The sequence below is a fragment of the Nelumbo lutea genome, chromosome 1, assembly GCF_056320005.1.
Source record: "Nelumbo lutea isolate HS-2025 chromosome 1, American lotus-T2T, whole genome shotgun sequence".
Taxonomy (NCBI): Eukaryota; Viridiplantae; Streptophyta; class Magnoliopsida; order Proteales; family Nelumbonaceae; genus Nelumbo; species Nelumbo lutea.
Window position 1 is genome coordinate 122,292,391 of NC_142684.1, and position 60,948 is coordinate 122,353,338.

The 60,948-nt window shown below is 38.9% G+C and overlaps 2 long non-coding RNA genes and 2 pseudogenes across 3 annotated transcripts; 1 reads left to right on the forward strand and 3 right to left on the reverse strand.

The window, feature by feature from the left end:
• Positions 1 to 16,847: 16,847 nt before the first annotated feature.
• On the reverse strand, positions 16,848 to 19,029 carry LOC148877229 (uncharacterized protein At4g06744 pseudogene; annotated as a pseudogene). Its single transcript, XR_016112799.1, has one exon. The product of XR_016112799.1 is annotated as an uncharacterized protein At4g06744 pseudogene (transcript).
• An 18,391-nt stretch (positions 19,030 to 37,420) lies between these two features.
• On the forward strand, positions 37,421 to 39,476 carry LOC148877230 (uncharacterized). The gene is made up of 3 exons (XR_016107467.1): positions 37,421 to 37,957; positions 38,043 to 38,100; positions 39,354 to 39,476. It is a non-coding gene; the product is annotated as an uncharacterized LOC148877230 (long non-coding RNA).
• A 4,520-nt stretch (positions 39,477 to 43,996) lies between these two features.
• On the reverse strand, positions 43,997 to 49,981 carry LOC148877231 (uncharacterized). The gene is made up of 4 exons (XR_016105117.1): positions 49,767 to 49,981; positions 49,584 to 49,638; positions 49,419 to 49,491; positions 43,997 to 44,497 (listed from the first exon to the last, which is right to left on the reverse strand). It is a non-coding gene; the product is annotated as an uncharacterized LOC148877231 (long non-coding RNA).
• Positions 49,982 to 55,523: 5,542 nt separating this feature from the next.
• Positions 55,524 to 57,117, reverse strand: LOC148877232 (uncharacterized protein At4g06744 pseudogene; annotated as a pseudogene).
• Between the last annotated feature and the right edge of the window lie 3,831 nt (positions 57,118 to 60,948).

Genomic DNA, 60,948 nt, shown 5'->3' on the forward strand with positions numbered 1-60,948 from the left:
TTGGAAGATTTTTTTCTTTTAATGGGAAGATGACTAGTTGTGATAGTGGAGTTAATTGCTTTGTGTAATGAATCCAAACCGCAATTTTATTAAAAAGGCATAAGAGGACATTGAGGGAAGTTAAGAAAACTAAGAAAATAAGAAATGAGAGAGATTCCCTAAATAATAAACTGAGCCTTAGCATGGTTTCAACTCAAGCTTAGATTGAACCTGCCAAGGTCATACTTTCTATCAACTTGAATCTAAGTAACCTTGCCTTCTGCCACCCCTATGCTTATTACTTGTAGAAATGGAAACGAGAATTAGACATGAATTATGTTTATGGAAGTACTTTTTATAAGCAAAGACCTTGAATATTTTTCTTTAGCTTTTGTGTTTTATATCATTGTCATCATCGTCGTCATCACTACCATCATCATCATCATCATCATCATCATCATCATTGTTATTTCTGACTTCCATTTGGTTACAGTGCTATATACCTGGGATGCATGAATCTCGTGGCAAACCTTTAGAAGGAGCTAATTTATTGCAGAGGAATATTTATATTTATAGGATTAATTTTGTCATGTTGCTGGTTAGTAGATTTTCACCTATATGTTGAGGTAAATAGAAAATTAATGTTCTATTATTCTGTTTTAAAGACTTTGATGAAGTTTAATAAGCTATTAAGCTGGTCTTTCTTTGTATAAATTTTGACCATAAATACTGAAAATATTGATGCTGTTTTGTGTCTTAACTTTAGCTTGACTAGTTTTGTAGAAGTTAGATATGGTTTTAGTATATGTCTACAGTTTTTTCCAATTGCAAGTGGTCTGGAAGGCTAGACCTTTTTCTAACATGATAACTAAATCGTTGTTTTCTTTATCTTCAGGCCAGATAGTCCTTCAAACTTCAGTTCTCTGGTGGAGGAGTATGTCAATCTTCTTACAGGCATGAAATCCAGATTAAGTCTATTTACTTATTTTTTATGCATTCACCTTTTTTTTTTTTGACATCTAGTTTTAAACATTATGTGTCTGATTGCTTATCCTGGTGCTTGGTACATCTAATGCAGAAGGACCACAAATGCCAGAAAATGACACAGGGTGGTAACAAAACACCGATTGTGTCAAAAATGTTGTTCAACTTTGTTTCTTTGAGTTTTGCATTGTCTTACCGACTGTTGGTTTCCTTTTCTCATACCTTCTGCAAAAATAATTCCAGTGGAGCTCACACTTACTGTGGTAAAGTTTTTGGCTCTTGGATGATGAAATTTGTAAATGTTCACATTCATTTATGACTTATTTCACTTATATTTTACCCACCATCCTTCATCTAATGTTATATGCATGTCATAATAAGTAGAGGTAACTTAAAAGCTTTTGGGATACATCTTCCCATGTGATCATCAATTATAGTTGATGTTTCATGCATGTCTCCTAACCTTGATGAATCAGGATTATAATGTTCCTCAAATTCAGGTATATTTGGCTACATTCCTCATTGAATTCCAATGGAATAAAATTCATTAAAATCCCAATAGAAATCATTTAGAAAACCCCTTCTGCAAGGTCTTCGATGTTAATTTGTTTGCCTGGAATATGTTAGATAGAATTCCAGCTACCAAGTTTTATTCCATCTCCAGGCTGACTTCATTGCAACTTTAGAACCATCTTACTTTAAGAATTAGTCATTTCCCCATCACTCTTTCAATTTATATATTCTCCCTTGTTTTCTGCAAAGTAATGAGCCTTTCTTGTGTCAACTAGTATCCTAGGCCGTGGTTTTGTGCTCTTAAAGTAAATGTGTATACTCAATACTCCTTGCAAGAATTTTACTAACTTAAGAACTCTGTCCCATTTTATTGTAGTCTCCCAACTGATTTGTGATCAGGCTGTAACAACAGGTAAGATATGAAACAGGGTCTTAACTTTGCTATTTCTTTATGAAGTCCTTTGTTTTCTTGCAGTTGATGCTACACATATGAGATTATGACTTTAATGCAAGGCTTAGACTACTTGCTTAAAACTCTGCTTATCCTTTCTTATTTTGTTTCACTGAAGACTTCTGATTAGTAACAACAAGAAGATCATTTTATTCATTGAAGAAAATCAGAAATTCATGCATATATCCTTCCTTTTAAACAAAAATAAATACAGAATAACTCATACAGGCTGATCCGAAAGCCTTGGTGATAAACAATGACAACCCTAGAAACTTCTCCCCTATCTAGGCCTTCTATCAATGAGTTGGCTGAACTCAGAATCCAGTTGAACACGATTTTTGTCCAAACAGCCAATGATATTGATATCATCTCTCTTATGGGGGTTTCAGAGTGTCTGACAACTATCAGTTAAAGACTTTAAATTAAGTTCTCATCCATTCCACTACCATTAATGAGTTCCTTCAAGGCCTAGGGAGCAACCAATTGTCAATCCTTTTCCTTGAAGGCTGTAAATTGTCAAACCTTGCAACAAGAATGGTATTTCCACCTTTACAGTTGCTTTCTCTAGTAGGGTCTCAATATGCCACAATCACCTCACTTACGTGAACCCTGAAATTACTCCTTATTCTGATTGCCCCAGGTTTCCCATGGAGAAGCCATCAAAGTTGAGATTAACTCAACTTGAGAAAGGAGACTCCATTCCCTAATGTCATCCTATAAGAATGGAGTCAATGGAACCTCTTTAAACTCTTTGCTTGTGGAAATTCAGTAGGCCACCTTAACTCTGGCCAAGTAATTGTGAAACTATGGCCCTTTTTCTCTTGGTAAATTCTTGCATTCTTCTCTTTCTATAGGCTACTAAAGATTACTGCCCTTTAAATTTTCACATAATCTTACCCCTCTTTGTGGTTAAACAGAGGCATAATTATTCGTAAAAAAAAGTTTGTTTGGGAGATCCAACAAGTCCCAAAGGCATAAAATACTCTAAAATTTAGTAGCAAAAGAACAAGAGAAAAAAAAAGTGGTTTACTGATTTGATTATCCTGTCAAGCAGCATTGCTCTGCTATTTTTATGCTAATGGTGTTCCTCTCCCACCTAAACCAATTTCTGGAAAGCACTTTATTTATTTAATTTGCCTTGCCTTGGAGATTTAAACATCCTTGTGAAATATCACATTTCAAGGGTCTAATGAATCCTAGATGTTCACCCTTTCTACATTCTCAAATATGGAAACTGAGACCGGTAGATTAAGAGCAACTCTGTTTAATTTTTATCCTTGGAACTAACTGTTACACTATTGAATGTCAACATAACATCCAGCTCTGCTAGCCATTTAAGATGATACTTTCTCTGGTCCAGGGTTGCTTCTGATTATCATCATCGATTTCCTTCTCATGTATAGTTTGTGTAAATACTTGCTCATTGTTATGCTGATGACTCTAAATTTTTGATTGATTAGCTTCTACTTTTTGTACGTTTTTCTTCTCTGCAGATGAGAACTTATCTGGTAAGTGGACATGGCATGCTTATATGCCCAAACTTCTTTCAGTCCGGATCTGCGACCTCACAGCATGTTCCAGCCGCACATCAGGAACATCTCCCATACTTGACTGTGAGGTCGGTGTGAGAATCGTACTGTGAGGAGCATACCCCATCACAACTTCTTTTTCACATAATTTTGTAAAGATAATTAACTCGCAACTTGAGAGGATTGCAAATTTTGTCCAATGGTCTGTATGAACAAATTTTGGGTTGAGTTAATAAAAACTCCCCAGAGAATTTTGATGAGCAGATCCCATCAGTAACATCTCTCATACCGTCTGTTTCTCTTCTCCCTTCACGCATGCATGTGTTTCATGAATAGCAGAATTTTGATACTGTTATAGGACCCTTGCGATTTTGAAATTTGGATGAGCTGTTTATGGCATGGTTTTCAAACCCGGATTCGACCGGAAAAACTAGGAACCAAAAAATCATTGATTTGTTTAACAAACCACTGATCCGGGCATTCAAACGGTTTAACGGTTTTGAACGTTTTTTATTATTTATTTTTATTTTTTTTGTTAGAACGGGCCATCCATTTGACTCACGGTCAAATCATTTGACTCAGAAACCAAACTCCTAACTGATTGGTATTAAAAACCTTGATTTATGGAGAGCATTTTGGCAAAATGGGGAAAAAGGATTCATGTACCGGACGTCGGACAAGGCTGAATTGAATTGAATTATTTACGAAGAGCATTTAATGTGGGAAGACACTGCCAATTTTATGATGTAAAAGTATAGAGTTTTTACATTGTATGAACTTGTGTCCAAAAGATGAGATTTATTGATGTATCAGTTATGTTTACTTCTCAAACTACAGTAGCTTTGCTGTACATTCTCCTTGGGATGGAGGAAGGACCCGCCCATTATTTGATTTTGGGTTTCACTTAAACATCCTGGGCTGTTTTGCAGTACACAATATTGACCATAAACATATTGTGGCTGTGGGATGAGTCCGGATCTGATCCCAACAGCCATTGCAACTGTACAGTACACAGTAAAGGGAACATCTGGGCCTCTTGCTATTGAGATCAGTTCTTGGGACCCTTTGTTAGGACTTAGGACTAGATCTGAATTCAGCTGGGATAATAGATTTTCCCATTTTGATTGATCAAAACTTTTTCTATACCATATATCTTTTCTGTATCATAGATTTTCTCATTTTTAACTGCAAAGAGGCAAGTCCTTAAAATAAGGCCTTAAGCTACCCAAGGCCTCAACTTAAGTCCCATCCAAATTTGTGAGGCCCTAATTTTCTCACCTACCCATGCAAAAACTCAGCTTGGACTCAGGTTAGGCTCACCCAAATTGCACTCCTACCCAAGATCCAAAATAACTGAGAATACATTGTATAATGGCCCTTTTGTTTTTATTGCCATGCAGTGTTGTGTGTAATGGATTCTTAAATTGCGATGACACATCAGTTTTTCCTGCACATGACCCATATCATTGTGTATGAAACACTGACGTGTTCATTCAAGTTTGATTACATAACCCATTACAGACGTGGACAGATTTCCTATTTACATTCAGCCACACTTTATAATACGGCCGCTGTGTTTGGTTTGAAGAAAAAAATAGGAAAATGAAAGAAAATATAAAGAAATCTTTACAAATTTTGTAAAGATTTTCTTACCTTTTCCTTCAAACCAAACATAGCATACAAGAAGACAATGTGTAACTGCAATTCAAGGGCATACAAATAGAGAATAGTGTGCAGAAAATTCAGATACTGTTGATAGTCTATCTGGTGACTCTGGTAGAGAATAGGTTTCCTTGCCTTTCCTTCTAAAAAACAGTGTGGTAGTCTGGTGACTCTGCTCACCTCTTTTATGATACTGTTGTTTGGCTGTATGCTCCGGTATTATATACTTTCGGTATCATAGTTAAACCCTCTTTTTATTTTCATATGTTTTTGCATTCCCCAGAAATTCAGATAAAGGTGTAACCAAAAAGAAAATCAGATAAAAGTGGGGAGAGGAGACGATAAATCAAGTCGGGAAAATTTCAATAATATCATCTTATAATCGTTTTTCTTTTCTTTTTAATTTTTTAAATTATTACTCGTCTTTTGACCACGCAAAGAAAAGAGATGTTAATTATGGCGTGATGGCATACCTTTTCAAATAAGACCATCACATTCCCCAAGGAGGTTGTTCCCTCGACACATTATGATTTTGTTTCCCTCCGGACACCATTTTTCCGGTGGTCTTAAAAACTGAAAGTGTGTCGAGGAAACAACCTCACAAATAAAAAGCAAAAGATCTTGCTCAGACAATTGGGCTTTATGGGCTTGGCTTGGTGGGCAAACCAATTAGCAGCTTGATTGGCCTTGCCGTAGATGTATCATATATCTAAGTCTATAAATGATTCCATTCTTGCATTTCTCTGTAGTTATTAACGATTTTCCTAAGGTTTCATGGTGGAAGAGTCATTTGATTAAGGCAGGATATCATGATCTTAGAGTTGCCTTCTAGAATGATACGGTAGTTTTTAAAATTTATGGTCAGTGGGATTAAGGCGGGAAATAAGAACATGAGTAATTTCGTCAATGGGATTATGGTTGTTATTGATCAAATTATCCATGTTCTTATTATTTCAGAATCATATGGGACCCATGGCAAAATATACTTGGGTAAATTGAGTTTCAAGTGGAGGGTAAATGAAAAAAAATTGAAATAGTCAAAAATGCCCCCACAAAATACATTTAGGGAATGGACTGACTCTATCCCTATTATCTACGAAATTGCTTGGAGTACCCCTAAATTTTATGATAATTGACTAAATCCTCCCCTACCATTAGTCTTCCATCACAATTAGACTTGTTCGTGGGCTGGGTCGGGCCAGGCTTTCACTCTTAACTAACAGATTTTTAAGGTCCAAACCCGAGCCCGAGCCCGACCCTCATAAAAAGCCCAATGCTCGGGTCTGGGCCTGAGCCTGAAGTCTAAAGTTCATATCGCTACTATCGCTGAAGCGGCTGAACAGAGAGAGAGAGAGAGAGAGAGAGAGAGAGAGAGAGAGAGAGAGAATTTATAAAGAAAAAAATAAAATTATATATATTAAATTATTAATATATATGTATATTATAATAAATATTCTATATTCTATATTATATAAATTAGTCAGAGCCGGGTTTTTTTGACAAATCCCGAGCTTGGCCTAAAACACAGTCGGGCTTGGTGTTTTGGGCCCAAGGACAAGCCCGCGGGCCTAACTACATGCCCAAGCCTGACTAGGGTGCGAGCCAGGCTGGGTCGGGTTGTTGGGCTACCTGGCCCATGAACTGGTCTAGTCACAATTTGTTCACATGTGACACCCCTACCCTTTTGTGGTAAAAAAAAAGCCCCTTGGCTCTTTAAAACCTTGGGCCTTCAAAGACCAAAGCCTTTTTTAAACCCCAATTTTGAATCCCAGTTAATGGTAGATAGAGAACCTCTATATGACAAACTAGTGATTCAGACACATTTGACTAGAAAAAAGGGAGATAGAACCCAGACAGACACATTAGTCTCCATTCGCTTTTTGGTAAGTTACTTACCTAGGAAACACTTACCTAGATAAGTGCATTTTCCCATATTCTTTTATTTCCTTGTAAATAAGGCAATGACCATTTTAGCCATAAAAATCTAAATATTAAAAGGGGCATTGTTGTCCCATTCAAGTGTTGGCAACTTTCCCTACAAGTGGGAAAGTTGTTTAACCACCTAGGAGATGGGTATCACTTACTTGCATAAGTGATACCTAGGAAAATAAGTTTTCCCTGGTCCCCCCATATATTTGAAAAAAGAACATGGGTTTCTTGGTCAATGGGAATCAAAATCCCATTGACCAACTTTCCTCCCTCTCAAAATCCAGAAAAAGAACATACTCCTTAAGCTAATTGACCCAACCTACAAACACAATTGCTGCCTTGGGCACCACAAATGAATACGAGATTGTCCCCTTCAATCCCTCACCACTCACCAACAGCAACCATGGGTTACTGGACGCTTTGTTATGTTACAAAAAAAGTCCAAGAGACTAAAACTACATTTTGCACTATTGAATGTAGTTCATCCTCCATTGCCCATAAACCTTCCTTGTACCTTAGTCGTGCTTTGCCATTTTGGTGTCAACCAAAGGCCGGTAAGTTGTATGCTCAGTATCAGGGCAAACAAACAATCCAATACAAGCCAACTCCCATGTCTTGTTCTTCTCTATCATTTCAATTTCTTCATCCATATCTTTCATCCAAACTTCTTCTTTTGAAGCTTCTTCAAAGTTTTATGGTTCTAATGCAAGAAATGCAACATCACAATAATCAAATATTTCTTGAAGTGAACATACCTTTCTTGGTAGAGTATCCAAATCTATATCACTTGGGCTTACTTGCCATGGATCTTGGTTTCTTGAACTTGAGGGATCCATTCTTGGACTAAAACTTGTTGAGCTTGATCTTATTAAGTTTGTTGGCCTTGCAGTTGATGTAGTTGTATCATGTTCATGGTCATTGGGCATCACTTCTTCTACATCTTCTATAACATATTTCTCTATTTGTGAGGAATTTTTTTTCAAAGTTCTATGCCCCCTTTCATCAAATATTACATCTCTTGAAATTACCAACTCATTTATAGTTGGATTTAACAATTTTTAACCTTTGGACTCATCATTATAATTAAGGAAGATACATTTCTCACCTTTGCCATCAAACTTTTCTCTCTTCTTCGAGGAAATGTGAGCATAAGCAATGCTGCCAAACACTTTAAATGAGCTAACAACAGGCTTCTTTTTGTGCCATACTTCAAAAGGTGTTTTATTTTGCATGACTTTAGTGGGAGAGCAATTTAATATGTGAATAGTAGTATGAACTACTTCAGCCCATAAATTTTTGGAAAGATTTTTTTACCTTGCATCATGTTTCGTGCCATTTATACAATGATTCTATTTCTTCTTCTAGCTACCCCATTTTGTTGTGGGGTATATCTTACTATCAACTCTCTTCTTATGCCTTGTTCTTCACAAAACTTCCCAAATTCTCTCCATGTAAACTCTTTTCCTCTATTAGTCCTCAAAACTTTTAATTTGTGATTACTTTGCTTCTCAACTAAAGCTTCGAATTGAATAAAAGTAGACAATGCTTGTGATTTTGCATCTAAGAAATATACCCACATCATTCTAGTAAAATCATCAATAAAGAGAAGAAAGTACCTCTTGTTGTTAAAGGAATGTGTCCTCATGGGACCACAAATGCTAGCATGAACTAGCTCCAATGGTGCCTTTGAATGCCATGATCTCTATGAAAATGGTAGACTATGATACTTCCCATAGACGTAACCTTCACATACTTTATTTTCTTTATCAATTTGAGGAAGTCCTATCACCACTATAATTTAACAAAGAGAGACTTATGAAATTCAAGTGTCCATATCTCAAGTGCCATAACATGGACTCATCCCACTTCTCACTCTTCAGTCCATAGTTCACACCATATGACATGGTTAATTAAAACACTTTGTTTGCAACCATTTTTACTCTAACAATGACCTAAAATTTATTCTTATTAGTTATTACACATTCATCATTGTCAAAATGCACCTTATAACCTTTTTGTATAAGTTGTCCAACACTAAGAAAATTTTGAGTCGAACATAAAAAACATCTAAGATGAGTTTATAATTACCTTAGTTTGGACTGCAATGAGTTTAAAATTAACATGTTCATTCAGCTCAAGAAAACATTCTTTGTTTCCCGTCATGTGATTACTACAACCACTATCCAAATACCAAACTTCTTTTGGCTCTTATTGGACTTGTTCTTTTTCTTTAAATCTGCAATCTTTTGGGGCATGAATTTGATTTTTGCATTTTTCACATCTGAAAAAAATAGTATTGGGGCAAATGGTTGTCTTTTTGCAAATAAAACAACCATTTTTTTGCTTTTCACCTCTTCCTCTTCCATACAATTTGCCTCTTCTTTGTCCTCTTCCATTATATCAGTATCCTCTTCCTTTGCCTTGATATGACCATTCTCTTGGAGTTTCTTTTTCACCATTATTCTTTTTCTTTTTTTGCAATGGTGAGTTTGGACTAAAAAGCTTTTGCTTCTTCAATGGTGAAAAACATGAAATTTTTTTTCATTCTATCCTCATGAGTTTCAAGTGAGCTCATTAACTCATGCATGGATAGTTTAGTCAAATCTTTTGCTTCTTCAATGGTAGCCACCACATGATCAAATTTAACTGGTAAATTCCACAAAACATTTTTTTACAATTTTTTCATCTAAGATAAAATCTCCATATGTCTTGATTTGGTTTACAATACCAGCAATTCTAGAAAAGAACTCATGAACAAATTCGCTTTCTTTCATTATAAGATTATCAAAATCTCTCCAAAGAGTTTAAAGTTTTATGGATATTACCTTTTCTATGCTTTGAAACTCTATCTTGAGAATATCCCATGCTTCTTTTGAGCTTTTGGCAGCCATGATTCTTGGAAAGATTGTTTTACTTACTGCTTGTTAAATATGGTACAGGGCTCTAGCATCATCTTTCCTATTTTCTTTGTACTCTTTCTTCTTATCTTCAGTTCATGTTGCAAGTTGTTCACGATTTTCTGGTTCTTCTTATCCTTCTTCTACCAGCTCCCAAATCTCATTGGCGATGAAAAATATCTTCATTTGTATGCTCTAATAATTATAGTTTTCTCCATAAAAAATATGAAGTGGAAAGTTTTGAAAAGGATCTAAAACAGAGCTATTGGAACTTGATGCCATGAAAGGTTTTAGTTTTAGATTTGAATGGTTGAATGGATCTTTGCTTTGATACCTAAAGTTTGTTGAAGCAATGGAAGTGTGGTGGTAAAAATCAAAGGAAGAACCAAAAAATCTGTAGAAGAGAAGATGAATGTATAACAAAGAGAAGAAGAGAAGAAGATGAAAAGCCCATGTAGAGTTCTGGGTTTACTATGTCTTTAGCTTCTTGAGCTCTGTTACAAAATATTTCAGATTACAAGAAATATAAAAGAATTTTACTTTTACACTCTAGACCTTTCAGCTTCCAACTCCTAAGGCAACCCACTTAATACAAAAGATAAAATATAAAAGAAAGTTACAAAAGTACCATTCTAACTTTTCAACAAGAAGAAATAAGTGAGTTTGTGCACTTCAAATTTCAACACTGAAGACTAGTTAGCAGAAACCCAAATTCAAATTTGGAACCATACGAGTAGGTGATACAATCATAGCATTTCACAGTGATCAAAGAAGAAGGAAGAAAAAGGAGAAGTCTTACAATCATAGCTTCCAGGAAGGTTGGACAGAAGGGCACCTCCGGTTGTTAGCCTTATAGACAACATAGCCTCTTGCTTTTGGCTTCAACTTCCTTATTTCTAAGAGAAATGTTTTTATTGTTGCTGGCTACATGGACTAATGAATTAGATGGTGCACCTCATGTATGTTGTCTCTTGAATAATCTTAAACCTCTCACCTTCACTGGGGCTCCCCTTGTTGAGATGTAAAATTGGCATCTAATGAAGCCTTTGATCTTTGTAGCTAATGAGTGATGACAGTGGAGCTGATCTTATCCAAGAGCTCACCTTTGTTCTAGTATTCATAAGGTATACTTCCTTTTTGAGTGATAACTTACCATTAGTTAACCTTATGAAGCTGCTTCAAGTGCATTGATTAGTCTAGATGACAAATTAGCCATGAAATTCGTCCTTCAGTAGTGGTGCAGAGTCAAACTCCACCCAATATGAGTGAGAAAGCCACCAATGGCCAAGTGAGCCAACACCTCCTCCTTGGGTATCCCACTATGTACCCCCTCTCCTTCGTCCCCTTCCACCAATTCTATCAGGATCTGACCCTCCCCTTCTTTTCCAATAATCAAGTCCGATTCCAAAACCAACCTGATCGAAAATATGCTAAAGAGATTAGGAAGATGCATCTTTCTAGCATTTGCTAGTTTCGAAACCGTTGTTGGTGAACAGTGGAATAGGGGAGAGTGGAGGCAAGAAAAAGAGAGAGGTGGAAATCTCAAATCTCTTCGGTGTTGGCCATGGAAGAAAGAGAAAAGAAGCTCATTTTTATTTCATTCTTCTTCTTTTTCTTTCTTCTTTGTGACTTCATCAGCTTTGTCCCTCTTTCTATAGAAAAAATTTATCCTTCAATCTGATCTCATCTTTCTATAGAAAATTTTATCCTTCAATCTGATCTCATCTGGTCATTGACATGGGTATGTTTCGATCCACTCGATCTCATTCTTGAATTAGCCAATTTGAGTTCGTCTGATGCTTTGGCAGGGTTTATTTTGAAAATCCCTATGGCTGCTTTTGGAATTGGTGTAAATCAAGAACTGATGTAAAAGTTTACACCGGTTCAATTTTGTCAGCGTTTGGAAGGAGTGTGTAATTATGGTCAATGTAAAACTCCACTCCGGTTTAGTTTTGCATGTGTTTAAATAGAGTAGAGTTTTGCGTCGTTAATCGATGTAAAACATCATCAAACATAAAGTTTTACATCGACTATTGATGTAAATACTACATCGATAAAATTGATGTAAAACTATATACCAATCACATCACGCTTTTCAAAAGTGCAATAGTCACTGAATCACGATTCAATGTAAAACATCATTGGTATACTTTTACACCGATTCCAAACACAACCTATATTTTTTATTAGATTGGGAAGATATAAAAAATAAAATAATCTTTTATTCAATGTTTCATTTTAAAAATTTAAAGAAGAATGATGGGTAAAATAGTCTTTTCCATCTTTTTGTTAACAAATATTAGCGGTAAGAAGGTTTATTGAATTGTCAAAAAACTAAGGGGTACTTTAAGTCAATTTCCAAATAATAGGGGTGAGTAAGTCAATTTCTTAAACTTTCGGGTAGTTTAAGAAATTTGCCCTTTATTTTTTCACATTTTTTTATTCCATATTCATGGTTAATAATAAAAATAATTATGTTTTTGAAATGCATAAAAATGATATTATTAATAGAGATGTGTTCACAAATTTTTACAAAAGATTTGTATTTTTAAACTTTTATATTTAATTATGACATCATGGGTTAACTACTTGATTTGGATGGTTGAATTACTTATTGACTAATTAACAAAAATTTTGTTTTCACCCCAATGTTAAAATTATTAGATCTAGATTTAATTAGTAAAATTTATTTGTGAGAAACAAAAATACTTTAAATGTAGGGTTTATTGAAATGGAATGGAAATTAACACCTTAGATGCAGGATTTAATGAGTCTATGAGAGGGAAATGAATGAAGTGAAAAAGTAGTAATTTAAATTACCTTTTCTACCTGAGTTAGAGAGGGATCAAATTCAAAAGTAGGGATAGAATCAACTTAAAATTAAAGCTGTGGTTCAAATTACATAGGGCTACAAACGGATTTGAATAATTACATGAGATATAGGTAGATCTAAATTAAATTTGATTTGTAGATAATGGAATATTGATTGTAATCAGCTATTGAATAGTATACCTAAATTAAACTAAAAATGATAAAAATATCACATATTATTTATAAAATAAAATAAAAATGGTTTTGATATTATATTTCATGAACAAAATAAATTGAAAATTAGTTGTATGAAACTTGGACCTGTACAATTTAGTAAAAACACAATATTTAAACCAATATTACTAAATAGGCACAATGTACATATTCTTAGAAAGGAATTTGCTGCCATAGGATTCATTTTTTTCTAGAAAGGATGAAAATAAAATGGAATCATTTAGGGAAAATTCCTAATAGGTACCCTGTACTTAGTTGAGTGCCAATTTAGTACCCGAACTTTAAAACGTGACAATCTAGTACTCGAACTATCGAAATGCGACAATATAGTACCTACTATTAGTGGACCATCAGTTATGTATATCACGTGACCTACTGTGTGATTTTAGACTTTTGAAAATGTCAAAATTACCCTTGAAAATAAAACACATTGTTCATCATGTTGTTTCTCAAGAAAATGAAAACACGGTTCATCATCTTCAACCTTCATCTTCCTACTCTGCTTATTCCATAGGTGAACAATAAAACTTTCCCTGTGAATGTGCTTGAGCTTTGAAGACAACCATTTCAAATGGTCAGCATCCCGAGGTCCATGAAATAGGCTTTGAACCCTATTCCAATCAACTGGATAAAATGTTGGCATGGCAACACAGAAAAATTAAAACTAGGTCTTCCGCTCACTATTGAAACAACCCTTGAAACCAAGTAAGGTCCATTGTGACCCCATTGGTTCCCCTTCAAGGTGAGTGCAAATTCCTCGATGAACTTGTTGAGGAGTGGATGCTTTTTGTCAAAGACCATGACAACGTTGTTCAAGCGACTCCAATTTCCAGTTTTTAGATCGATAGTCTGTGCTCCTATGACATTTCTCAAATTGGAGAAGCTCTTCAAGACTACAACATCATTGTCTATATAAATTCCACCAAATTTGTACATGAGTGTTAAGTAAATTCGTGAGGTTCTGACCAAGAGAAACTTCCCCAGGATCTACACTCCCCTTCTTAATTAAATGATTGAACCAAATCTCTATAGACGTATTCTTGAAGATATAGTTGAAATCAGGGGAAATTGTTGTGACCCAGAATCCCTGGTTTAAAAAGACTCTCTATTGAAAACAATTTCCTATAACCGAACGACTCCAAAGTAGAAATCCAAGTCATGAAAAACTGAACCTTGTAGGAAGAATTCGAATGTGACCCATGAAAGAACTTGTGTACTCTTACAGAAAATTGCCTTGATAGGGTGGTAGATTGCAGAATCGTAAACGTCAACCCATTCTTTTTGTGCCACTCTGAGCCAAAGAAGAGTTCCATGGAAGAATTGAAGACTCTTGTTACTGCAAATGGGTTAAATGTCCCTTCGGTTTAGAAGGTGGGGTTTCCTCCTTGATAGAATACATGAACGAGGAGGATAAGGAAGATGAAGAAGACCATTTTTGTGTTGTTTGTCCAATTTCATATTCAGGTGTAAAGCTAGTAGATTCTGGCAAAATTTTGGCTGGAAAAGGGACGTGTAGACAGAAAATGTTGGCGTCGTTGTAGGCCAGAGGCACAAATAGGACGAGAGACAGTAGGGAGGTAGGGAAGCAGAAGAGCATACAAAAAAGAGAGCTCCTTATCTTCTACAAATGGTAGTAAGGACGGAAAAGAAGAAAAGGACAAGAAGGGTTGGCGATTTTAACATCCATAACCGATTCTTCTAGTTTGCTCCCTCTGGGAGCAGCTCCATCCTCTTTCTCTTTATCTTTGGTTTGTTCATCAAGGGGAGAATCGAATGGAAGATGGAAAACCATTTTCATGGAGGATGCGGCAAAAGAAATCAAAAATAACTTCTACTTTTGAATCGAGAAATACAAGATGAAATCTGGTTAAATAAATAAATAAATAAAAGGTAGAGAAGCTTAATGGACCATTGATGTTACATTTTAAAGAAATTTGACAAAAGCTTAAAATTTCTATCGTTGACATTTAGCAGAAGTGTTTTTTGCAATTATTTTTTTAATTAAATGCATGGACGGATACTAGATTGCCACGTCCTTTTCTTGTGATGGACTTTGCTGATAGTCGATAAAGAAAATTTGATGATATTTGAAAGGCATTTATGTCTTTTCCCATAACGCTTAACGATTAGTTAATAGTAGATATTAAAAGTACTAAATTATCGTATTTTAAAATTTTAGAACTAAATTGACACTCAGCCTAAAATAGAGGACACCTATTGAGAAATTTCCCAATCATTTATAGCGATCTCTGTATTAAAGTCCATTGGCAGAACCATATGGCCCTTTTATGCCCGATTATTTGTGGTGGACCATCTCTGCTTAATTCACATGCAAACCATTTATACACTTATTGGAGAGAGTCACATGTCAACAGAACATGAATTAGTAATTCGGGTTGGTACGTCAGGGTCAGACTCCTGGCATCAAACCAGTTAGCATTTTTATGAATGTTATCAAATTAAAGGAATTCTTCATGAATTTCTCCATTATTTTTTACAAAACCCTTAAAACATAATTATGCAAAATTCACAATTTTTTTTTCTAATAATACAATGAATTCGACAACAATAATCAAGAATTTCAAATTTCTTTTAGTAGATTCAATATTTGAAAAATAGGGATTTTCTATTTTCTTTAAATATTTAGACAGGTTTTTAGCTTTTTTTTTAATGGCAGTTGGGTGGGGACAGACAAGGGGGCATGTGAGGTCCACTTATCTTACTATCAAGATCCTGCAAATTTGTACCTTTTTGGAGGAGGAAGGCAAAGTGACTATCTCAACTATCATCAATTCATGTGACGGCTCCATACTAATTTGATTATCTTAATTTTCTACTTCGATATTTTGGCTCTATGTTTCTTTTTGTTGAAAACAGTAATTCACACAAACTACTAAAGACTGGGTTTTTGAAAATGATGAGAAGCAAAAGAGAGGTAGTAGGTTATGTTTGGTAGCAATGCAATTTTATATATTTGGATTAATGTAAATGTATGTGAATACAAATTCTGATTTAGTTTTGTTTTGAGTATCTAAATTGTATTGCAACCAAAGTATCAAATAAAATAAGGTATAATTTGAAACAAAGTGCGTCTCACACCACCGGCCTCACAGCATATTTTGATCGTATATCAAGAATATCTCTCTTATTTGCATTTATTATTTTTGTAGGGAAATATTCCCCATGCATGGTAGGATGTGAAATAGATCATAATGTCATGATTTTCAATTGATGGAACCACTTCTTGATGGAACCCTGTGTTACAACAGTAGTAGTATCGTAACAAAAGTGAAATCAATAAACTTATACTGCAATCAAAAACAAATTTATATTCAATTTGAAAAAGAGCAGAGATATAAATATATTGAGTGCAAAACAAGATATTTGTAAACTTCATATTGGCAATGTGGGGTCGGAAGGAGATTACAGATAGAGTGGTGGACCACCACCCACGGAGTCACGGGGAGTTACTGTTTCAAATTCAACTTATATGCTCGCACCTAATTTTATTTTGTAACGTAGTGTGCCGGGACTGGTTTTAAAAAATGACCTCGAAACGGATGACTCGTTCTAATAATAAAAATTGAAAAAAATAAAAAATAATAAAAATGATAAAAAACTGTTGAATGGATCGATGGTTGGACTGCCTGAATCAACGGCGGTTCGAAACCCATGCGGGGACTCTGTCTAGCGACTAGAGTGTGTTTGTGTCTCCCCAACTTCATTTCATATTGAATTTGATGTTTAATAATTCAATCGCAATCATGATCATCAGTGTACCTACGGTCCCACAATGAAAGATGATCCCAGCCATCCTTTTGGTAAATTATTTCTTTTTTTTGAATGTTGTGACAAACATGTCAAAACTGACTTTTATTTCTGAATAGTACAGAATATGAGAACATACTCTAGTCTTAGGGAAAAAAATATATGAGAATATGCTATTACAAACCAACATTTCCTTTCTTTTTTTTCCTTTTTCCTTTTAATTAGTTAAGTTTGTTTTTAAGGGATTATGGCAACGGCGGCGATCGGTGAGAACTTACGAACGCGAAGGGGTAGGAAGGAGAAAGAGTGGTGGTGGTCGAAGGCTTCGAGGAATGAATACTACGAGGAGGAGGAGACTGAGGAAGTTCACAAGGAATGAAACTGAAACTGTACGATGGCGGGTAGGGACAAGACCCGGGATGGAACACCCAGCACTCGCCCACTGATCTCTGGTTCGGCAGGCCGTGAATGCAATTGTTGTTTACGTTAAGCACTCCGTTCTTTATCAGATTTCTACACGTTGGTCCCACTGATGTAAAATAGTTGTCGGACAATGACAAATTGACTAGATTCCTCAACGCGCACACTGCCTCCGGTATCTGCCCGTATAGCTGATTCCCGGCAAGGTTTAGCAATTCTATCTTCTCCAAGCAACCGAACGAGCATGGAATGGGTCCCGTCAAAAGATTGTTCCCTGCGTCGAACACTGTCGCCGATCTCAACAATCCGATCTCGTAAGGGAGGCAACCGGATAACTGGTTGTTTAAAAGAAGCACCTCCACCAAGGTGGCAGAAGCGTTACCAATGCTCCGAGGGATCGGACCCACGAACCTGTTGTTTGCAATGGTGAGGTAGCGAACCGGAGTGCTGCCCAGGTTAGCTGGGAGCGTCTGCATGAAGTTGTTGTTGTTTATGAGGAGAACGTCCAGCGGTTGAGTAAATATCTGAGCTGGGACTGTCCCGGTAAAGGAATTGAAACGAATGTCCAAGAAGGAAAGCCCGTCCATACCCAGAACGGCCATCGGAAACTGGCCGGAGAACTTGTTGTTGCTTAGGTCGAGCTCGTACAAGTAGCGGAGTTGGGCGATCTTCGGGGAAATGGCTCCCGCGAAATTATTGGTGTTGGCGTGGAAGATAGCAATATCGGGGAGCTGGTTGACAAAGTCATCGAGAGTGGGTGCCCCAAGTTGGTAGCCGTTGAAATCAATACCTGCTAGTGCCCTGAGGCTGTTGTCGTCCGGTGGGTGATCACAGTAGAAGCCGGTGTAATTGCAGATTCTGGGGCCTACCCAGGTATTAGTGATGCCATGGGGATCGGAGGTGATGCTTTTTTTGAATCTTTGGATTACCGGGTAAACCACGGCGAGCCTTTCGTTTTCGAATATTAGCGGCTCCGATTCAGGAGGTGGCGGATAATTTGGAGCTTCTGGAGCCGGGGCACTGCCAATGCCGACGCCGACGCCGACGCCCACCCCAACCCCAACGCTGACTCCGCCAGCACCTACACTGATGCCAAGAGTTCCTGTACTGGTTTCATAGAATGCTGTGTTTTTGAGTCCCTGCGCATGCAAGAAACAAGGAAGGAGAGTAATAATGAAGATGAAAACTAGAGAATTGGTAAAGAGCGGATGGATACAAATTTTTGCCTTCATAACTATTCTGGTCTCTTTTGGCTTTGCTTTTCTTGTGTTACCGAAGAAATGAGACCAAGCATCACCCAAGACTCCAAGAGCAGAGAAGGGAAGAATCTACAGTCTAGAGAGAGAGAGTGAGAGAGGTGGAGGGAAGAATAAATGAACGGATTATTAAGGAGAGCCAGAAAAACAAGAATACAGAAATGGTGGATACGGTTGTTGTCGTCTACTGTTTCATTTTCAAAAAGGTAGACGTACGTTTTCATAGTGTCGCGATTAGCTCCTGTATGTTCTCTCTCTGCTAGATGTTGCTGGGTTAGCTAGCTAGCGACGGTCTACGGATTGAGTGCTGAGGGGAGTGGATGTTTGGATGCAGAATTAGGTCATGCCAGTGAAACCAACCTGACATGAGGTCCCTCTATAAATTTCAGCCCTGGCTACTTGAGACAAAGTCGAGTGGAGGATCTATACAAGATAATGCTGTAGATGTCTGAGAAGTTCCTTTCCATGGAGGGATTATATTGTTAATCAGTATTCGCCCATGCTGGTTTCTTAATTTTTGTTTATAATAATTAATCCTCCGCACAGTTCCACAACAGTCCTCACAATACAATGGGTTTTAGGTTTTGACAATTTTATGCCACCCTAAGAAGCACCGAATAACAACTATATATTACCGTACTGGACCTGACCTCAGCATAAGGAGTGTTTGACAGTGCCTGGCAGCACAAAGGAGTACTGGACAAGCCTAGCCAGCAGCAGGCTTCGTATCTGGGCCGTCAGTTTGCTCCCTAACATGGTCTAGGTCCATGCCAATAGAATTGGAGCCAGTTTGAGATGGGCCTCACCCATTGAGATTAAGTGAACAAGAACAAGCTTCACTTTTGGTTCAAGATCATTTTTAGCTGGAAATGATTCAACGGTGGGGCCTGATCCTCTCAGGTCTCAGGTCTCAGCATGCAATAGCCAACAAGTGCACCAGTGAAATACAGCATACAGCTCCTGTATATGTTAGTATTACCAATCCATCGGCATATCCAATTCCGGCGGCCTGGTCTGGATTGGACTGAGATCAGTATCACCATTCACCACGTGCAGATGGGCCGGATTGGGCCGTCGTGTTAACAGGCAACTTTTCCACCCGGTTGCTCTTGTGCGAGAAGAGGGGATTGTGGAGATGCCTCAGGTTCAAACAAATAAGAAAAATAGAAATCATACCGTCATTTTTTGCAAATGAACAGTCCTATCTGCAACCAGACCTGAGGTATTTTATAAATAAACCCCAAAATAGTTGCATTTTGTATTTCCAATATTTCTTCAAGGTTTAGAAACGAAGAAAGTTTCCTGGTTTCAAATGCATTAGGGTCATCAGGTACAAATACGTATGGTATAAATATAAAGTTTAGGAATATAAAAAATAGTAAACTAAAGCACCAAGTTGTTTGGGAGCACTTAAAAAGAGTGGAAAGTGAGAACTTATTCCTATTTAACAAATAAGTCTAAAATAAGTACTTATTTGAAAATAAGCAACAATTGGGTGGTTTTTTTAAGTGCTTATTAAATAAGCACTTATTTCTTTTTCTTGGGACAATACAATTTGCTCTCATATTGTAGCAGCAACTGCTTCTGTGGACTCTTAGCTTTAGGTGTGTGAAGACCACCGTTTAATCATTTTTTTTTCATTTTTTTTCTTTGTTTTAATTATTTCTCTAACCTCATTCTTTTTTCTCTTGTTTTGTTTTTCAACTATTCTTTATTTGTATAAAATAATATAATCTATTTAATAATATGTATGTGACACACGGGTCTATATGAGTTGCAAGGGTTAGAATCGTTATTTTAATCAAATGTATCAATTTAGTATTAAAAATATCAAATATATGCATTTGTTAGGTTAGGGCTATAATTGTTATTTTTGCAAACATAAGTATATTTATGGGACAAGCAGCTCACCAAATTCACCAAACAATGCAACACAAATAAGTATTTAAAATTAAGTATAAGTGATTTGAGAAAAACCTCCCAAACACTAATAAGTTTTATTCAAATAAATACTTAAAAATAAATGCTTATAGAATGAATACTTATTCAACCAACCATTTATTTGCCAAATATACCCTAACGAAACCTCTGTAAATAGTGCAATATTAATAAATCTAGAAACACCAACATGAAGGATAGGAACCAACTCAGAAGCAATTTACTCTTATATAACCGAACCAAACACCAAAGTCTTGTCCATCCGGGGTTATTTATTTATTTATCTATTTGTTTGTTTGTTTGAAGAGAAATTGTCAAAAAAAAAACAAAAGAGATGATCAAAGCTACTCTCCCGCCACAATGTCATCCGAAGTTTCATGTGCGTTGCACATGCACGTATGCACACTTGATATAGGAAAAATTAATTTATTAGTCCAACGGTAAGTAATGACATATATGAAGTGGGCAATATCGTTGTTTGAACTTTCAAGACAAAGGACCATTCTTCAACTGCTTCATGTAACTGGATGATTCTTTAGTATAAAATAATGAAATTGAATCCATGACAGCCTATACACTACACTGTATTACATCATGAGTTTTCAGTATTTCTCAAATTCATCACAACTTTTCAAAATATCTAACCATGTCATTAATTTTACATTAAATATACTAATGGGTGTTAATATATTACCATTTTAACCTTCATAGAAAAATATAAAATATATACAAAATAAATTAACAGGTGTTAATATATTATTATTTTAATATTTAAATATGAAAAAAAAGGAAAAAGTTTAAAAATTATTTCAAACATAAAATACATAAAAACATAGAAATTACAAAAAATATAAAAAATTGTAGAAATTGCGAACAAAATAAAAAAAAATATTTTCAAATTATAGAAACTATAGAAATTGAAAAATAAAATCAGGAAATAAAAATTGTAGAAAAAACACCAAATTTTATAGAAAAACACAGAAATTACAAATAAATAACAAAAAATACAGGAAAATTTATAGATTGTAGGAAATACAAAATGTAAAAAAATCGAAATTATAAAAAACATTGAAAATAATAACAAAATACTAAAATTGCAAAAAAAAAAAGAAAATTGAAAACTGAAAAATAACAGTTTTCCTCTAACTCGCCCATTCAAGGGTAATTTGGTCATTAAAATTGTTATTTATGCTGACATGGACACCTCTGTTAAGAAGCATTAATGGTGAACTAATGGAAGGTGAGTTTTGAAAAATAAAAACTTCTGACATGGTGAGTTTTAGACATTGAAAAGTTGTGGTGGGTTTAAGGGAAATATTGAAAACTCATGGTTAGTTTTAGAAAATTTCCCTTTATATAATACTGGATGAGGGCTGTGAGAAGGCCAAATTAATTAATCCTGTACCGTATGTCTAGGTGATATGTTGTTTCAGTGGCACAGCGTATTGCCAATGCAAAGCCGATCATTGTTTTTCACCAAGAGCGGGCTAGCTGCAGATTGGTTTCTAAGGGTGTGTTTGCTTTGAAAGAAAAATATAGTAAAAGGAAAAAACGGTAGGCTTTCAAAGCAAACATAGCCTAAAGGAATGCATGTTTAATGGTTCAACTTCAACCATGGCGTAGTAGGTAAAGCCACTTTCTATACTTTGTAGATGTGTTGGTGTTGCTATTTTCTAGATACCAAAATATGGCATCATTTGGCAAGTGTTTCCATGCGATTTGTTAGATATTTACAAGTCTAGAATATCGTGATTTGCTAGATCTAGTCTAATCACCGAAAGATCGCATTCCAAAAAGACATGAAAAACACATTTTGGGATGATTTCAGAAAGCACCAAACCTAGCTTCTCGGCTTTTAGGCCATCTCAAGGCTTCCTCATATGTGTGCCAATGCCCACATGTGACCGAAAATGAGCAGTATCTCTCAATGTTTTTCCCCAACCATTGAATCTCATTTCTCACATCGGCGCAAACACTCACTCCTCACTTCAGCGCATGATATCTCTAGTGTAAGGAGTGGACAGGCTGTATGTTATTCCAAGTCTTAAAAGTTGACAAAGGACATGTGAAGTACTTGCTTGTTCTAGAATAGACATTATCATGTTCATCACTTAGCACTCTCTTAAGGGTAGTAAGTGTACTAGGATAACATGGTTCTTGTCAATCCTAAGCAGATTGCAAGGTCATCATTGTTGCACCTCCAAGTCTTTGATAATACTTGTAGCTGAATGCAGCATCAACACCAAATGTTGTGCTCAGATACAAGGAAAAAAAAAAGACATACAAAATATGAAATAAGAAAAACAAGTTCTACAAGCAAAATTAAATTTAGACTCAAGCAAAGTAAAAGTCTTTTTTTTTTTTGGGGGGGGGGGGGAGGACTAGAGTATAAATTGTCTATAGAAATATATAAGATGAAGATTTTCTTGAAAACTAAAAGAAAAATACCACCGGCCATAGTGGACCATGCAATATCCAGACAATTAGGTATCAAGATTCAAGGCTAACATCCACCTAAGTATTCCTAAAATTATGGTATTTTTGCTTGGAAAAAGTTAACCTTATTTGTGAAAATATAGCACAAGTACAAAAACTAGCCTTCGCACATCAGAACATGATAACCAAAAAAATGAAAAACAACTCTTGTTGGTAATGACTATGGGGTGTTTTATTCTTCATTATACAATAAAAAAACTTCATTTGGTAATGACTATGGGGTGCTATAGATGGTACACGTGTCCATGCATGTGTTCCAACTAATGTGCAAGTGATCACCACCCAAAATGTGAGGTGTGTATGCTCATTTGACACGTTTACTTTCATTGATGCAGGATGGGAGGGTGTTGCATATGATTCGAGGGTATTTTTGGAGATAATCCAAAATCTAGAGAATATGTTCTCTATGCCATAGGAAGGTCAACAAAACTATCAAATAATTTTGAAATATTTATATCATCAATGCACTAACAAATGTGATTGCAATTTTATGTAGGAAAGTATTATGTTGTTGACTTATGTTACACGAATATGCCTGGATTTCTATCCATATACCATTCAAAGAGGTACAACCTGAGAGACTTTTAAGAGATAGGTGGTTGCCCAAATAATGTTGAAGAGTATTTTAATTATGTGCATTCTTCATTGAGGAATGTCATAAAGTGTTGTTTTGGAGTTCTGAAAGCATGATTCTTAATTCTGAAGTTAATGCCTCCATACCCAATTCACAAGAAAATTAAGATTATGTTTGCTTGTTGTGTATTGCACAATTAATTTCATCCAAATGTTGTGGATACATTATGTGTATTGGAATTGATTCCTACAAGAGGATGTTTCCATTGAAGGAAAGGGAGTGATGTTCCATGGTGTAGCACAATTCTAATTGAAGTAAGTTCACAACCCACTAGACAAATGAAGCAAGTCAGGGATGAAATCATGTTCAAGATGACTGAACACTCTAATCTACGTATTAATCGTAACCAACCAAGTATTAATAGGAGACAATCTACATAACTTGTGTGTATTTTGATTAGACTCTTGAACACTTTGTTTTGTCTATGTTTAAACTATAATATCTATTGCACTGATTGTTATGAACCTGTATCTATTTAAAGTTCGGATGGTATGAATTAATTGAGTATGTATGAAATGATAGCTATGGTCACTAATGGAGGTAGATTTGGCCCGACCCCTTGGCTGTGCGACACATGGAAGAAGACAAAATGACCTGGCAGGAACGCCCAAAGGGGGCGAATTTCAAAATTTTTTTTCTCTCCTTCAACTGGGAATCGCATTCCCTATTTAGAAAATCATATTTTCAATGATCATTTTTAAACCATAAACTGAACCAGATCTGAACCAAAAAGGAATAGGAGAGGATTATACCTGATACGGAGAAATGGTATCCCCCAACGAAGGTGTTCACGCCCAAGGAAGGATCCAAAGACTACTCCCACTGAAGATGGAGCAGAATCAATAGTGTTCTTCTCCAAGAACTCTGTCCTTCGCAAGAATCACCAGGATGGCACGTGAGCACAGCTTCCTATCAATTCTTTCTCAAAGAACTGATGTCAAGATCGAATCTTGACTTCTCCCACAACTGGAGATCGAACTGACAAACAGGGCGGCAAGAACGGGAAGGCGGCAAGAAAGAATTTTGTAGGGATGCTTAATTCTTCCTTCTTTTTGATTTCAGCACTAAAGAAGATCTGAATGAATCATTCTCAAGGCTGTCGCCCCCTCCTTCTTTTGTTAACGTAAAAGGTCAGCTCCTAATCCAATCAGGAGCTGCTTATCCAAATCATATTTGGATTAGCCTTCTCTTCAGGTGATAAGGATAAACCCTTATCTTATCTGAAGATTAGATCAGCTTTCTCTTAATCTCATTGGGAGGTTTTTAGATCTGAATGTGATTCAGATCTGGACTCTCTGAGTGGATAGGGTCAAAACCCTATTCTATCAACTAATCCATCTCAGAATTTTCCCCATAAATAACTAATTAAATAGCCCAGTTCGAAATGGGCTTTAGGCCCATTAAGCTTATATGCTCACTTAACCTTCCTAACTACTGCCCAATTGGGCTTCTTTGTATGGTGTGGGACCCAAGCATTGATCTACACATCAGCCACATGGGTTCGGCCTAGCCTTTGTTACAAGGCCTGGTCGAATACACTGTTATGGATAGTGCACCCCCTGAAACCCATCAAATGGGCTCTATGGGCCCAACACTTACCATAAGTGGTCCCTGGGCCAAGCCACCTTGTAACACCCAGGGACTGTGCGCAGATGCATGATTAGCCCATCAGGTATTATCCTCAATGGTCTTACACTTAACCTCTCAGCCCATAATGATCATACATTGCCCGACAAGAGAGGACCTCTCCCTCGGCTGCAAGGAACAGTGTTGCACTCTCTGCTTATATGGATCCCGGGAATTAAAACCTTCTTGCAAACATTTTAGAAACCATAATATATATACTTTTATATCTCATATAAAATATATTTTGCAAAACAAATCTCAACGATTGAAATCAGCTGCCGGCAATCTTGGTTTCCATCAGTGAGAGTGCATCCCCGATCATTACGTTTGTCCGACAAAGGGGCTGATCCTGTCACTATAATCACCCACTCAGATGAATTCTCAGACTGTCCCAACATACCCAGGTTTTGACCCCCGCTAAGGATCTCACTGATTGGTATATCAAAGATAGCCCAATCTGACACCTAGTGTAGTATCATAATCGAGTCTAGGGGTCGGGTGTAACTTTTCAGTTTTGCCCATCAATCTCCAAGGTCCAGGGCAACACTGGAAATCTGGTCTAGTTCATAGATTCAATTAATCCTACACTGTATGTGCCTAGGGTCTCACCCTGGCAGCTGAGACAGGCCACCCAACCGACTTGGTGGCACCACAGTGTCAACCTTGTCAGGATAGGTCTCCCCAGACCGACCCACTGGCTGTGAACATTCTAAACTAACACGAGTCTCATTAAGTGTCCAGTTTAAAGGTATTACATAGAAACATACCAAGGGAACATGAATCAAATATGCACTTTTACTCATTTACAATAATCTCATAAAGTACATCATTCTGATTGAAGCTAAGGGCATACAAAACTGTCTAACAAGATTTGGCCCGACCCCTTGGCTGTGCGACACATGGAAGAAGACAAGATGACCTGGCAGGAATGCCAGGTCGGCACGATGACTTAGCACGACCATATCCCGAAGAGAGGCCATAACTCCCAAGCTCCTCAAATAGAGGTCTGAGTTCTCGAGCTCCCCAAGAAAGGAAACCCGAGCTCTCCCTAAAGGATCCCGAGGCTAACAACGAAGCCCGCAAGGGGCAAGACCGGGGCCATCCCACCTCGAGCCAGTTCGGATCATGTGCCAGCACTTCGGGATAGTAGGATCTGCTCATCCGAGATCAAGACTTCGCCTCGTGCACCACTCCGGCACCTCAGCTCCAGGTCGCGCGACTGTGAAACCATATCTGACATCTGTACTCTGAGGCAGCACGCCTGACTGATCTGGGTCTGACAGACGGAGATTACGCCATAACGGTCACCTACCACCGCCATCTTAGTTGTGGCAGAGACAGCCCTGACAGAGAGGACAGTGGCGGTTATGTCTGCTCCCCCACAGAGGCGGTTATGCCCGACTTAGCAAAAATTTGGGAGCAAGTGCACCAAGTGGCTATAAGAGGCCTTCCTCCCCCAAGGGAAAGAGGTATGTGATATTTTGTGTTTTCTGGTCTCGAAATCCATTATTTCTCTTGCCTTCTCTAGAGCACTAACTTGATCTTCGGAGTGTTCCAACAGGGTTCCTCCCCGGAAATCCCCAGCTTCTTCCTTGTTTTAGGCACCTTCAGCTCCACTAGAGGCGAGGTAATCGGCAGCTAGGTCCGACCGGTGGGAAGACTTCAAAAAGCCTCCCCTAACCTCTAACTCTCTCTCTCTCTCAAAGAAACCCAAGCTTCCATGGCTTCCTCCAGCAGCAACAAGCATAATGTTGACTTGAATGCTGTAGGGGAACACCCTCAGCTCGCAACTATATGCATCGGACAGTTCACCGTCCCCCTCTCAACGAACGGAATCCCTAGCCTTATTGCACCGAGCACGGTGGCACCTGTGAATGTTCCCCTTCCCCTCCCTATTGAGACAACCTTCACCGAACCGACCGCTGTCCCTCTAGCGACCAACCAGAACTAGCTTGATGACTTGATGCAGTGCGTTCGGGTAATGCCAGCCTAAATGTAGCAGTTCCAGCAACATAAGCTCCATCAGCAACAAGTACTGCACCACATTTCTCAGTGTCACTACCAACAGCAGTTCCCCCAACTGCCTCTGAACCAACCGCAACTCCCACCTCGGCACCCTGCTGCCAAGCCAGTCAAGCCCTTCCCTTAGGGCTGGCGCCTTCACCGAAGGGAAGCTTCAAAACTTCAGAACCCCTCCAGAAGCCAGGCCTCATCCCCGGGCAGGAGGGAAAGACTAATTACCCCCGCCTCGTAGCTCGCCAGCGGATCAGGAACCTCCTTGCCGATCAAGTCAGCACCTCGGCACTCTAAGTTTGAGCTCTCGCTCGCAGAGAACCAATTCGGCATCCTGGCCGCGGACTACCAATAGTCCGGGCCCATCGAGCTCGGCAACACCGAGGCAAGCAGTGCCAATACCAGGCCTTCCAAGCAGCAGCGGAGACGCCGACGAAGTCGCCGAACTACCACCCGCGTCCTACTCGAGCTCCGAGGTAAAGAAGAAGCAAGCTCGGACGAGGTAAAAGTTGTCCCTATTCTTTCAGTCCCTTCCCCCTGTCATCAGAACTCCTTGTGGTTCCCATGCCCAAAGATTTCAAACTCCCTCCTCTAGACAAATATGATGGGTCCTTCGACCCCAATGACCACGTCGATGTCTTCCAGTCCCAAATGCACCTGGAAAGGGCCAATGAGTCCTGCATGTGTGTGGCCTTCACTACCACCTTCAGGGGAGTGGCCCGCACCTGGTACAGGAACCTAGCCTTTGGGTTGATAAGGAGCTAGACCCAGTTCGTGCAAGTCTTCACCGCGCACTTTGTTACCAGCAAACGGTGCCCTCGAACTGAGGAGAGCCTCCTCGGAATAGTCTAGAGAGAAGGAGAGTCTATCCAGGGCTATGTCAAATGGTTCAATAACGCGTGCTTGCAGATACCATGCCTAGACCCCACGGTACAGCTCGCGATAGCCAAGAGGGGTGTGACACACAAGGAGTTCAAGTGGCACATGGTAGTTAACCAGCCCGCGACCATAGCTGAATTCCTCAAGCTCGCGGACAAATTCATAAAAACAAAGGAGGAGATCAACCAAAGGACTGAAAGTGGGATCGAAAAAAGGAAGAGGGAAGGCAAACCCTCCAACCCAGATGACAGGAGAAAGAAATACCCAGCTCGGGGGACGAAGCCAAGCCAGTCGTTCTGAGCTCCTTTAGTAGATCGGACGGACTACACGCCCTTAAACGCAAAGCGGGCCAAGATCTTAATGACGATCAAAGATGCCCTGTATGTGAAGTGGCCACCTTGTCTGAAGGGAAACCCGAACAAGAGGAATAAAAACTTGTACTATAGTTTCCATAGAGATCACGGTCATAGCACCGAACATTGTAATAATCTCCGCGACGAGATAGAAGAACTTATCCGTTGCGGGTACCTGAGAAGTTTTGTACAGCATAATAATAATAACAATAACAGTAATAAGACAGGTCGGTAGGGAGAGCACAGTAGAGATGCTCCTGAGTCCAGCTGTCGGCCAGCCGAATCGCAGAAGCAGCCCCTGGAGGAAAGACTAGTTCGGGGAACAGTGGGTACCTAAGAAGTTTTGTACAACATAATAATAATAACAATAACAGTAATAAGACAGGTCGGTAGGGAGAGCACAGTAGAGATGCTCCCGAGTCCAGCAGTCGGCCTGCCAAACCGCAGAAGCAGCCCTTGGAGGAAAGACTAGTTCGGGGAACAATCCACGTGATCGTTGGAGGATTGATTGTAGTAGGATGCACCTCGTTAGCAGCTCAGGCATCAACCCAGGAGGCCGCCAGAGAAGAACAAAATCCCCCAAAGCGGCCTAGGACGGAAGACCCCATATTCTTCACCGAAGATTATGCGTGCGGGGTCCACTACCCCCACGACGACGCACTTGTCATAAAGGTGAAGATCAATGACTTCGAAGTCTAGCGCGTACTCGTTGACTCCGACAGTTCGGCAGACATCCTTTTAAAGCAGCCTTCAACAAACTCCAGATCCGAGAGAATGACTTGAAGCCCACGAACACCCCGCTGGTCGACTTCAACGAAGAAGAGGTCAGACCCCTGAGAAAGGTCACAGTACCTGTGGAAGTCGGCATGTGGCCTAGCACGGTAAGACTCAGTCACAATTTCTTGGTGATCGCAACCCCCTCCCCTTACAATGCCATAGTAGGTCGGCCAATCACCCACGCTTTAAAGGTCATGGTGTCTACTTACTATTTAGCCATGAAGTTCCCAATGAACTTTGGCATCGGGGTAGTGCGGGGCGACCAGCTCGGGTCCCGCAAGTGCTACGTCGCCGCCCTCAAGGGAAAGGCCAAGGTGACCGACGACCTTGAACTGGAGCGACCGGTGGAACAAAACGAGGAGCGAGTTGCACCAACGGAGGAAACTGTTCCCATCCCTGTCTCGGCAGAAGACCCAGCCAGATTACTTCAGGTCGGTGCATCCCTAGAAGAACCCTTGCAATCCGAACTGGTACACTTCTTACTCAATAACTTAGATGTTTTCGCTTGGTCCACGGCAGAAATGCCCGGCATAGACCCTAAGCTCATAACTCACAAGCTCAATACTGACCCTGTAGTTAGGCCCATTAGATAGAAGAAATGCAACTTAGCCCCGAAACGCTGGAGGGTGGTCGATGAGGAGGTCGAGAAGCTCCTCACAACAGACTTCATAAGGGAAGTTCATTACCCGAGCTGGGTAGCCAACCCCGTTCTGGTAAAAAAGGCGAACGACAAGTGGCGCATGTGCGTCGACTACACAGACCTGAATCGAGCTTGCCCGAAAGATTGCTTCCCCCTCCCCAAGATCGACGGCCTAGTGGACGCGACCTTGGGACACGAGTTGCTAAGCTTCCTGGATGACTACTCAGGCTACAACCAAATTAGGATGGACCCATCCGACGAGGAAAAAACCGCCTTCATAATCGAGTTCGGCCTATACTGCTACAAGGTTATGCCATTCGGACCCAAAAATGCTGGGGCAACCTTTCAAAGGCTTGTGATTAAGCTATTTCAACCATTAATTGGCACAAAGATAGAATGTTATGTAGGACATGGTCGTCAAGACACAATCTTCGCATGAATTAATACAAGATTTTCATTATGTCTTTCAAGTTCTGCGTCAATTTAACATTAAACTAAACCTAAATAAGTGTGTCTTCGGTGTCACCTCGAGTAAGTTCCTAGGGTACATCGTCAACCGATGCTGTATTGATGCCAACCCAGACAAAATAAAGGCCATCCTAGATATGAGACCACCCCGAAAAGTGAAAGAGATTCAGAGGCTAAACGGTAGAATAGCTGCTCTGAATCATTTCATGTCTAAATCAGCAGACCGTTGCCTGCCCTTCTTCAAGGAAATAAAAGGCAAAGGGTTCGAGTGGAACCCGGAATGCCAGCTCATGTTTGACAAGCTCAAAAGATACCTCGCCAGTATCCCGGTATTGACCCGGCCCAAAGAGGGCGATGTTTTAGAACTATACCTCTCGACAGCGATGAAGTGGTCAATTCGGTACTAATAAAGGAAGCAAATCGGGTCCAACGACCCATCTACTATGTTAGTAAAATATTGTAGGGAGCATAAACGAGATATCAAGAGATAGAAAAGCTAGCTTATGCGCTGGTCATTGCAGCCCGCAAACTCTGCCCGTATTTCCAAGCCCATACCATCATTGTCCTCACCGACAAACCCTTGAGGCAAGTATTGCTCAGGCCCGAGGTCTTTGGTCGATTGACGAATTGGGCCATCGAACTCAGTGAGTATGACCTCCAGTATAAGCCACGAACCGCTATCAAAGCCCAAGCCTTAGCGGATTTTGTTGCAGAATGCACGTTCAGCTCCAAGGTCCTTAGCCCGGTTGAGTACGAGGCTCCCAGTTCGGGTGAGCTCGGTGCTCCCGGGCCGGTTGAGTCCGAGCCCCGTGAGGTCGCACCCAGTTCGGCATCTCTCCTGGTTAGGCCAAGTGCGAACTAAGATGAAGAGCCTTGGATCCTTCACGTAGATGGCTCCTGAAATCAACAAGGCAGCGGAGCCAGTGTAGTTCTTCACAGTTTGAGTGGCACGAAACTGGAGTACGCGCTACGCTTCGAGTTCGCGGCATCCAACAATTAGGTAGAATACGAGGCATTGATAACTGGGCTAGCCTTGGCATGAGAAGTAAAAGCAAAATGCATAGTTATCTGCAGCGATTCCCAGCTTGTGGTCAACCAAGTTACAGGCGAATACGAAGCCCGCGAGCCAACTATGATCGCCTACCTGGCAAAGGTAAAAGAGACCCTACTTAACTTTCAGTCACACTTCATCAAGCAAATCCCGAGGTCAGAGAATGCTGAGGCTGACGCCCTGTCCTGGCTAGCTAGCATCGGTGATAATACCATGAGAACTGTGTACATAGAGGACTTACCTCAGCCTAGCATTCTCGGGGAGGCAAAGGAGGTCGCTCCTGTCGCCCAAGTAGAGCCGAGTTGGATCGATCCACTCGCGAGCTTCCTACTACATGGAACCCTCCCCGCAGACCACAACGCCGCTAAAAGGGTAGAGCGCCAGGTAGCTAAATATGTCATAATAGACGAATGGTTGTGCCAAAGATCCTACACGCTCTCCTACCTGCGCTGCTTGCGGCCTCTCGAAGTCAAGCTTGTACTCCACGACATTCATGAAGGTTTGTGTGGCGGACACCTGGGGGGCAGGGCCCTCGCTCAAAAGGCACTGCGACAAAGGTACTACTAGCCAACAATGAAAGCAGACGCTGTTGAGCTGGTCAAGAAATGCGATAAGTGCCAGAAGCACGCCAATGTTCACCATCAGCCCGCCGCCGACCTCAAGTATCTCACCAGCCCATGGCCCTTCACACAGTGGGGCATCGATCTACTCGGACCATTCCCGCCAGCAACAGGTGGGAGAAAGTTCCTAGTGGTGGCGGTAAATTACTTCACGAAGTGGGTCGAAGCTAAACCTCTCGTAATCGTCACAGCTCGAAACATCTGGCACTTCTTCTGGAAGAACATAGTGTGCCGCTTCGGGCTACCTTGGATATTGATCTCCAATAATGGCAAGCAGTTCAAAGACATCAAATTCCAAGAATGGTGCCAGGACATGGGGATCCGACAAAACTTCACGTCGGTCGCGTACCCACAAGCAAACGATTAGGCAGAAGTCACGAATAGAGCTATTCTTCGTGGACTGAAGGCCAGCCTAGACCGAACTAAAGGGTTATGGGCAGACGAGTTCCCCAGCGTTCTATGGGCATACCGAACTACAGAGAAAACCGCCACCAGAAAAACCCCCTTCAACCTCACCTATGGCACAAAGGCAGTCATCCCAACTGAAACGAAATCCCCTCACTTCGGTTGGAAGCATACGACGATGATGCCAATAACGATGAGCTACGTACCAACCTCGACCTGCTCGACGAGGTGAGGGACCTCGCATACATCCGGACCACAGCATACCAGTAAAGGGTAGCTCGGTACTACAATGCCGGAGTCAAGAAGCGAAACTTCTGCGTTGGCGACCTGGTTCTCCGCAAGGTCATGGTACCTGAGCCCGGCGTCGACAAACTCGGGCCGAACTGGGAAGGACCCTACCGAATAAAGAGAGCACTCGGAGGAGCGTACGAGCTCGAGACCCTGGAGGGTAGGCAAATACCCCGAGCTTGGAACATCGTCAACCTAAGGCGATATTACCTATAAGTTGCCGAACTGAGCGGACTTTAAGCCGCTCCCGAGAGCCTAAGGGCCAGAATGCCGAAGTAATGAAAACCTCGGCACCACAAGACCCGGCCACCTCTCCGACATGGGCGAGAAACCTAGGAAAATATCTTGAGTTAAAGTGTCGAACTGAGGATGATCTTGGGAACTCATCAGCGCAAGCTAAGTGTTAGCACCAAAGGAGCAGGCAACACGAATACAAAACCTGGGGTGTAAAGCTCACTCCAAGACAGGCAGAGAACAGATCGGGCATATAGCCTTACTATGTCAGCTCGCCTCAAGAAATCCACCCCGTCTCGAGGACCTAACTCTATGTAGTTCGACAACATAATCACTTCAGCAAAAAAGAAATAGCTACGCAACACTTAAACAGAAAAAGGTATTTCATTACCAATATTTGCTTTACAATGTTCACAAGAAAAGAAAGAAGAAATGAGCTCGCAGGCTCGATACATCACTTTGGGCTCGTAGACCTGGTACACATCACTATGGGGCTACATCCCCTTTACCCTTAGAAGGGACCTCGGCAGCACTCTGGGGATAGGCTTCGTCGTCAGAATCCGGATCTTCATCGATCGCAACAGCCATCTCCGGAGTAATGCGCGAAGTGGTGATGGCACCAATATCAAGCTCAAGGTAGGCATGCCTTATCATCCACCGGCTCAGCTTGAAGCCCCTCTGGTATGAGCCCACCATCAGGTCGTCGAAGCACTCCGACGTGATGTAATCATCGACGGCCTTCACCTTTGTATCCTCAAGGGCCTAGAAGAATATCTCGGATTTCTCCTTGATATCGGCCTTGAGGTATTCCACCTTGTGCTCCAAGACTCCCTTCGAAGTCGTGAGGTGCTTCACGACTAACTTCAGAGCACCATTCTCCCTCCGAAGTTTCTCCAGTTCGCTCAACTGAACTGAAGCTTCACCTTCAAGGCAGTGGACCCGCTCCCGAATTGACTCCAGAGCCTCTTCGGCAGTTCGCGCCCGCTCCTGAGCCGACCCCAAAGCTTCTTCAGCAGATTGTGCCCGCTTCAAGTTCCTCTCTGCCTGAATTATTAGGGCGTGAATAGAGGAGTTCGGCTGCCAAGCAAAGAGTCAATTCGGCAAGAACATAAAAGAATGAAAAAAGCACAAAGGGAAGACTTCGACAACCTACCACCATGACGTGAGACGTTGCACGTGCGTTGATGTGGCTGAGAGGGAGCTTGAACCAGGCCGCGACCTCGCTCGAGTACGTGGCCTTCTTGCTCTTGCGAAGAGTGCAGCTCGGAGTTAGCACACTACCAGCCCCCTCCTGGCTCCCCGAGCTGGAGAAAACAGTCAGAGTTCGAGAGGCCTCCATAGTCTCAGCCTCCCAAGCCTCTGCAGTGCCTGGCTCCGTTGCCATCTCGCGGATGGGCCCCGCCGCCTCGATTTCCCTAGGAGAGTCCAAGTTGATGACCGGAGGCTGGCTCGGGACTTCGGGCTCCATGGCCCAAGGAGACACCACTCGAGCTCGTTTGGTGACTCGCTTCCTTCTCTTCATTCCTGCGAGTAAGTTGGCACCGCGGGTCTTCTCAGCTTCCATAATACCTGCAAAAGGAGCTCGACATCAGTACCAAAAATAAACAAAAGAGAACTAAGTAAAAAAGCCTACCCGGACTCAGACTGGCTTGAATAAGCTTGGCCTCCATGAGGTATTCTTTGCACTCAAGCCCGACCTAGGCCCAGGATTGAAAGGTCTCCGCCATGTCTTTGTCTAACATGACGCCGGGATCAGGGACGACCACCCTTCAATGAGTAGGAAACGGCCACCTCGTAACACTTCGGACCACGAAGTAGTCCCGCTTCCACGTTGAGACTTTGTTTGGGAGTTTGTGAAGGAGTTTGAACCCCGGGCAAGGTGACAGGTAGTAAGCCCATCTGTGCTCAGGAAGGTAGCTCGCCTGCTTCTTAAGCATAAGAAGGGCAAAGAAAATTTCCAAGTCTAAGGGGATGACGAACTCGCAACAGAGGGATTTGGTCCCGACAAGGTTGCGAATAGAGTTCGGGCGAAGTTGACCTACCAAGACGCCAAAGTGGTTCAAGACTTCGACGATTAAAGGGTGAAGAGGAAGGCGCAGCCCGACAATGAGCTGCTCCCAGAAAACCACGATCTCATCTGGACCGTGCTCCTAAGGGAAGTTGCCCGAAGGTAAGCTATATGCATACTCCCCGGGCAGGTTGAACTGACGAACAAGAGACCGAAGTCTCTCAAACGTCATAGTAGAAGGTCCGAACGTATCTGGCATCCAAACCCGACACGAGGTGGACTCTAGGCTACCCGAGGTGACCCGGGTTGAAGGCCCTACCTCGAGCTCATCAAGAAGGCTGCCAAAGGAGTCATCCCGGCCCGAGGTCTCCGCCTCAGGCCCTTCTAGAAGGTCATCTAAACTACCCGAACTACAGGAACTAGACATCGCGAAAGGAAAAAGGAGAGGAAATTGAAAAGGCTAAGGGGACTCACCAAGGAAAACGCTACTGAACTAAGGAGAATGACGCGAACTGGGGACTTTGGATGCGAGCTCAAGGAACGATCGTTGAAATTTGGCGAAGGAAAAGTTACCAAGGACCCCACTATTTATAACCGTTGTACCCGCGCATCAACGGTCGAGATCGAAGCCATCCAACGGCTCTTAGGAAAATCGGCTACATGACCCCCGAGGTGAAATTAGTTTAGCACAAATTTTTTGCGTCCGATAGTTGATAAATCATTTGACATCTGCTCGTGAGCTGTACGTGACCCGATCTGACTCTGGTCGAGCCATACTGACCCTGGTTGAGCCAAGAACATAAGCAGGACAGACGGGGATCTCCGAACTGGGCTAAGCACGCCATGGAGCAAGTCCACCCGTCAATCCGTAAACTCCCCACGCTAGGTCAAGACCCCGGGCATGGGGAGTGGGTGGCAATTGATGGAGGTAGATTTGACCCGACCCCTTGGCTGTGCGATACGTGGAAGAAGACAAGATGACCTGGCAGGAACGCCAGGTCGGCACGATGACTTAGCATGGCCATATCACGAAGAGAGGCCCGAACTCCCGAGCTCCCCAAAAAAGGAAACCCGAGCGCTCCCTAAAGGATCCCGAGGCTAATAGCATAGCCCGTGAGGGGCAAGGCCAGGGCTAGCCCACCTTGAGCCAGTTCGGATCATGTGCTAGCACTTCGAGATAGTAGGATCTGCTCATCCGAGCTCAAGACTTCACCTCGGCTCCAGGTCGCGCGACTGCAAAACCATATCTGACATTCGTACTCTGAGGCAGCACGCCTGACTGATCTGGGTCTGATAGACGGCGATTACGCCGTAACGGCCAACTACCACCGCCATCTCAGTCGTGGCAGAGATGGCCCTGACAGAGAGGACAGTGGCGGTTATGCCTGCCCCCCCACAGAGGCGGTTATGCCCGACTTAGCAAAAATTTGGGAGCAAGTGCACCAGGTGGCTATAAGAGGCCTTCCTCCCCCGAGGGAAAGAGGTATGTGATATTTTGTGCTTTCTGGTCTCGAAATCTATTATTTCCCTTGCCTTCTCTAGAGCACTAACTTGAGTTTCGGAGTGTTTCAACCAGGTTCCTCCCCGGAAATCCCCAGCTTCTTCCTTGTTTCAGGCACCTTCAGCTCCGTCAAAGGTGAGGTAACCAGCAGCTAGGTCCGACCGGATTGCGCATTATCAGTCACCGTTCGAAGGGGACCCATGTGTGCATGCAGACAAGGACATATTAGGTTATTCATGGCAAAAACTGAAAAAAAAATATAGAAGATGATTTTATAAATGCCCTACTAGTGAGGTACGAAACCAACACAGAAAATATTTGTGAGTAATATTACTTAATATGAAAAATGAGTAATACAACCAATTTTTGTTATTCTTGAATTTCAACTACATGAATACAACTTCATGTAGGCAGATTATTATACCTTGGAGGAACCTCAAGCATCAAACAACACAACATTGCTCATGACAATGCAGACTATAAGAAGGAGCATGTTATTGCACTTGGAGCCTATGCATGTTATTGTGTAATGATGTGTTTAATCGTTGATGTTGCTTTTAATTATTAGGGAAAATTTCTTAAACTACCCCTAATGTTTAAGAAATTGAAAAGTTATACCCCTATTGTTTTAGTATTGTCTTCAAGTATCCCTACTGTTTTTGACAATTAACTAGTTCTACCCTTACACTTATCATCCTTAAGTTTCATCCACACGTAACAGCACATGGCGTATACTTTTTTTTTAAAACCCAATTTACCCTTCACTCTCTTTCTCTTTCTCCTTCTTCACCTTCGTTCTCTCCTCTATTTCATCACTGCCACTGCAAAGCGGACCCCTCCACCTTCGGCCTCTCTCTGTGTAACTTGTTTCATTATCGCAACAGTTGACTACCTTGATCGTCTTTGTTGAGCACCACCTTGCTCTCGAAAGCCACCTCCTAATGGCTTACGAGGATGTAATCAAAGCTGCACTAGGTTAGGAAACACGTGTCATAGAGCTGGATTTGGGCAGTTTTAAGGGAAGTATTTAAGGGGAGAGAGAGAGAGAGGCCAGATGGAGGAATAGAGGGTTTGCCTCTGCACCACAGACCTTACCGTTCAGGTGCTAGGTGCTAGTTCGGGGCGACAATGGAGGAGGAATAAAAGGTTTGCCTTTGCACGAGAGACCTTCCATTCAGGCGCTAGGCGCTAGTTGGGTTTCAAATGGCATAGTGTTATCAGTGGTTGTCTGTTCGGCGTTTCTTCCGGTTGGCAAGGGTGTGGAAACCCTAGAAACCTTACCATTCAGGTGCAACCTCCTCTTTTATTCTTCTATGCAGCCTGCAACATAGAGAAGTCTGTTCACGTAGGCTTTCGGCTATTTAGATGCCCAGAAGCTCGATTTTCGGGCTTTTCCTTTTTGGTAAATGATAGTTCTATTTGTAAAAAGATGCAGCCCGCAAATTGGGCTTTTTCGGGAAGCAGCTTCCGCAATGTTCTGTCTTCTTCGAACGTGTGCCACAACGCACATGCTTGTGACAAAATACCAATCCTTCGATAAAAACTCTCAGATATTTCGAGCTCTAGCTCTCAGCTCTGTCATTGTTGACCTGCGTAATATTCTCTTCTTCTTCTTCTTTAAGTGTCTTTTTGCTCTTTTTCTTCTTCATGCGAGTTAATCTTTCTCTCCTTTTTGTAGGTATACCATTAAGGTAACGTGCAACGATCGGAGGTTGGAAAACTTGCTAACAAGACAGGTACAACCCATTTCCCTTCTTTGTCTGGAATTTCTTCTTCGTCTCCTGTTGCTGTTGTTATAGTATAAACCCTTCTTCGTCTAGAACCCCTTAAGCCAATCTACTGCTTCCAGTCCTACCAAAACCGTTTCCCTACTATCCTCCCTAATTTTCACCAAAATTATTTCTCTCTGTTTTCACTGTGGCTCCCTTATTTTCAACAAATTTTGATCATTCTCATTGCTGTTTAGTGTCTACCTGCATATAGAAGCTTTTCCAGTGAAGAAAGTCAATATTGTTTTGCCACTTCTGACCGTTGTTCTCTAACTTGTCCTCCTCAGTACGACTTGATCTGAGCGAATGAGACACAATGGGACACCTTCCTTCTAAACCTTTTACTCTTTACCGAGAGTTAATTGCTAGCTCAACCTCTTTTTCTCTATCTTGTCTTAACATTAACTCTCAGTGGAACGTCCCAACCCCCTGTAATGTAGCTCCCATGGACATCACACCATCCTCATCCTAAATATCTACTCTAGACATTATATATCCATGTGTAGGCCACGATTAGGGTGGTCTGAGATCAATGTTTGTGATTTGTGTGGTTAGAGTCAGTGACAAGACCCACCTCTCACCTCTCTGCTTTGGAGTTTACACTCGTTAACAGTTTTTTTACACTTATAGATTACAATGCTGCTATGCAAAGCTTTACTTGTGCAGGATCATATTGAGCTTTAGCCTTTGATTCTCTCTACATTTGTCTTAGAGTTCAATCATTTTGAATTTTGATTATAGATAGATAAAAAAAAAAAAAAAAAGATCCAATGCATCTATATATCTATGATCTACCACACATTAGTCCAAAGCAACAAAGAGAAGCACAATTCCACTATAATTGAATTAATGTGATTTAATCTTGCTGACTGACTACTGGTTGTGATTAGAAGCCGGACTGCCTTGTCTAGCCAATAATTCATTTTGGGTGAAGAGTTGTCCTTGTTCATTTTGGGTGAAGAGTTGCCCTAGATTTCATGCATCATGTCACATTCACTGGGGATTATGAAATATCTTTGACCTATGTAATGGAGTGAATAACAGTTATCACCTAACTGTTTCCTAATGTGCTTATATGCTATCCCTAATATGGATTCCTTACTCACTGTATCCCCAACAAGTTTTGCCAGATGTATACTGATTTTTCTTTTTTTTTTTTTTAATTTCTTTGGGCTATGATGCTTCGGAATCCATACTTGAACTCAAATGTTGGAGTAAAGCAATCAATAATATTTGATGCAAAGGCGCAATGTGGAAGCTCAGTTTATTGATCTGGGTGCTTTAAAATCATTTCTATTTATTGATTTGGTTGGTTCCAATCTATAAAGATTGGGTGAAACAAATTTTGGCTACTTGTTTCCAATCTATAAAGATTGGGTGAAATAGATTTTGCTCCATCAGAATCATTTCTATTGCTAGTTGGTTCCAAGTTATAAACATTGGTATTTGAACATGTGAGACATAAGTATTTGTAAAAAGCATGCATACACCGACCCTCTAGAAGTACACACTCACCCAAACTAATTCAATTAGGGCCTAAAAAGCATGCTACTTAATCAAATTGGCCTCAAACCCAAACCAGACCGAGTTGCACATCTCTCTAGAGCTTTCATTGTTATTCAAGGTTGTAAATGGGTTGGATCCAGATCAAATATATGTAGATTTGAATTCTTGTTAGCAATAATATTTGAATTTAAATGAAATATTATCCATCAGAATTAATTTGGATATTATATATTATCAATAAAATTCATTAAGATTAGTTTTTAATGAGGCTTGACATAGTAGACACTAATGATGATTTCAGTGTAAATTCTTATTTATTTTTGTTTCAGTTTCTGCTTTATTTTATTTATTTTCATTGCAGAAAAAAAAAATAAAACCTAAAGCTAATTAAGGGAGTGTTCCAATGAATACTTCTGATCAACAATGCAATCCACATAGAGTTGTAAAAGACCTTCTTACATATATCATATGCTTCACCACCTGTTTACATATATCATATACTTCTCCACTATTAAATTGTTTTGTTTCATCATAAACTTCATGTTGTAGATCTGATGTAAAAAGACATGTTTACATATACCTCATATTTTTTTAATGTATCTTTCTAAGGTGGTGAACTTGGTTGCTTGGGGGTTGTACCAGCAAGTTTGCTGAAGCTATCAAACTTTGTTTTCTTTTTTTTGTTCAGCTTTATATTATAGCCATTTGCATATTTTTTGAGATCATCTATCACAATTGACTCCTATCACTGCAAGTAATTCCATACTTGTGTTATTTGCTTATTCAACATAAAATTTAAAATGATTCTACCACTTCGATAGTAACTAATGATCTAATTATTATATAGACGGCAAATAGTGTAGTCAATACCACAACATTTGATGATGCACCCATTAATAATGCAAATTGGACTCTTACGCATATTTTCATAGATTTACTAGTACTTAGACCTGTTCATGGGCCGGGCCGGGCTTGGGTCGGGCTTTTACTCTTCATGAATAGAAGTTTGTTAGGCCCGAGCCCGAGCCCGGGCTTTTACTCACCACTGGTGATTGTGTTCGTCGGAGCTGAGTTCGTGGTGAGCTGTGATTTTAATAGTGAAAAGCGTGTCAGTTCGCGTCAGAGAGAGAGAGAGAGAACTCGTCGCCGCCGATGCCTATATTCGTCGCCTGTCGGTGTCTGAGATTTGAAAGAGAAGTGAGAAGAGAAATGAGAGAGAGAGAAAGAGAGAGAGAGAGGAGATGACTCACCGCCGGAGTTGTTGCGCCGGTGAATGTTCACCACCTCGTCAGTTGTGTGGCTGCCTAAGAGTGTGACGACCGAGGAGGATGTGAAGAGAAAAGAGGTTCAGCTAAGGGGAAAGAGGTGAAAGAGAAGAGAGGTTCGACTAAGGGTTTTTTAAGTTTAGTCTATAGGTCGGGTTGGGCCAGGCTCGGGCCGGGCTATTTTGGCAAATCCGGAGCTCAACTCGAATTTATTGCGGGCTAGGATTTTTGGCCTGAGGTTAAGCCCGCGGGCTCATTTGCATGCTCAAGCCCGTTCGGGTCTACTAGTACTTCAAGTACAGAGTGGGGAATGGTTTCTAGGTGTTTGAAACCAAATGGTTGGAAGGATGTTCGACAAAGCTTTTTTGCACAAATTGGGTTGAAGTTCAACATTAAATCCTTCAGTAACAAAATACAAGATCTAAAAAGTAGGTATAAGGAGTTTAAGAAATTAAGGTTTAGACAAATGGGATTTGGCTGGAACAAGAAGCAGATGGTTGTAGCCTCCCAGAGACATGGGAGAATTATTTATTGGTATTTTCTAAACTTTGAATTTATTTTGAGATCATCTTTATTTGGGACTTTATATGTATGTAAATGTATATATTGATTAATGTCCCCTTATCTTTTTAGGCTAATCCCAAGGCAAAAAGGTTTCGTAGTATGGGTTGTTCAGAGTATAACAGCCTTGAAATTATATTTGAGGGTACCACTCCTACAGGAAGGTTCTCTGCATCTCTAGCATGTAGAATGGAATCTCCACCCTGGGAGGATGGGCATGTCTCTAATGATCCACACCTTGAAGAAGTTCAACAACCATCACTTGGCATTGTTGATTCTACCAATATTGATGGTGATCAAATTTCTACTACAACCACCAAGCAAAATGCTCGTAGGAAGAGGCCATCTGAATTTTCTGATGCAATTTTTGAACAAAATGTATCAACAAATAAGAGATTTGAGAAGTTGGTGGAAACAATTAATGAAATGAACAAAAAACCGGAGAATCACGTCTCTATGAGCAATGTTTTAGCAGAGTTGAATTCTATTGAAGGGCTGGATCTTAATGACTACCTAAAACTTTATAAAGTGTTTGAGAAGCCAGATGCAAGAGAGTGGTTTAGACTCTTGAATCGTTAGACACTTGAATGTTAGACTCTTGAATGTTAATCGTTTGACAAGCCTTATGACAAGCATGTTCAGTGTCCTTAATCGTTAGACTCTTGAATGTTATGTTCTCATCCACGAACCCTTTTTTTTTAATGTTTTAGGTGAACAATTGTTTAGAATTATTATGACTTCTTAAACTACTTCATATGTGTAGGATTGAACAATGGTTTCAATAGATACAATTCATATAGTATTATATGGTTTTGTGAATTGGTTATTAATTATTGTTTGGATGGTTTAATGGATAGGGTAGCACATTTGGTCCTTAATTTATGACAAGCATGTTTGTAATTAATCAAGCATAAAGCCTTATGTTTATATGTAAATGTTGTATCAGATTTACAATGGTTGATAGTTCGGCCAAGAGGGTAGTGTTGCAAGTAATTTTGGATGATGTTGTAGATGATGAAGTGTAGTGAATGATGAAATGTCCTCATTGCGAAGGAACTTGAGAAAGAAGAAATGTATCTCTTAAAGACACCTTACCACAATTACATTTTGACCGGGTCAGAGTGGTTGAAAAATGTCATATACAATGAAGGTAATAGGTGTTTGGAAATGTTTAGAATGACCCCAAAAGTAGGGGTGTTCACGGGTCGGGTTTGGTCAGTTTATTGGGGTTTTCCCAACCGACCCGACCTAGTCGGGTTACCTGAGGTGGAAATCGAAACCGACCCATTGATAGGCCAAACTGACCTAGTCAGTTTGAGTCAGGTTGGGTCGGTTTTGGTCGGTTTCGATTTTGCTCCTGTACAAAAGGACACCTAATTGAATTCTAATTGTAATTGTCTAATGGGTTGCCTATTTGGTGTAAAAGATTATAGAAAGTTAGAAACTATAATAGCCTAATGGGCCTTTTAGTTCTAGTAGAAGACTAGTTATAGTTAAGTAGGAAACTACTCAAACTAGGAACTACCGGACTAGTAGAAGACTAGTTCGATTCGGGTCAGGTTGGTTTCGGTTTTCACACAAAAAAACCGAAACCGACCCGATATATCGGTTTATATATTTTCCCAACCCGAAACCAACCGGTATTGATGAAAACCCGGCCGACTCGGGTTGAGTCGATCCGAGTAGGTCGGTTTGGTTGGGTTGGGCATTCTTATGAACAACCCTAACCAAAAGCATTTGTTAGCCGAGTAAATGCATTGATGTAGTGAGGGTTAGTGAAAGATAGTAGATATGTATCCGTTGATGAACATGTTGGAATTCTTTTAAAGATCATAGGACACAACAAATCAAATCACTACAAGAAAATTGACCTTTGGCAACAGTCAAAAATTGTTCCCAATATAGGAAAAACTATTGCCTAATGTTTTAGTTACAACTAAACAAGTTGTGGCTAGCAAAGCTGTTGTTAAAAGTTTTTAACAACAATCAATTGTTGCAAAATATACTATTCACAACAGTTGGACCAACTACGAAAAGTAATAGTGTTTTACCACAACCAATTGGAATTGTTGCCAAATGTTTTGTTTTAGCAACAATTATTAAAATCGTTGCCCATTTAAATTTTTAGCAACAGCTATTTAAATGTTGCTCAATGGTACCTTCGACGACAATCATACTAACTAATGTTAATTATAAATTTGTAACAATTGAAAATTTGTCTCTAATTAGCTTCTGCAACAACCCTTCTGTTAAATAGGCAACAATCAAACAATTGTTACTCCAAAGTTTCATATACAACAATCACGTTAATGTACAATTGGCAACTGGAAAATTGTTTCTTATGCTTATTTATGGCATCGGTTTTTCCAAACTATTGTTGAAATAGCAACAATCAAGCAATTGTTACCTTAATTGTTGCCAATCATCATTTTAATTGTTGATTTAATTTAATAAATTGTTGCAAATATTATAATAATTATTGTCAATCATCTAAATAAAATACACATCTAAAATGTCAATATGTGAGCCCATTGATATTATAAAAGATAAAAAATGCATTCCAACTATAATTCATATGCAACTATGTTAAAAATATTTTATAATTTCCAAATTCATTCATATAAATAATACAATTAACAAAAACTTTGATATAATGCATAATACAATTAACACAAAATTTGATCCAATGCCTCCATCCACATATTTGGAATTGTGCCTTCCGCTATATAACCACGACATCTAGTTTGTTGAAAATGATAAATAGCTCATGAAAGGTTGATTCCACATCCTGAAGAGCTCTAACTTTGCTTTACATTTGGCAAGTGTTTGCAAACTTAACATTGGCATATGTGCAATGGTCACAAGACCATTGACCTGAATCATCCAGTTGACTGGGAGCTCGGGAAGTCGTTCCTTTGCCTCTTCCGCCTCTGGATTTGTATCCTCTCAATTCTTAGAGCTCGTTGTTCTGCTACAAGCATCATGGGAGTCCACATCAAAGCTAACACAAGAAATGCAAACAAGTCCAAGTCCTGAGAAGAGAGACAAACCCAAGCAACAAGTAAACAAAACGCAACTGAAGCCAGATGATAAATTCATTTGTCTGCACGAATAAGCCTAGTCAAAATCATGATAAGATGAAAGCACTTCAGCATAACAGAATATAAGACTGAAATCATTTTTCCAGTAGCTCTGTCATTTAATAAAAGCCACACCTGCGATGATAGACTTATCATCAGCTTAAGGAACCAAGGTACACACATACGAGATAGTATTGACAAAATGGCCAAAAATGAAATCAACAGAACCAACCTGATAGAGGGAAAGTTCAGTATCGACTAATAGCCATTGTTCGACACAAAATAACACAATTAAGAATATCTCAAGAATGAAGTTCATAATCACCTTGGAACAAAGATAATATATTCAAATTATTAATTCAATTCATAAGAAAAAGGAAATATCAGTACATATGTTGGGGAGTTGGAATTGGGGATTTGCTTCAAATATAACATTGATGTACCCATGGAAAGCTATTGAGGAAATCCTGCCTCTTTCCCTAAAGAACATCAGGTAATGACCCCCTTTTTTTATAAAGGGTAAATGGTATTTGAATTTATATAAAATAGAGGAAGAGGTTTCCTCAAAACTGTACAAGGAACTATATTCTATAGAGAGATAAATACAAAGAGATAAGACAGTCAACTAGCATAGCTTAGGTTGAATACAATTTGCACCCAATTGTCTGTAGCTTGAATGTAGGATGTGCCCCTCAATTTGCACCCATTTATTTCCCTATCAAATATTCTGCCATTACCTCTCCATCCAAATAGACCAACAAAAAGGATACAATTTCCAGAGGATGTTACCCTTCCTGCTTAGCTCCAAGGTAGACCAAACTGAGATTAGCTTTGCTAAACTCCTGGGGATCACTCAAACTCTACAAAATAGCTGAAAAAAGTGCATCCAAATACTGATAACCAGAGGGCAGTGCAAGAAGACGGATAAGAAAAAATGAGTTGCACTAGGCTGCTATAGCTGATCAGAAGGAAATGATTCTCTAAAGGTAAGTATGGAAACACTGTGTGAAACAGACTAAGGATGATGCCCTTTGCTTTTCTACTTTTTCTCTCTCATTGTATTATACATTCTTTCTCTTCACTTTTGAAGTACTAAGCCTGCTTGATCTGTTACCAATTTGTATTTGAAAAAATTAAGAATCATGTAAAGCCATTCCCCCATTTTCTTGTTTTCCCTTTCAATACATTTTATTTCCAAATCACTTCATACATAGAAATGAATTTCTATCCATCTGCAATACTAGTTAATAATTTCATCAAAAGTAAAAGGAACAGGAACCACTAAAAAGGGGAAGGGAATTTGCAGGTTCTTTACTTATGACTTAGTCATGGATATTACTCCTTGAAGATCACCAGAAGTACCACTTAGAACGGGAAGCAATGCAAACAGTAAACCCACAGCACAATCCTGGTACATGAAGAAAACTTCGAGTTCAACCATGAGTTTGCTTATATAAAGAAATCAGAGAATATTTAAAGAAAAAAGCAGTTCTATGGAAGAAATCACTAGGAGAACAATTGGGTCTGTACATTAATGGCTGGCTGTAAGATTTATTTAAGCACATCTCCCACCAATTTTTTTTTTTGAGTCTGCTACTTTCTTTTTGTGATTCTTGCTAGAAAGTTTTGAGCCTACCTACATTTTTTGTGTGGTTTCTCACTTTAGATGGTAACAGCTTCTAAAAAAAGTAATACAATACTTTTTCTCAAAAAAATACATAAATGTTCAAACTGACTAATGTGGCAATAAAAAAAAAATATTTGTTTTCGGTGGTTGAGTTTCCAGTAAGTAGTCAGTTCATGATATGTATTAAAAGTTTATTAAAATGGCATTCATAAATGGAATATAAGAAGATGTTCCATACCTAGAGAATAAGGGTCCCAATTGTGACCTAGCCATGTAGAGCATTTATACTAATTCTTTCCATCAAAAACTTCAAAACCTAGGGTGCAGACGAGTTGAAACATGTATCAATATCTTTTTATTTTCTTTCCTTTTTTATATTGGTAAAAGGGATTCCAACAACAAGACAAAAACACTACAAAGAGAATAGGAAAAGAATAGACTACATAATGTGATTACGAGAAAATTCACAAGGCATGGAACCTTGGAACCCATTCTGAGCCTGTCTAGGCATCAAAGAGAAAGATACATCTAAAAAGTTAACTAACCACCTCTTCTTTCATGCATGTTTATGTGGTCATGTAGTGTAGACCCCCTGCTTGAGTCAGCCAATAAACCAAAAAATTAATTGGGTTGACTGGCTGATCCATCCCCTATTCTTCCTTTCTATACAAGAGGGAGGTCCCATATGGATCCCAACCCAAATAAAAAGAGAACACAATAGGGGATTAACAAAAGCTACTGCACCCCTGAGGTTGGTGCCCCCCACAAGATCTATGGTCTCCCAACCTGCCTGCGGGTAATAGATCAGTTAGTAAAACCTTCATACCTCTAGACTCTTAGAACAACCCTCCATAGATCAAGTAGTAAAACCTCCACACCTCTAGGCTCTAAGAACAACCCTCCAGCAGTGCCAAAATATATTTTAAGGAACCTCCCATTTTTATTGAGATACAAACAGCCATCTAGTTACTTGGAAGATAGGGTACACCCAGCAACCTAACCCCAATTTTCATGGGGGACGAACCCCCCCTCCCCCCAATAGAAACCTGCTGACCCCTTGCATAGTTAACGCATCTGCTAAGCTGTTAGCTGACCTTTGGATGTTGCCTGCAATTCCCAAACCAACTTTAGAGTTTCTCTTACTGTAAGCCCATATCTTCAAGAACTATTTTTGTTATTGCTAACATCCCACAAGTACAACTGAGTCCACTTCCACCACCATACCTCTGTAATCAAAACTTTCGGATTTTCTCAAACCCTCCAATATGACCATCAGTTCTACCTTGAAGAGTTATTGAAACCAATAGACCCTGAAAAAATAACCAGTAAATTTTCTAGGTTGTTTCAATCCATGCTCTTTTTGTCTTGCCCCTAACACTTCCAGGTTCACTTTGACAATCAAATGCAAGGGAAAAATGAGCAATTGACCTGATTGGACACTTCCAGGTTGGCAGCCAAGTGGCCTCATACTAGAGGGCTTCTATTTCAGCCAAGTGACCTCTAAGCCCTCAGACTAGAGGGTTTCTACTTCAGACAAGTGAGAGTAATGAACCCAACTCCCAGAAAAGGTGTTAACTTCAGACATGTGGCTACCCATCAAAAGAACAAAAACACTTCAGAAGATGTGGGACCATTTTAATCTTTCTAATAAATTACAAATAAAACTTGATTTAATCTTTTAAATCAAATAAAAAACTCTATCCAAGAAAGAATTTAAAAAATCGAATAAAAAACCTAACTTAATTAAAAAACGAAATAGTTCAGTTTAGTGACCCCATACATAGTACAGAGGTCTAGTCAAACATGACTTGAAAGATAACATACAAAACTAACAAGATAATTTGATTAAATAATTTTCTTTACTTCCAATTCATTCATAATCTTAGAAAATGGTGTAGCCTCAGAGGAGGTTGAGATATCAAGCAAAGGAATATCTGTAATTCTGTTAACAGTCCATTAAGGGAAGTGAGATATCAGGCAAGCCATAGTGCATGTGCCAAGTCTAAGGTGAAGGAAGTCAGCAGCCAGATGATTAGCTTGAATAGAGAGTTGATTGAGTTAAGATGAAACCTGAGTGTCAATATTGTATGTCTATTTGTACTCTAGGCAAGTTTTCTCATTTATTGATCTTTTAATTACTCAACTGTTTATATTGGTCTTTCTAGATAGTCAATATGCATATGGTGGCTTACCAGTTTCCATTGGTTTCTTTGCTACATGTAAGGTTTTGTTCTGACTAGTTACTTGTTGCAGTTCTGGAATGATCAATTTAAAGGAACTATCTTTAATCAGCAGAAAGGCAGTGTAGATGGCATACTTGGTAATGGGTTCTAATATGTGAATTCTTCAATTATACTTACAGAAATCTATATGGCATATATTCCCTAACTATATTTTTGCATTTGAGCTGATCCTTCTCTTCTAATATTAATATGCCAATTTTCTAATCATTCTTAAAACACTTACTATTAGTTTATTTCCGATGTTTATGGCTACTAAAAAGCTGATATTATTAAAAACTAGCAAAGGAGCTTCCATTAAAAGTTTTTTTTTTTTTTTAAGTTGAGGTATAATTTTATTCGAAAAAACCTAACAACATATAGACAGTGTGAGATACTAACAAAGGCCCACTCCAGGGACATAAAGCATTCCACAACATTGAACCATTACAAATATGGGGTAATGACAATCCCCAACCCTTTTTTTTTTTTTTGTGATCTACAGGTTTCAATTTTGTACAATTACAATATTCAATTGGTATTTTGTTTACTTTTTTAACACACTGATTTTGCACATATGTAATTCTTACATATGTTCAATTAATCCATCTTAACTTCCCACACTTGCTATTGCTCTAAATAGCCTTATTGAAACCCTAATCCCTATTGTAGTTGTGTTCATGAAACCAAACCAAATCAGGTTTCTTTTTTGGGAAATTTCTCAAAAGAGTGCATTTCTTTTGGCTTCATGGGATACACAACAAGGGGCAGCCCTTCCCCATCCTTTTAACCCCCATCCCTGGTGGCAACAAGATTTTATCCCAAGTCTCTATTACAACAAATCAAAGATCCTACCAACCGAGCAACCATTAATTGGTTAGCCAGAATAAATAATCATGATTTAAAGATCAGCATAGAGTAAATTTATTCTGCTATTAACAGTCTTATGTTTGAAACCAAACCCAAAATACACAGAGAAGAAAAAGATAAATATATGAAGAGAGTAAGTATATGATACACAACTAACCTAATATTCAGTCTCTCTTCCTGATGATATATGTTGTCGTTCAAAGCTTATGGACTGGAGAAAGCAATCGATCCTTCAAACAAACAAATTACAAAAATAATGTTAAATGGGAAAAGAGAAAAAAGGAGATGCATATGAAAATTTTGGATAAACCAATATTATTACCTCAATGTCTTTCCCCTGTCTGGCTTGATTGACCACAGTGCCACCCCCTGTAAACCTATTATTACCTCAAAGACGCGCGAATAGTGATGGGAAGAAACAAAAAGATTAATTCTTACCTAAATCTAGAATGAATCATAGGAAACAAGTTTGAAATTGTAGGAAACTAGTATGAGCGATTCTAACCTTTGCAAATGCCAATTAAATAGGTAGAACGTGAAGTCTGAATATGTTAGAAGTCAAACTCGCCAATGGCTAAAATCAACCTCTGCAAACTTCTATGAGGATTTGTTGTTCTGGTTGAAGAAGAACTCGTATAACTTGTCGATGGTGTTCCAGTTCAACAAGTCGACCACAAAGACGACGCGCGAATAGTGATGAGGGAGATTTGGGATTAGCGTGGGATTCTTTGGAGGGAAAAGTATTAAATGTGGAATGTGGTGGTGGAAATAAGGAAGTTTTGTAATTAGCAACCATTAATTTTGGAAAAAAAATAACATCTAATTATTATCTTTTTATTTTATTTTGGGTAATTGAGTTAACCACTCGGATGAACGGATGAAGACATTGGTAAGTCATCTTGTTATATTTTTAATTTTAATTGCCCAATCCTATTGCAGATGTAGAGGTGTAAATCTGCCCGCGGCCCGACACGATGGCGCCCCTTTCATATAATAATTATATAATTATTATATAATTATAATTATATAAATATTATATAATTTATATAATATTATATAAATTATAATTATATAATAATATATAGTATATATTATATCAATAAAATAAATAATTTTTTTTATTTTATTATACTAATTTATTTAATTATTGTGTACATAAGAATTTTATACATCAAAATTCATATAAAATTAAAATTTTAAGTTTTTGTCAATTTTTTAAATAAATTGCTTTGACCTTATGCATGGCCTGGGCCGACCCTCCAAGTTATCCCTAGGGGGCGACATGGCCCGAGATGACCCATGGGTTGGCATGACACGGCCTGCACCAGCATAGCTCGTTTTACACCTTTATGTGGATGTCAGCCCCAAATAGATTTTGGGTCGGGTTCAAGTAGGGACGAGGACTAGGAAATATTATCTGTATTAATTGGGGTCCCTGATTGGAGGTCAGGGTCAAGGATGGGAAATGAGGTCTCTATCTTGCCTTGACCCTGATATTATATATATTAAATATATTATTATATTTATAATATTATTTATATATTTAAAATATTATCTATATTTTAAAATTTTTATTTATTTTAAGTAAATTTATTTTTCAAAAATACTATTAACTAAAAAATTTCAAGGATTCGGGTCTCCACAAGAAACTCGTTCTTATCGACAATTGGAGATGGAGAACAATTTTTATCCTCGTTGGGGATTAGGGTTGAGAATGGATTGGAAATATGATCCCCACCCTAAACCAGCCCTATTGCCATTCCTATAAAATATAGTGCCAATCGAATATACGTGTATTGTATACGAGGTAGGGCATAGTGGCCGGATTTGGCATCCCCCTTTCCATTCAATCAGTTTGGATTCAGGTTCAAGTCAAATTTGTTTCAGGACATTTTGTGGTTGGATCGAAGTCATATTAATCTCAATCCTTCGACATTGCCATAAAAACAATATTATAAAAAACTAACCCAAGGGTCGACCATTCTTGCCCTCTAGGTCACGAGTCATTGGTTGGATCATCTAGGTCATCAAACAGGTCAACTACACATCAATAATGATTTATATATTATATCAATAAATTAATATATATATATATATTCTACATACATGTAAAATATGTATATTTATTTATTATTTTATGTTTAATTTATATTTTTATTTCAATTTTAATTGTTTATTTAAAAAAATGCTAAAAATTAGTGTAATATATGACCAAGTGACCACAATTGATTATTAATCAAAAATAGAAATTATATATTTATGTCATAAAGGTTGAAACTCAAAAAACATGGAGTTTTCATCACCTTTTGCATTTCTATATTTTTAATTAAACATCTCCATCATTATATCTAACTATTTAATAATTTTTACATATTTAACTCGTTATTTACATTCCTATTCGAAAATTTAGATAAAAGAATATAAAATGTATGGAGGCATAATTTTTTTGTTATTGTCATAGGATTGACTTAATCCCATTCGTAAAAGTGAAATTATGTTCTATAATATATTTGTTGATGCATCAAGTATATTTGGTTCTACAATCTTTGTATGATTGTTCCTAAATATGCATCATGTATATTTAATAAGCTTTGTTCCCAATTCAATATTTTAGCAACAGTTAAAGCTAAAAACGTTGCCAATTCATCTGTATTAGCAACAATTCTGATCATTGTAGCTAATATTTATCTTTTGTGCCAACAATCGTTTACAACTGTAATGAATTGCCTATTGCCAAAGCTCAATTTTCTTATAGTGAATAGAGATACTGTAGACCGCTTAAAACACTCTGGGGAAATCAACAATCCAAAATATTATCCTTGGTTCGAGGTATTTCATACTATATTTGAGATAATTTTTTTAATTATTTATTCTTTATTAAAAAATCCATCACCAAACTGAATTATTTTTTTCATCTGCATAATTGTGTAGGTGCAATAGGTGGAATCCATCTATGTTCATGCTTGTGTTCTATTTGGTGATCAAGTTCCATTTAGGGGAAGAAAATCAACAACCACCCGGAATGTGATGTGTGAATGTTCGTTTGACATGCTCTTCACTTTTGTTGAGGCAGGATGTGAGGGTACTGCACATGATTCAAGAGTTTTCTTGGAGACGGTTCAAAATCCCGACAATATGTTCCCGTTACCACTAGAAGGTTAGCAAAACTATCAAATAGCTCACTGGAGTTTTTTATTCAATACACTAATGCATTACGTAGTTGACTCGGGTTATATAAATATGCTTAGACTTCTGTCTCCATATCGATCAGAGATATACCATTTAAAAGGCTTTCAAGGAAGAGGTGGTCGACCCAAGAATGCCGAAGAGTAGTTTAATTATATTCATTCTTCATTAAGGAATGTCATAGAGCATTGCTTTGGTGTTCTTAAGGCAAGATTCCCAATACTAAAGTTGATGCCTCCATACCCACTTCACAAGCAAATTAGAATTGTATTTGCTTGTTGTGTGTTACATAATTTCATTCGATTATCGAGAATCCAAGATGTGTGTTGGAATGATTTCCTTCAAGATGGTGTTCCTATTGAAGGAGAGGGAGGAATGTTTCATGGTACAACACCAACAACTATTGATGTAGGATCTCAAGCATCTAGACGGATGGAACAAGTTCGTGATAAAATTATGTTCAAGATGGCTGATCATTACAACTTACGTGTCAATTGCACCCACCGAAGAAGTATACGTAGGAGGCAATCAAATTAGTTGGGGATTTCAATAAATTATTGAGCAATTAGTGCTTATGTGTTTTTAACAATTAACGCTTATGTGTTTTTAATTATGACATTGGTATGTTCTTGACTAATGATCATGTGCTTGTTGGAAATTTCACAAATCATTTGTTAGGTTACAAACAATTTTATTGTAATATGATATTCAATTGTTTTATTATTTAGTCATGGCAACAAATCGAAAGGGACCGATGTGTCCATGTGGGCATGGACGTATGAAATTGTGGATGGCAAAAACTGAGAAAAATTATGGAAGATGGTTTTATAAATGTCCAACCGGTGAGGTATAAGTCCAATACCCAAAAAACCATATTGATTAATATTTGTGTTTGACATGGATTGAAAATTATTAACAATCTTTTCTTTCAACCACATGAATATAACTTCATGTGGGCAGATAACTACACCTCGGAAGAATTAGAAGTCTGCATCATTGAACAAGATAGTATTGCTCATGAACATGCAGATTACAAGAAAGAGTGGGTTGTTGCAATTGGGGCTTGTGCTTGTTGCTGTGCCATGATGTGTTTGATCATTTTTTTGCTGATTTTGATTATCATTTTGTTAGTCTAGAAGTAGGATAGATACCACTAAAAGTGCAGTTAGTATGTCCTTATCATGAACTAGTGTATGGCTTTTCCATTTTAGATATGCTTTATAGTTGTATAATACTAAAGTTGTATTATTAAAATTAAGGTTATTATGCTACTAACATGTACAAAAAATTTGAATGTGTAAGTGGGTCCCACCAATGGTAAATACATATGGGGTCCACATTATGTATTATGCATATGTTGAAGTGTATGTGGGGCCCACATTGAAAAAATATTTATGTTCCATAATGAAGGATATAATTTGCATGTGGGGCCCACATTAATGCATTATGCATATGTCAGATGTACATGGGACCCACCTTGAAAAATATTTATAGGCTTCAAAATGAATGACATGCATAAGTGGACTTACACGTGGGGCCCACATTAATGCCTTATGCATATATTGAAATGTGTGGGGCCTACATTAAAAAATATTTATGAACTCCATAATGAAGGGTATACATAGCTGGAATTGCATGTGGGGCTCACATTAGTGCATTATGCATATGTTGAAATGTATGTGGGGCCCACATTGAAAAAATATTTATGAACTCCATAAGGATATACATAGTTGGAATTGCATGTGGGGCCAACATTATGTATTATTTATATGCTGAAATGTTTGTGGGGTCGACATTACGTATTATATATGTTGAAATGTATGTGGGGCCCACCTTGAAAAATATGTGGACCCCGTAGTGATGGATATGCATATGTGGACTTAATGTAGGGCCCATTTATGGTAAGCGCACAAGGGGCCCACAACTATGAAATGCATATTTAGACCTATATGTGGGTCCCACGTGTTAAATGAATGGTTAGTTGGCCCACACATGAGACATTCATATATATAACACATATTTTCATGGAGTTACCAAACGGTTTTCCAGATTTTATGGTCTTTCCGAAGATTTATTAAAAATATTCTAACCAAACAGTCTTTGATCTTCCAAGATCTATTTGCAAAAGCTCACCTGTTCTTTTAACCATCAGATTTTGCAACAGATCTTTTGAAAAAGACTTGCCAAACAGGCATTTAGTTAATTGTCAGAAACAATAAGAGTACTTTAAGATAATATTGAAATAGTAGGGGTATAGTTAGTCAATTTCCTAAACCTTAAGGGTAGTTTAAAAAATTTTCCGTAATTATTATCTTGTTAGTCCAAAAAATGATTTATAAGCACACTCAATATGTTTTCCAAACTGCTTTGGACATGTTTATGTAGTTAATATACAATATCATATTCGAAGTTCCTTCAATTAAATTCTGTATAACAAATACAAATTCATACTGGTGGGCCCCATAAATTTGACATGTGGGACCCACTTATGAGAAAACTGTAAGGAATCCATATGGTGTTATTCGTGATCAATGCAAGATAGTGGTAAGTGTATGTAGGGCACATACATGGTAATTCTAGGTGGGACTCACAAGACCAGGATGCACTCTCATTTGCGTCAATGTGACCCAATTAGACAGGCCAAGTCTCAAATATATTCTAAATAGCCCACATCAGCAATGTGCATATCCCAACATTACCAAACATTCTTGAACTGCTAAGATCTTATTGATTACGACAGCTTCCAAAACATCTTTCTAAAGTCAAACAGTTCTAGCTAAGCTAGGGATTAGAGCTGACTCGGTTCCATGTTTCGGAATTTCGGTTATCAATCGGAAGTAGAGTAAGGCTTACTGGCCATCACTCCGGAATCCGGATCTACTGAACTTAACGCCTTGTGCTAAGAATTCATCAAAATGGCATGTCCCAGAAGGAACTACTCTTCATGCGATCACTAATTACTTTTTCTGTAAAAGAATGAATGAAGGTAAGTTGTACTCTCTTTGTTTGACCAAGGGCTGTTAACTCAAACATGGCAAGCACGATGAATTAAGGAAATCAGTTGAACAGTTTATTGTGTTACTTTACTACTACAACAGTACAACGCTACAGAGCTTACAGCGAGATTTTCGTTATTTTTAATTGCTTTTACCACGCGACGAGGAATTATTATTCATTAATACAACATAACAGAGTATGAATGACGAAGCCCAACTGCATGAGAGAGAGATGCCAGTCTATCTCTATCACAGCCGATGCCTTAAGAGAGCCTTATAAGAAGGCGAGGGACTGACTGCTGGTGCTGAGGGAGGAGTTGACGAGGCTTTCTTAGAATGGTGACGAAGCTTGCATGGAATCACATTAAACGTCTTCTCGTAGCTGCAGTACTCCATGCTTGATGAAAAGAACTTCTCACATTCAGCCGGTGATCTCTGTGATTTCAGGTCCAGAATGCAATTGTTTTCTAAATGGAGTCGCCCCTTCTTGATCAAGTGCCTACACTTGGGACCCACCTGAGTGAAGTAATTGTCCGACAGAGACAAGTTAGCAAGCTTAGGAAGCGCGCACACTACCTCCGGTACTTGCCCATAAAGTTTATTACCGGCGAAGTTGAGCAGCTGCATTCTCTTCAAGCACCCGAACGAGTACGGTATCGGACCCGTCAAATGGTTGTTCCCGGCGTCGAACATCGTTGCCTTCTTCAGGAAGCCAATCTCGTAGGGTAGGCAACCTGACAACTGGTTGTTGAGGAAGAGCACCTCAGTTAAGGTACCCGCGGCCTTGCCAATGCTTCGCGGGATCGAACCCGAGAACCTGTTGTGAGCAAAGGTGAGATAACGTGCCGGCGTGCTACCGAGGTTATAGGGGATAGGACCGTCGAATTGGTTGTTGTTGACGAAGAGAACGTCTAGGTTCAGCGTAAACACGTCAGGTGGGAGGTACCCACAAAAGCTGTTGAACCGAAGGTCCAAGAAGGACAGGTTTTTAGCGTTTAGGACGGGCATTGGGAAGGAACCAGTATATTTGTTGTTGCTCAAGTCCAACTCGTACAAAAATCGGAGTTTGCCGATCTGGGGGACGATTTTACCGGTGAAGAAGTTGGAGTTGGCGTGGAAGATAGCGAGATCAGAGAGATTCTCGATGATACCCTCAAGGCTTACGTTGGAACCTAAGCCAAAATTGAAACCGTTGAAGTCAATACCGGCGAGTGCTTTGACTTTAAAATCTGGCACGGTTTCACAGTACAAGCCCTCGAATTTGCAGATATTTGTGCCTTTCCAAGACTTCAATTTGCCTTTGGGGTCATGGTACTCGAGTCGTTTTCTTAATTCCACGATGTAAGGATACACTAACTTGAGTCGTTCACTTTCAAAAGCCGGTGGTGGCGGTGGATATTTGGGCTCGGGAGGAGGAGGAGGTGGTGGTGGTGAATATTTGGTTCCGGGAGGTGGAGGTGGATATTGGTAATAGCCACCACCGCCTATTGTAACATCTAGCGTTTCCCTTGCGGTAGGTGAGGTATCAGCAAGAACTTGGAGGTGGAGAAAACATGAAAGAAACATGAACAAGGTGAGAGGAGCAGGGAACTTGGTAGCAGAAAAAGAAACGATGATATTGACCATCATCGATCCGGACACTTGTTTCTTCCTTGGTTTGCCTTTTCTCTCCATTTTCTTTCTCTTCAGAAGGTACGAAGATGAAGGAGGAAGAGGAGGAGCCAAATCGTTGAAGGCATGGGTAACGAGAGCATAATAAATAATAAAGAGCAACAACAGAGAGCGGATGGATGGAATATGGGGTATTGACTTATTCAAGTCGTCGTCGCCACTCGCCAGCTAACACAACAACTATTATCGTTTACAATCATCTTGGCTGAGAAAGCCATGCTGAGTTAAAAGTTCGACCCGAATTTAAATTTGATGGACACTAGCACCTGGGCCCACCAATAATGGATGTTTTTTTTCTATAAGTACCCAGAATGGATGGTTGTGCCGAGTGATTTTCGGATAATTAAAAGAAACAAGCTTATTCGGATAATTCTATTTAAATCACCACTCAATAATTCTGATCTTCGAATCCCCTCCAGTTCTTTACCCAAAAAAAAAAAAGAATCTCCTCAAGTTGGACACTACTGGATTAGGTCCACGTGTTTAGTTTTTAATCATCAAATCTACTCACATCGACCGTAAGTGGGCCCCACCCCACCCCATTATAGGGCTTCCAATGCTATTCGATTGTCCAATTTCATATCCCAATTATATCCATTATTGAGAGTTATCTGAATTCCATCGGTGTATAATTGGAATATGGATACCTGGCAATTGGGTTGGGTGGGTCGGGTTCGGGTTGGGTTGTCAAATGCTAGATCCTAACCTTAAATGTTCGGGTTAGGGTTGACCTATGGGTCAATTCGGATAATTTCACAATTAACCTTAAAATTCTAAATATAAAATAAAAAATCTGAACATTTAACAACTTAAAGAGTAAACAATAAAAAGTAAAGACTAAATAGAAAAAATTAAAGAGTGAAAATTTCTAACAATGCATAAACAATCCCAATTAGACTTGACAATTGGGTCAACGGATTGACCCATGACCCAACCCAACCCAACCTAGTTTTTTTTTTTTTTTTTTTTTTTGGGTCAGGTCATTTTCGTATTCGGGTAGTTAAATATTAGACCCTAATCCTACTTTTTTGGGTTGGGTTGGGTCGGGTTCGCGGGTTGGGTCAACTTTTTGCCAGGTCTAGATGTACCCATATTTGGTACGATAGAATTCGATTTTGTTTCTATATTTTGATCCATCTAAGATGGTTTGAATGTTGTGTTACTAAAATGGTGTAGTTCCATGTTTAGTATAAGCAATTTTTAATTTATTTTGTTCATAAATTGCAATATTACAACCATTTTTAATTTTGATATCATATAATATTTTAATAATATTTAGTTTAATTTATTTATACTATTTACTGACACTAATTTTAATAAGGATCCATTTGGTTCACAATTGGAATTAAAATCAGAATCGGAATTGGAATTGGAATTAAAATCCATTGGAATCATAATCAAAATGGCCTATTCCTCCCATCTATTTGGTTCGAAAATTGGAATTGAGATTTGGAATTGACTAGAATAAATAGGGATGCAAACAGATCGGATTGGATTTGAATCGGGGTATATTTGAATCCAATTCGATACTATTCATGTCGGATTCAATCCGATCAGATCTGATAGGACTCGATTTGAATTTGCATTTGAATCCTATTGGTAAGTCAAATCTTCGATTCTAATCCGATCCAACTTGTTTTCTTTAAAATTTAATAAATTATTAAAAAATTAAAATATACTAATTTAAATAAAGTAAAAACAAAAAGGACAAGTATTTTTAACCATTTTCATCATATATATACATGTTTTTATAAATAAATAAAAAAATTATAAAATATAATATAAACTATATTTATAAATTAATAAATAACACACACACATACAAGCATATATATATATATATATATATATATATATATATATGTTTATATTTATAAATGCATAATATATATCAGATTGGATCTTTTCAAATCGAAAAGGGGGGAATCCGAAGATCCGAACTTGGGTGATCCAAATTCGACCAAATAGGATCGGATCGGATCATGATCCAATCCACTTGCACCCCTAAGAATGAATTCTCATTCTTGAGGGAGATGAGATATCATTCCATTAGGAGTGGAAAATGGATTCTGATTCCTCCCAACCAAAGGGTTGGATTCTGATTTTGATTCAAGACTCCTATTCTGCAAACCAAATGGATTCTAAATCCGGGTGGCAATTACTTGAACATCACAATATGTGAAATTACTTCCCTTTATTTTTTTTGTATTTTAGTTGGGCTGAGGTTGGGGTTGGTGTTTTACATGTAACATGTCCCAAACAGATTCAACAAAAAAAGTATGGACAAACCCAATGCAGATTTCTGAATTTCATTACAGACTTATGAACATTTAAAATATCAAAAACCCACAGTGAATTGACATCAATTCCGAACTGATACGCACCCAAATTATATTTTAGGCCTAAAAATTTTGACACTAGGATGAACTGTCATTCTCCTCCGATTTAAACGTGACATAGAATGTGGTTGTATACGTGATTGGGGCGGGTTTTTCACTCTGTAACCGAGCCACTTCCAACATCTTCCTTTCCCCACTCTAGCATGTCCTTTCTCTACTTTCTTTAAAGAGGAATTGATATTGATGGGAACTCGGTCTTAATTTGTGCAAGAAATAGGATGGACTTATAAAGTGCCTTATGTACAGTTTTCTCCTTCCAACCCTTCGTAGAGAGCGAAAGGACTTCACTTCTAAATGAAACTCAACTCTATGAGTTAATTAATTCCCTATTAAAATTGGGTTTTACAAAAAAAAAAGAAAAGGCAAAAAACTTAAACCTCCCTTGATATTTCACCTAAATACTGAAACATCTTCTTACTTTTTTAATTGGGCTTAGACCTCTCCTTTTAGATGACATCAATAGACAAAAACCTCTCCGATCCTTTAATTCTCCCTCCATGTTTGTTAGCACATGACATCATATGCGGTTAATATTTTTTAAAAAATTCCAATGATTCCCTTTATTACCTCTTTGCTTTAATTGATTGCGTCTTATATGGACACAAGCCTCTCTCTTCATTGATCAAAGGCAACTTGAACAAAGGACCTTGTTTATAAAAAAACTAAATCTGCTTTTATTTTTATTTGGTTGTTATCTGTAAAGCGGTTTCTGTGAAGCCTCAATCATAAATTGAAGGTCTCAATATTGATGAAGGCGTCACTCAGATAAGGAAATGGAGCTACTTATCTGGATTGTACTCTAAAAATTGTGAATTGGACTCTGGTTTTAATCATGGACTTTTAGTGGGAGTAAATGAAATTTAAAAATTTAAACTCTCCCCAATGAAAAAAAAATTAGAACTTGTGACATCAGAGTTGCTTCCCTTTGGTTTTTGTATTGTCCTTTCTTAAGATATCAGAGAGTTATATTGCTAATGTGATTACTATGGTTATCTCTGCTTTATCTGGTGAGGCAATAATATAGAAACGTGCTTTTGCAAATAGAATGTTTAAGTAGGTTTGTAATTTAAGTGTATAACTTTTAATCGATTCAAAGTTCTTACTGTTGATCCAAGAAATCCAGACAATGTGTGTGTATACTAACTGTTTATAGTGAACAACCATGAAAATAGAAACTTATATCCTTAACCTCAAAGATTCAGTTCATCTAATGAGGGAGTTCTTATGACTTGCTTATGAAATCAGAAATCAAATAATTTTTAATTAATTTACAAGAAGAAAAATAGGAGGGCTAGTGGATAGATGCAACTCTTTCAATGGTCAAGTTTTCATTGTTCCAAGGTTTTTGTTTTGTACTTAAGAGGATATTGCATTACTGAGAAAAAGGATTAAAGATAAATACAACAACACCCCTTGAAGGTAGTTGCAAAGCATG